We start from the raw sequence: 72,089 nt of genomic DNA on the forward strand, positions 1-72,089 counted from the left end.
AATTTATTATAGCATGTTAAAATTGCCACTTTATAGACCTGAGCAAAAGTGTGCCTTTTTTGGGTGTGTCCTTTAAATTGAATTAGAGCACATGCCCGGTCAAGGTCAAGAATACACATATCTTACACCTATACACGATGTAACAGGTCTTCAGTTACACCAACAGGGCAAAAATAGCATACTGGGTAAAGTAGCAATAAAACAAATGTGATCTTTAGCATATAAAAGTGTACTCACCTTAAAATAATCGCAGCGGGTCACAGGAGAAAAATCTCATAAGAACTCAATATTTCCTCTCATGTTGATTATTTGTGAGTGAGTTTTTTCCTCAGACATAAGCTGAATGAGCTGATGATGGCACACAGAACCGCCAACATTTCATTTTCACACTGCTTGCCTTACAATAACCAGCTGTGCCAAAACAATAACAAGTGATATATAAATCTACAATACTGTATGCTTACTGTATAATGTTAACCATCTTATCATTCTATCTACTATGTGCCATACTACAACCAATCTCTTTTATTTTAATAAACAGATCATCTGATACAAAATATTGAAAGGTATGCTGCTGGAGACTTGCCATTGGCTGTTGCATTTGAATAAATAATTAGGTCAGTCTAAGAAAGGATTAGAGGGGCTATTTTGGGGATGTTTTACTATAAATATTATTTTGTTTCATGTAATTATGTTTTATATTATTACGTTTAATGTAATAATGTGTTAAATTGTCTGATTTAAATTTTAAAGATCATTTTTTTTAACTTACCATTGTAGAGATCAGTAGTACAATTTATGTGGTTAAATACTACTGCAGATGGTGCATACCGGCACAGAGTAAGTGCTCAAATGAATTAACGTAATCAAATTCACATATTTTTATATTAAATAATAAGATTGACCATGGGGCACGCTGTGTCATCTGGGGAGCACTGCCACCTAATGCTCCCCTTGCCGATGGGCCTGTTGTAATTGAAACTTAATTGTGCTGTCAATTATCTTTTCTCTCTCACTCTCTCACTCTCTCTCTCTTCACTAAACAGGCTAAATCTGAAGGACCTAATTTTTCACATGCTTGCAGGGAATGGTTTATCAAAACAAAGTTACTGGTTTGATCTTTTTCATAGGTTGATAGAAGCACTTGGGACCTAATTATAGCACTTAAACATGGAAAAAGTCAGATTTTCATGCTATGACCCCTTTAAAAAAGACACAGCACAGGGCCCTCTAGTGGTCAGCTTGCTGATTGAGAAAGGAAACTTATTTCACACAGAAAAATTTAAAGGGGCCATTGCGTGAAAATGTTAGCATTGCCACTTTGTAGGTGTGAGCAAAAATAGGTCATTGAAATTAGGCTTTCCTTATGATGTCATAAGGATATCTAATTAGAATAATACAGCCGCCTTAAAGGGGACATATTATGAAAATCTGACTTTTTCCATGTTTAACTGCTATAATTGTGTCCCCAAGTGCTTCTACCAACCTAGAAAATGTGAAAAAGATCAACCCAGTAACTTAGTTTTGGTAAACCATTCTCTGTAACTATGTGAAAAAATAGGTAATTGTAATTTGGCCCTTATTGTGATGTCAGAATAAGGTAATACCGCCCCCTTTATCTGCACTATCCAACCACAGCACAGCTATTTAGTACAGAGAGAAAGAGAGAGAGAGAATAATTCATAGCACAATAGAGTTTCAATTGCAACAAACCACCATCATTATGATCAGTGGTTGCACTTCATCCGCTCATTTGCATTTCATATGACACACCCAAAACGGCACACTTTTGCTCAGACCCTAGATTTAGATTAAGTTTACATCTTAAACAAATCTCAAAATATGTCCCCTTTAATGTACACTATCCAACCACAGCACTGCCATTTAGTGCAGAGAGAAAGAAAGAAAGAGAAAATAATTCACAGCACAATTGAGTTTGAATTGCATCAAACCACCATCATTGTGATCAGTGTTTGCACTCCATCAGCTCATTTGCATTTTAAAAGACACACCCAAAACGACACATTTTTGCTCAAACCTAAAAAGTGGCAATGCTAACATTTTCACGCTATGACCCCTTTAAAGGGGTCATAGCATGAAAAGTAGACTTTTTTCATGTTTAAGTGTTATAGTTGGGTCCCCGATGCTTCTATCAACCTAGAAAATGTGATGAAGATCAACCCAGTAACTTAGTTTAAGTAAGCCATTTTCTGCAAGCATGTGAAAAATTAGGTCGTTAAGATTTCGCCTGTTTTGTGAGGTAGGTAGCAAGGCAAATTACAATAATACTGCCCCTTTATCTGCAATATCCAACCACTGCACTGCCATTTAATGCAGAGAAAGAGGGAGAAAATAAGGACTTGACAGCACAATTGAGTTTCAATTACAACAAACCACCATCATTGTGATCAGTGTTTGCATTTCATCAGCTCATTTGCATTTCAAAGGACACACCCAAAAACGTCACACTTTTGCTCAGGCCTACAAATGTGCGATTTAACATGCTATAATAAATTATATGTAGAGTATCTGTGAGCTAAAACTTCACACACACTCTCTGGGGACATCAAAGATTTATTTTAAATCTTAAAAATATATCATAATATTACCCCTTTAAAGGCGGAGTCCATGATGTTTGAAAGCCAATGTTGATATTTGAAATCACCTAAACAAACACGCCCCTACCCCAATAGAATCTGGACCTTCTGTTGATAGACCCGCCCCACACATACGCAACCCGGCATTTGATTTGATTTGATTGGGTATAAGTGTGTTTTGGTAGACGGCCCGTCTAATTTTCCAAAGCGTTTTTCAAACATCGTGGACTCCGCCTTTAAATGAATATGGTCATGAGGTATTTGTCTTATCATTCATTTAAGAATAATAATCAAAATACCTGCTCAACAAAGTTGCACAAGCACAAAAAAATATATGTTCTACATAATATATATTTTAAATAACATCGCTAAAAATTCAATATAATATTTTATTACGTGTTGAATTTGAAAAGCTCTTCTAATTAAATATGCATCTTACGTAGATTGCGCTTGTTTAATGGAGAATACATAACTGCGTCAGACTTTTCGTATCACCTCCGCTTAAAAAGCTCCAATCTAATCTTGTTTACATGAAATAAGCCTGCTCCAGAGCAGGTTTAATCGTATGGGCCAGTTACTATGACAGCTACTCTAGGATGAGCTTCAAAGAACCAAATAACCCAAGATCAAGCCAAATCATCAACAATCAAATCCAGCTAACTGAGTAACCAATGTACGAAGAACGGACCCAAGGTTATAAATCTTAACAACATTCTTTACACAATTATTCAGCTTTTTGAATTGTTTAGTAATACTGAAGTCTTTTATAGACTCATTGTAGAAGCCATAAAGTAAAATACAAACACAACACAATACTGTGTATTGTAAACATGATGTTTATGTGTTTATAATGTCCATGTTAAAGGGGCCATGGCACAAGACTTTTTTAAGATGTCAAATAAATCTTTGGTGTCCCCAGAGCACATATGTGAAGTTTTAGCTTAAAATACCATATAGATAATTTTTTATAACATGTTAAAATTGACACTTTGTAGGTGTGTGCAAAAATGTGCCGTTTTGGGTGTGTCATTTAAAATGCAAATGAGCTGATGAAGTGCAAACACTGATCACAATGATGGTGATTTGTTGCAATTGAAACTCAATTGTGCTGTGAATTATTTTTTCTCTCTCTTTTTCTCTGCACTAAATGTCAGTGCTGTGATTGGATAGTGCACATTAAGGGGGCGGTATTATTCTAATAAGAGCTCCTTATGACATCATAAAGAGGGCCAAATTTTAATGACCTATTTTTGTTTGTGCTTGTAGAAAATGGTTTACCAAAACTAAGTTAATGGGTTGATCTTTTTCACATTTTCTAGGTTAATAGAAGCACTGGGGACACGTTTATAGCACTAAAACATGGAAAAAGTCTAATTTTCATGCCATGGCCCCTTTAACTTGTTCAGTTGTGTTTACCCTGTGGTGAATGTGAGGAATTGCACCTGTTCTTGCATTTCCTGTAGGCAATCATATTTGACAGGAAGGGATGTCAGAGGCCATTACACTCGCATATGAGGCGACAGGCTGCCTCCAAAAACCCACACTAACGATCTTTGCACTTGACCACTTTACTACTAGCATGATGCATTTCCTGTATTTTGCCCAAGTTTTCTAGTGGGTGTGAAGATCCCAAGTGTGCATATTGAATTAACTCACACAATAATGTTGTTTCCAATTATGTGATAAAAGCAGTTGCAGATGTTTTACAAAATACATAACAATGTATGCACCAATGAAATATGCAACACTTTCACTACCAAAATAATATGTAATATCCATTTATTAACTTACAATTAAAAGTCTCTGCGACATCTCGCAGGGTTTGGATTAAAAAGCCTCACGATTTAAATCCATAGCATGATTCATGATGGGGAATGCTTAGCCTTTAATACCACTCTAAAGCAGTATTTGAGATAGTGTGGTTTTAGTTTGCTTTAAGGGCACTGCACTTTGCCAGTTTTAAGACATGGGACAGGCTTGCGCACTTACTTCCTGTTGCATACAAGCACTCTTGAGTGGCCAAGACCGCAAGTGTGGTATTTGGATGCAGCCGCTGATGTGAGTGGGTTCCTGTTTCGGCTGGACATCACAGAGTCACACATTTATTTGTCAAGTTTCTGTTTCTTACCTCTGTGAAAGCAGTAATGCTGTATTTGACCACCTTATCATCTTATCATCATGAAGTATTTCTTTATATTTTGATTAAGCAAAAAAAGTAAGCAAAAATCAGTTTCTCAGATTGCCCTGCAAGAAATAAACATCTTAAACCAGCACAAGATGGTCTGTGGGTCTTAACTGGTTTAAGATGGTCTATCTGGAGTCCAGCTGGTATTGTGTATCTTATTTATGTTATGCATTTTGTATGCACATTTTCATTTATTAATTTTGCTTGACCTGCAGATAAGGTCATATATCACCTTAAATTTATATTGAGCAGCATTAACACTTCATCTCTAAATACAATGTGTTAACCACAGCTGCCCAGAAGCTGAAAACCTCAGTGATGCTTTTAACTTCATCATTTCTACTGAGGTCTTTAAGTGATACGAGCGTCTGAAGGTAAGAGCAGGACTTTATTATCTCTATACACACATAAATGTTTCTCATTTCTAACAATTCATAGATACTGTACCTGTTAAAAGATTTTTTTTAATTATAGGCAGACCGTTCCACTTGTTGAGTATTTATAAAACAGATATAAAGATGCAAAAGCATTTTTATCATACTTGTAATGGATTCTGCCAACAAAGCCGAATTTCTGAAGAACCTGAGTCCGGGATTAGGCAGATTTGATTTGAAAGTATGTGATGAACGAATAATATGTGCCAATGGCATTCAGTTAATATCTTTATCTCATTTAGAAAACTTTTGCATTTGAGCTCCTCGTGTGTTTAGATGTTTAAAGGGATGCGGCTAACCAGACAGGAATAGTGAAGGTGAATTTCGTGTCCTTTAGTGAGAGTGCCGTTCAGTCACTGACTGGAGGTTTCTAGGTTTGTTGTAGATGAACTGTAGGTGTGTCGGTGCAGAGTCGGTGGCTGATTTGTTTGCAAGCAGCAATAACCTGAACTTGATGCAGCAGCAACTGATAGACAAGAGATGAAGAGATGTGTGAAGTGTGGTTTTTTGGGGTTCTGTAAAGTCATTCGTGTTGCTGTATTCTGAATAATTTGGAGTGGTTTGATTGAGCATTGCAATAGTTCAGTCTAGAAATGATCAGTGCCTGAACAAAGAGTTATGCCACATGTTGAGTTAGATATAAACTGATTTTCTTTGTGATGAGTTTAGTGAAGGTCAGATGTTCATCAGAGGCCAAATCTAAGTTTTTTGGTTGTTCTGGTTTGTGTTATGGTTGAAGTGCCTACAGTAGTTGAATGTTAAATTGTGCACATGAAATAATTTCTTCAAACAATAGAAATGAAAAAGCGGTCCACATAGATTAAGAATATAACGTTATATCATTAATGTGAATAGCACAGTGTAAGATAACTTTCTCTTGCATGTGATATAATGTGTAGTATTTTAAATCATATTTACATGTTTAAAAATGAATATGAAATATAAAATCAGATGATCCATCTTATCATAAAACTGTGAGATATTTCAGAGAGTTTATGAGAAACAAAGAAACTAAATGAGAAAAAGTGTTCAGTGTTGAGTTGAACACTTCATCATGTGTTGAATGTAGGTGTTGCTATGGTGATGTCAATCATGTTGGCTCCTCCTCTTCTGAGCTTTCTCCTCATGATTCACGGTGAGTCACTGATGTTATATTCAGACTTTATATTCATTATTCATACAAACCTTAAATTATCTTTTCTATAAAAAACTTTCATTATTCATGACTTCATAGTTTCTGTTCAGACTGTGCTGTTGTCTCAACATTATCTCAAACACACATTAACCTCAACTGACAGACAACCCAGCTAGAAATAAAAAGTTCTAAGAACGTTCCCTGAAAGTTCCCGAATGTTCCCAAAAACATTCTGCCAATGTTAAAAGCGGCTAGTTTTTTTTTAAGTTCTAGGAACGTTTCTGTTGTCTGAACGTTAGAGTAATGTTACATTTTACCATTTTAAACGTTATGACAATGTCATGTTTTAATGTTCAAACAATGTTTAAAACAACAGCTGTTTATTATATTGACTTGTTTAATTGTTATGTAAATGATAGAGAAACATTGCATTTTATTATTTTATAAAACATTATTTCTGTATGCAGTAAATATATTGCTGTAGAAAACTCAATTCACTTACTAGGTTTAGATGTTGATGTTTTGTTTCATTTTAAGTCACCCTTTTTGTGATTAGTGTTTGTTTTAGTTGGACTCTTGACAATTGACTTTTTGCTTGCTATTTTTTTCCTGGTTGTGTTAACTTTGTGTTAATGCACCACATTTGTTATGAACATGCCAAGTTAATAGTGTTATTCTGTGGTTGTTGGTACATAATGGTAAAGATCATCACCTAATTCATTTACTAATCAAAACTTTATTTTCTGTCAAAAATGTAAATGAGATCCAGCACTATCACAGCAGTTTGTCATTAAAGAGTTTTAGAATCTTTGGACAAAAAAAAAACGGCTGTATAATTGGGATGCACAAACATCAAGAATCAGACTATGAATCTCAATCATGGTGACAATTAAATGAAAAACTTCATGCTGGAATGCATGCTGGGTATTAACAAATTACAAACCTCATTCAGGACTCCCAGCATGCACTGCAGCATGGATAAATAAGGATTTTTTTTAACAATTTTAATTGTCACCATGGTTGAGATTCATAGTCTGATTCTTGATGTTTGGGCATCCCAACTATACAGCGGATATTTTTTGTCCAAAGTTTCTAAAACTCCTTAATGACAAACTGCTGTGAAAGAGTTGGATCTAATATACATTACTGGCAGAAAATAAACTTTTGATTAGTAAATGAATTAGGTGATGATCTTTACCATTATGTACCAACAACCACAGAAATACACTAATAACTTTTCATAACAAATGTGGTGCATTACCACAAAGTTAACACAACCAGGAAAAAAACAGCAGGCAAAAAGTCAAGTGTCAAGAGACCAACCAAAACAAACACGAACCACAACAAGGGTGACCCAAAACGAAACATCAACATCCAAACCCAGCAAGTGAATTGAGTTTTCTACAGTAATATATTTACTGAACATTCAGAAATAATGTTTTATAAAATAATAAAATGCAATGTTTCTCTATCATTTACATAACAATCAAACAAGTCAATATAATAAACAGCTGTTGTTTTAAACATTGTGTGAACATTAAAACATGACATTGTCATAACGTTTAAAATGGTAAAATGTAACATTACTCTAACGTTTAGACAACAGAAACGTTCCTAGAACTTAAAAAAAAACTAGCCGCTTTTAACGTTGGCAGAATGTTTTTGGGAACATTCGGGAACTTTCAGGGAACGTTCTTAGAACTTTTTATTTCTAGCTGGGAAAGATCTTTACACTTTAGATGTTATAGTGTTACTTTTCCTAAAGCTGCTGTTAATGTATTCATTGAGATCACTGTGTGTTTTAGGAGTTTATAGTGCTGATGATGGGTGGGGTGTGAATTACAGCTCTTCATACATCTGTGCACTAAAGGGTTCAACAGTGATAATAAACTGCACTTATAAATACCCTACTGGATATAAGATCAATAATGTGTTCTGGACTAAGATTAACAGTGAAAATCCTCCAGATCTGTCTGAGGACTCTGAATACAGTCAGAGGATTCAGTATCTGGGAGATAAACATCACGACTGCACCATGAGACTGACTGATGTGAGACAGACAGATTCACACGAATACTATTTCAGATTCATCACTGAAAAACCTGATGGGAAATGGATTGGAGCTCCGGGAGTGTCTCTTGATATTACTCTTGATATCACAGGTAAGTGAATTACTCTCTGATGATAATAATGTGTGTTGAATGACATGTAGATATCTGTATCTGTGTCTGTGTTGTTAGATCTTCAGGTGGAGTCATCAGGTGAGAGAGTGACAGAGAGACATTCAGTGACTCTTACATGTAAAAGCAGATGCAGTCTGCCTGACAGATCAACATTCATCTGGTTTAAAAACACACAGTCATTAAGTGAGAGAACAGACAGAAACAATCAACTCATCCTGCAGTCAGTTACAAGAAATGATTCAGGCAACTATAGCTGTGCTGTACAGGGACACAAACTCACATCACCTCATCAATATCTCAATGTCATCTGTAAGTAGCCTATAATTTTTATATTCTTCAAAGCTTATTGCTGTAAGTAAAGTGACACAATTACTACAGTATTTACCCAACAGTGTAAAGATAAATGAAGTGACCACTGTTGTTTGATTAAGTCATACTGTCCGACTTTTGATCATTTAAATGTAAATTTTATGATAAATTCCCTTGACCCCTGTAGGCTTTAAATGATGGAAGGTAATGTTGCAATTTATTTCATTAGATGCTCCGGATAAACCTGTAATCTCTATCAATCCATCTGGTGAAATAAAGGAGGGTGATTCAGTGAATCTGACATGCAGCAGTGATGCAAATCCACCTGTTCACAACTACAGCTGGTTTAAGAAGAATAAAACTGTTGCATCTGGCCAAACCTACATCATCTCAAAGATCAGATCAGATCACAGTGGAGAATACACATGCAAGTCAAGTAATACACTTGGACAGAAATATTCAGCAGTGACCTTAAATGTTTTATGTGAGTTAATCAAAAACAGCTTACAACATTTCAGCTCAGGTAACACAAAATATTGTACATTTACAAAAACAAAAATGTTTGTCAGATCCTCCAAAGAACGTGACAGCATCCATCAGTGGATCTGGTGAAATAATGGAGGGTGATTCAGTGAATCTGACCTGCAGCAGTGAATCAAATCCACCTGTTCAGATCTACAGCTGGTTTAAGGTGAATGAAACATCATCTGTTGGATCTGGACAGACGTACAGCATCACTAACATTAACTCCAGACACAGTGGATGGTTTTACTGTGAGGCTCAGAATAAAGTGGGATCTCAGAGATCTGATGCTGTATCACTCATTGTTAAAGGTATGAAACTGTGAGTTTAAAGAATATATGAAAAAACTAACCATTATTTTAATACCATCTTGTCACTTTTCATGTTTTAGAAGGAACAGACTCAGTCCTGTATGTAGTTTCTGGAGGCTTAGCTGTATGTGGAGGTTTCATTTTCATTCTCATCATCTTGTTTGTGTGGTGAGTTTATTCCGACTAAGATAAAGAAAAGTTTGACAAACAAACCTTAGCTGAGAGTCTCCAGAAGCCCTGTCTTATATCTCAGAGCCTTAATATCTCAGGATCTTTTTGATCACAAAAACACCAACATAACACAAACTCTTTTAATACCAACATAACAGAACACTAAACATTAATATGTCTCCTCATTATTTCATCTTGATTAAAAATGCATGAAAGCACACTTAATTTTTTACATTTGCTCTCATTATTCTGTCAATAATGAGAAATATGCAAAGCATGCTGGGAACTGAAAAACTCCTGCATAAATGTGAAAAAAATTGCTTTGAATTAACATGTTTAAGATAAGTGGATGAGGAGAAAAATTTATTGATGTATGTAATGATGAAACTATGTTTGAAACAGAAACTGCATCAATCATGTTAAATCAAAATTATTTGTTTAAGTAAAGTGAACAGCATTACAATTTTTTGAGTGTGGAATTGAACCTCTCTGTCTCTGATGTCCTTGGTGAAGGACAAGACCTGGAAACAGAAAAACTCCTCTCAACCAAGGCCTTACATGCAAATTTTCTAAAAAATGTTCTATTAAGTTTATATTATTAAATTCATTCTTTATTACAGGAAGTGCAAACACAGACCTGATGACATCAGACAAAATCAGGTAAAATCAAACAATAAACTGACCACAGATCAGTAAGAATCATTCACAGTGGAAATGCAAATGTTAATTTAGGCTTTTAAACCGACAGTATAGTGAGAGTAATAAGTTTGATTAACAGGAAAGTAAATTAGTTTTTAGTATTTTATAGCTGGTAAAGTTAAAGTATTATCTGGTTTTCTTTTAAATATAGTTTATATCTGCATTTTACATAAAAAATAATAAAACTATCTCATGAATGGCACCTCTGGTATACACAGGCTTTTTATCCAAATGTTACCATATATTTATTATTATTATTATTATTATTATTATTATTATTATTATTATTATTATTATTATTATTATTATTATTACAGACAATAGTTAAGATTTGTTTTGCTCTCAATATAGAATAATATGTATTCAACTGTAACAAAGAGAGTCTCAGATCCTGAATATAGACATGCTGAGGAGATCCAGTATTCAACCGTCCAACACATCAAAGACATGAAGACTGAAAATGATGAGATGATGCTGAAAAGGTGACAAATTATGACACATTTAAAAAATATTATATATTTTTAGCTCCTAAAATAAAAACCCTTTAAAGGTGCAGTGTATAAATTTCATCTGGTGGTGAGGTTGCGAATTGCAACCTACGGCTCAGTCCACTGCTCACCCCTCGCTTTTGAAACGCATAGAGAAACTATGGTAGCCAGCACCAGAAAAACATGTCATCAACGGAGACAACTTAGTGAAAAAAGTTTGTCCATTAAGGGCTTCTGTGCAAACATGGCGGCACAAAATGGCGACTTCCACGTAAGGGGACCCTCTGTATATGTAGATAAAAATGTCTCATTCTAAGGTAATAAAAACATAACGGTTCATTATTAAAAGGTCTTTATACACCCCTGATAATATAGTTTTGTATATTATTTTTCATTTCTGTCAAGAGATCCTTTTAAAAATCACACACTGCACCTTTAATTGTACCCTAAAAAAATATTTTTTCAGCTTCTGCATTATATGTGGTTGTGCTATCTCATATCATATTTTTTCCACAGATCTGCTGTTCATTTTAAGGAGGATGAATCAGTGATGTATAGTACAGTCAAGTGATCCATCAGTTCCTAAGCTGGGACCTTAAAATTTCCTAATGTTAATCATAGGCAAAGTGTTAAAAAGCAGTTGGACTTATGACAGTGTATTTCTGTACCAAATGCACTTCACCGGGGTTTGTACAAGTTTTGGAACGTTTTTTCATACGCAACAATCTTGCCTTATTTATTTTATGAGCAATTTCAGTGCAGGTAAACAGTGGAAATCGTTATATGAGCACTTTAAAGGGGTCATATTATGACATTTTGTAAAGATGTAAAATAAGTCTTTGGTGTCCCCAGAGTGCGTATGTCGATTTTTAGCTCAAAAAACCCCACAGATAATTTATTATAGCATTTTAAAATTGCCACTTTGTATAGGTTTAAGAAAAAAATAAAAATTGAATTAAACTCAAAAAATTGAAATTGAAAATGTTCTGTCTCTTTCTCTGCACTAAATGGTAATGCCAGTGCAGATTAAGGGGCAGTATTACTTTAATAATACTTGCTATCTACGTCACAAAACTGGCGACCCAGGAACTTAGTTTTGTTAACCATTCTCTGTAAGCATGTGAACAATTAGATCATTCAGATTCGCCTGATTTGTGACATAGGTAGCAAGGCCAATTACAATTATTGACAGCACAGTTGAGTTTTTCAAGCGGTATAGAGATAAGTCAATTGTGTGAAAAATACCACATTTTTTACACACGAAACATAAACACATGTTATATTGCACACCATAAACACAATCATAGCTTAAATCTCAGGAAAAAACTGGACCTTTAAACGAAATATAATTATTTTGCAGCACAGCCCCCCCTAGTGGACAACTTGCAATGAGGCCTGAGCAGAACATTACAATGTTAAAACAATGAAATAAATGTCCTACAGGTTATGAATCTTAACAACATTCTTTACAGAATTATTCAGCTTTTTAAACTTGTTTTAAACACTTTAAATAAAAATAAATTAGTGTAAATGAATCTGTTTGTAAAACTTTAATAAAGTCTATTGAGTCCTCTGGTGGCTGAACTGAGAATCATTTAATTCTTCTTCTGATGTCTTGCTGTCTGTATTATCTTCTTATGCCACATCCTCCAAAATGAATACAAACTTGACAACAACTAGAGACACAACAACTATTTTAGACACATTACATGCAGATATTTGTGCACATTCTTCTTCATCATCACAGGTCACAATGACTGAAGTCTTTTATAACAATAGCTACATTTACATAGACACCTTCTGCCTCAATCTTTTTTTTTACATTAACACTTAATATGGTGATCGGATTGTATGTGTTTATATGGCACAAACTTGAAATCAGATTTAATCATTTGACATGCGCATATTGCACAAATACAGTTTTGCACTGTTTCAAGATATACATACAAATCATCCTCCTAAAATCACGGTGGGTCTATTTCAGGTCCTAAGTAATAAACTCTGAGCCCATGAAGCTTTGTGCCTTGCAGATTATCAAGCAGTAGCAAAAACACCTATTCACATGTGCCTAAAAAACGTGTTTTACTTCACGCGATGATGCAGAGACCATCCGCAAAAGCGAATTCAAACATACACATTTGTGGATCAGAGTATAAATCATGGACTGACCAGACAGCTCTGTCTCGTATCACTTTACAGGGGATTGGAAGGAGATTAGGAACATTTTAAGATCATCATGTGACTTAACTCATGTCTTTACGCCGATTCTACGTCATTGCACGCATGCCTATGCCCCACACTCCAGTCCAGTAGGTGGCGGAAATGCACCTTGCCAACGTCATTATAAAAGAAAAGAAGATTGCACATGAGCAGAGCGTCCCAGGCTGTGGCTGTTTCTCAATGTCAAGGATACTTCCTTGCCAGGACTGGTCTTTCCAAGTCACTTCCTGCAGAGGCGAGAGGAGGCTCCTCTTTGAAATTTGGAGAACACCTAAATGGAACAGGCTAGCAAGTGCACGTCATTGTGTCATTACATCAGTGAAAAGGTGTGCTTTCGGCGCTGCGTGCATAGGATTGTGGGTGATTTGAGAGCGCGAAGAGAGAAGGATACACATATGCATCCTTTCCTGTATATTGGTTATTCTTCGAACAAAGGACTCAGTCCTTTGGATCCTCGACATTGGAACAGTCTTTCGACGGATGTCGATGACGTAGCATCCTCGAAATTCTGGCTTCCGAGGATCCTTCCTTGATTGAGAAACAGCCTGTGTCTCAATTCCAAGAATTCAAAGAACGGACTTGTATTCTAATGGAGAATGGTCTTGCCAGGCAACCTTGGAAGAACAAACTCAGAAGGTCGCAAGAACACAGAATGCACTTGTGAGAAATGAGATGTGTGCGATCTTCCTGTTGGTCACCTGACCTCACCGGATATCTGCACTCAATGCATCCTAGATATCAAGAACACATCCGGGAATTTTCATGCGTCCTCTGTACTTGTGTTCTTGAGAATTGGAATTGGAAACTTCAACAGTTAGTGATGACGTAGAGCGAGAACACAAGGATGCAAGATCGCGGACGAACACATTTTGAGAGACAGCCCCAGTTTCCCTTATCAATCCAATCAAGTGTTTTTTTTTCTTGTCTTTTAAGCGGATTACAAAAGGTATAAACCACCTCTCTCAAACCAATTAGATTTTAAATTGGTTTGGCTCTTTTTATTTTGATTGAGGTGTTGTATGGAGCATTTTTATTTGGATTGAATATTTAAACCGATTACAACTGTCCATGTAAAAACAACTATTGTTGTAGAAGGCACAAAGTAAAATATAAATGTAACACAATACTTTGTATTGTAAATATGATGTTTATTTCCCTGCAAGTAAGCCTACGATGGCCCTTTATGGGCCCACTTAGGGCCAGCCTAAGGGCCCTGCGCAGGTTTGCTCACTGGCAAAACGTTGGCCCCTTAGCGCTGGCCCTGCACGGGCAGCCCTCACTTAGCCCCAGGAAGTCCTCATACAGCAATTTACATCTTACTTGTAGAGTAATTTTCTTACTTTAAGTTTACTTATTTATTTTTATTTAAAGTCACCACTATTGTGATCAGTGTTTGTTTTAGGTGAATGTGACTCTTGACTTTGATCTTGTTCAGTCTTTTTAATTGCTATAACTTTGTGTTTGTTTGTACATAATATCAAACATCATCACATATATATATAAAATAGTTTGTTAAATTTGGTTTGATTATTTATTAAATACTCATCTGAAATGTAATTTTCTGTTAACACTAAAATACCACAGTGGAAGACCCAGAACTCTTGTCCATCTGAAGGATTTTGAAAAACTTGTGCGCTTAAAAAAACTCTGTGGTGTAAATTAGACACACAAACATCAAGAATCAGGGTATGAATCGCAACATTGGTGACAAGAAAAAGAGTAAAAAATTTTCATTATTTATTTATGCTGCAGTGCATTCTGGGAGTCGTGGATGAGATTTGTAATTTGATGACACCCAGCATGCATTGCAGCATAACACTTTTCATTTTATTGTGACAATTTTTGTGATTCATACTTCTTGATGTTTGTGTGTCTACATTATACAGTGGTTAATTTTAAGTGTCAGTGTTTTAAAGTTCTTCAGAAAGCGACAAACGGCTATAAGAGAGCTAGATCTTATACGTAGTATCACATTATTGTCAGAGAAAGATGCTTCTGATAAGTGTGCAAACATTAAATTAATACATACGTTTTCTAGATGATGTTTAGACTTTATGTACAGTATTAACCACCATCAAAGAATTTGCTCTATAACCTTTTCTTTGCCGTAAGAAACATGTTGTTAACTCACAAAGTTATAGCAGTCAAAAAACTGAACAAGGTAGGAGTAAAGAATCAAGTTCGACTAAAACAAACACTGATCACAATAATGGTGGCTTTAAAAGAAACAAAAGTAAGAAAATTACAAATAAGATGTAAAATGCAATTTTAGGTTTCAGACAGAGATGGTGAGAGAGAGGATAACAAAGCTTTTAATTCTGTTTCAGTGTTACTTTTTTAACACTCTGTAAGATTGGGACAATATATACATCCAGCAATGTTTATTTAACTCTGGGGATTTTGCTGTATGAGGACTTCCTGGGGGCTAAGTGAGGGCTGCCCATGCCGGGCCAGTGCTAAGGGGCCAACATTTCGCCAGTGAGCAAACCTGCGCTGGGCCTTTAGGCTATGCCCATATACAGGGCCTTCGTAGGCTTACTTGCAGGATTGTTAACTTGTTCAGTTGTGTTATACCCTGTGGTGAAGGCGAGGAATTGCACCTGCTCTTGCATTTCTCGTAGGTAGTCATATTAGACAGGAAGTGGTGTCAGAGGCCACTACACTAATATATGGGGAGAAGTTTCTGTTTCCCCTGGACGTCACACAATCACACATTTATTTGTCATGTTTCTGCTTCTTACCTCTGTGAAAGCAGTAATGCTGTGTTTGACCGCCAATGAAATTGTTTATTATCATGAAGTATTTCTTTATATTGTGATTAAGCAAAAAAGTAAGCAAAAATCGGTTTCTCAGATTGCCCTGCCAGAATTAAACATCTTAAACCAGCCCAAGATGGTCTGTGGTTCTTAAAAGGTTTAAGCTGGTCTAACTGGAGTCCAGCTGGGCATGTGTATCTTATTTTATGCATTGTGTATGTCACAGAGTGACTTTGAAAGGGCAGAACCGAAAGTGGTGGAGAGAAGCCTCAGTTACCTTCAACATACTTACCTTATGCCAAAAGCTAAGAGCCAGCATATTGTGTTGTACGCCCGTTTGTAAGCCCAAGCGAAGCCCCAGTTACCTTCAACATACTTACCTTATGCCAAAAACTAAGAGCCAGCATATTGTGTTGTAAGCCTGCCTATAAGCCCAAGCGAAGCCCCAGTTACCTTCAACATACTTACCTTATGCCAAAAGCTAAAGCCAGCATATTGTGTTGTACACCCACCTGTATGCCCAAGCAAAGACCCAGTGCCCTCCTGGATGTTCACCGTATGCCCGGAGCCAAGAGACCTAAATGCCCCCCCCCCATGCTATGAGAAACCGAGGACAGAGACCCTTTTTTTTAAGTATTTAATTTTCCCCTACATGTATTTTTAATATGTCTGGTCATTGGGGTGTTTTGGGACCTCCTCGGGTTGGAAGTGAAGGAGGAACGTGACCTGCGACAGGGGCAGTCCGCTCCCATCTGTGACATGTACATGTATGCACATCTATATTTTTTCAATTGGCTTCTGTGCCCAGACTGCAGATGAGGTCATATATCATCTTAAATTGAAGTTGAGCAGTATTAACACTTCATCTCAAAATACAATGTGTTAACCACAGCTGCCCAGAGGCTAAAACCTCAGTGATGCTTTTAACTTCATCATTTCTACTAAGGTCTTAAAGTGATAAGAGCATCTGAAGGTAAGAGCAGGACTGAACAATTCATAGATACTGTACCTGTTATTTTTTTAAATATATATAAAACTTGTCAAAACATGTTTATTATTATGTTATCATGTTATTATTTTGTTTTATGGTGCTACTTAGCTGTATTTTTTTAAGTTATGAAGGTTTAAATCAAAACAAACCAACTGCAGTTGAATTGAAATTTATTGGAATGCACAACCAAAAAACAAGATTTCTGAACAATTAAAAAAAAACTTTGGTTATCTCGTTTTGCAACGAAACTCTTCATATATATATTTTCTTGTAAATGAGCATTTTTTATTAAATTCTGCCAACAAAGAGTTTTTTTCTGTTGGACAATTGGAAAAGATAAAGAGAGGTGTGACGTGTGGAGTTTTGGGGTTCTGCAAGGTCATTCTAGTTGCTGAATTTTGAATTATTTGGAGAAGTTTGATAGACCAGCAGGCCGAGCATTGCAGTCGTTCAGTCTAGAAATGATCAGTGCCTGAACAAAGAGTTATGCCACATGTTGAGTTAGATATGAACTGATTTTTCTGATGCTGTGTGATGTAATCTGCATGACCGTGTTATCTTTGTGTTCAGTGAAGGTCAGCCGGCCGTCAAAGACTACATCTACGTTTTTTGGTTGTTCTGGTTTGTGTTATGGTTGTAGTGCCAGTAGTTGGATGTTATATTGTGCACAGGAAATTATTTCTTCAAACAAAAGAAATGAAAAAGCGGTCCACATAGATTAAGAATATAAAGTTATATCATTAATGTGAATAACACAGTGTGTGATATTATCTTGGGTGTGATATAATGTCTGGTATTTTAAAACAAATTTACAACAGTTTTGTATATTACATATAAATCAGATGATCACTCATCATTGTAAAACTGTGAGATATTTCAGTGAGTTTATGAGAAACAAAGAAACTTAATGAGAAAAAGTCTTCAGTGTTGAGCTGAAACACTTCATCATGTGTTGAATGTAGGTGTTGCTATGGTGATGTCAATCATGTTGGCTCCTCCTCCTCTGATCTTTCTCCTCATGATTCATGGTGAGTCATTGATGTTATATTCAGACTTTATATTCATTATTAATAAAAAACAAATAAAAAAAATTCTCCCATAAAATCACTTAATTCATCATTTGATTTTTTTTTTAATTGTTGCTGTTTTGATATCATAGTTCTGTCTCAGCTGTTACAGTTTTTGCCTATTGCTTACACACTTTTTGCAAAATTTGGCTCATTGTGTCAAAACTCTACACACAAGGCACACAGACATAGCACTTGGAGATTAACAACTCACATCCATGCCAAAATGAAACACTGCAATCAAAACTTAGCACTCCTTTCTAAAAATGAAATTCTTGTAACAAAACCATACACACAAGCACCATTTGAATTACTCTTTCATATCACCAGCAACACACTGATCCGCTTTATATATAACACTGCAGTCTTTGTGGTTTTATTTTTATCGTAATTTTCTTAGACTCAGTCTTTAGTAAAACTCAAAAGTAGATTTATTTAAAGATATATTTATTTGTTTAAATTTATTCAGTAATCAAACAAGAGTTTTTACCCTAAAAAAAAAACATTCTTAAAGGAATAAAGAAAAATAGAACCACAAGTCATCACATTTAGCCACAAAACAAAAGTAAAAAACAAAACAAATACTGGATAAAATGCTATTGTGGGGAAAAACACACTTGTTTTGTGTTTGTGTGCACATGTATGTGTGTGGTGGGGGCCTGGGGGGTCTTATGGATCCCTCCTTCTGTTCGGATCTGGCCACAAGACCTCGTCGACATCACAGGCGACATATACTTCACAGCACTACTCATTTTTGAATAGTACTGTACAGTAATACTGTAATATGATACAGAATCATGTGACACATACAGTAGGTACAGGAGTAGAAACTTGAAGATATACCTGTTCTCCAGTCGGAATGTTCTTAGTATTGACGGTACTGTGTAGCGACTGAGGTTAGGGTGGACTCTTTGCCCAGCCTCTCTCATAGATAGGCCATGATTTATGACATGGTCCACCAGAGTAGCCCTGATGTCATCCGATACACGTCTCCGCACTGGTCCTTGTCTTTGTCCTCTTCCATGTCCACGTCCAACTCCTCTCTCTCTCTTTGTCCTCCTCTTACTCTTACTCGCATTGCCTCCATGTTTGCACAGTTCTCAGAATGTCTTACCTGAGGCCTATTTGTAGTGCTAAGACTCAGACCGATTGGTGTTCTGTTTTCTGTACAAGTGTATTCAGGTGTGTATGTAAGTGCCTATAATTGCCAGATGACTTTTGCATTTTGAACAGAGTGTTTTCCCAATGATAATAGGTGATTTCGTTTTTGAAAAATGTGTCTAATGTAAGAAAACGTGTGTAGTGTTTCGCAATAAGTGTGCTACAGAATTGCAAACAAAGTGCAAAGTTGACAATGTGTTTAAGCTATGTGTGGCAATGTGGAACACAAAAGGGAATTACAAATGAAACTAATTTCCGACTACGCCACCCGGAATATACCGGGAAATTAAACTAAGGCACGAAGGTTCGTTGTCAAAGATGGGGCGAGAAGGACAACCCAAATATAGAAAAATATATAAATTCTTTATTTTATAGAGTAAAAAAATAATCATCCCTCAAGAGTCACAATTTAAGCTTCACAACACATACGGAAAAAAGACAATAAAATTAAAGTGAGAGTTGCTGGCAGGGATTGTGTAGTTTACACCCCACACTCAATACCGCAAAGTTAGTGAAGCACTGCAAAACAGCAAACCGCAATTTGTGAATTTCAATCCCCAGCCAACGCATCCCACTTCAAACAAAATACAATCAAAACAGTTAAACTTATACAAAAAGACAGACATTAATAACAAAACATAAAACAAAAACAAAAAGCATAATCAAAGCAATTTAATAAACCGACAAACAACCATAAGCGGCAGCTGAAGGTAGTTGGGTCACGTGCTCCCAGCGACCAGAGAGAAAGGCTGCACTTTAAAAGGAGTGGATAAAAGTCAATTCAGACCTTCATGATCACAGTCCCGTAATCAAATGACGTGGTCTAGGCCGTCAGCACCCAGTCGATGCCGTCAGCACCCCACCTCAGCCCTATAGCAGCCTAAAGGAGAGCAATATCATTGTCGCAGATTCGTGAGCGTCCAACTACCAAATTTGAGCAAATGAGACCCAGGCAAGGCAGCAGTGCAGTCATCTCAGATTAACACTCGTCCCATTCAATGTGGTTACGGACACCGTGAAGGCGTAGGCTACATGTCACCAATTCATTCCCAAAGGTTACGAACATCACATACTCGGCGATGAGACACCCGATGGAACGAGCATTATCCATTCATTCATTCATAAAACCCGCGTCCGCCAAGAGGGCGGTACCACTGGATGACGCATCTCGCTCCCCAACCTCTCAGGGCTTTTATACCCTCTGAATTAACATCCAATTGGTCTGTGGTTTTACCACACGTTGACCAATGACTAGAATATACGTCATCCTGCTACATTCCACCCCCACAATATGAATCGTCGCCCCGACGATTACTTAACTACGGGTCTCCATCGCCAGGCTGGAAACCAAGCTACCCCAAATTAGACATGACGTCTGAAAGGAGCTAAAATCCCAATATAACCCTTCCTCTACCTTTACGCAAGTGACATTAACGGTGCCCTTCTGACGAGCAACCCCGACCGCAAGAACTTCTCCTGCGCTCTAAAATCCGCCAGGTGGTTCCATCGCACATTCTGCGAGACCCCATCTGACAGAACAATGACGCTTGGGGGGGACTATTAAATCCTTACCGCTACCAGTTGAAACCACAGGCAACTGCTGCTTCAGCAATACCCTAGCTACAACTTGCCACTCCGTCACTAAAACGCATTAACAACGGTCATAATTACCTCTGCCACAGGAGCTTCTCCTGGACTTTAAAATTTCTCCGCTGGTTCCACCCCAGATACTGAGGGACCCCAGCTTAGAACATGACCACTGTATAATTAAAAACTAAGGTTAATTCCCTCCCCATTTCCGCAACGACTTACCACCTGAAGTAGTAAGCACCAATCACTGGAACTTTTCCAACCGGACACACACTGCGGCCTTGCATTAAGAAAAAAAAAAACATACACTCATACACTCAAAACATATGATACACTTAACCAAAAAGAAACGAAAAGAATATAATAATAATAATAATAATAATAATTCCAACTCGCCCCAAGACTATGACAATCCTGCCGACTACGCCAAATGTGGCAATGTGGAACACAAAAGGGAATTACAAATGAAACTAATTTCCGACTACGCCACCCGGAATATACCGGGAAATTAAACTAAGGCACGAAGGTTCGTTGTCAAAGATGGGGCGAGAAGGACAACCCAAATATAGAAAAATATATAAATTCTTTATTTTATAGAGTAAAAAAATAATCATCCCTCAAGAGTCACAATTTAAGCTTCACAACACATACGGAAAAAAGACAATAAAATTAAAGTGAGAGTTGCTGGCAGGGATTGTGTAGTTTACACCCCACACTCAATACCGCAAAGTTAGTGAAGCACTGCAAAACAGCAAACCGCAATTTGTGAATTTCAATCCCCAGCCAACGCATCCCACTTCAAACAAAATACAATCAAAACAGTTAAACTTATACAAAAAGACAGACATTAATAACAAAACATAAAACAAAAACAAAAAGCATAATCAAAGCAATTTAATAAACCGACAAACAACCATAAGCGGCAGCTGAAGGTAGTTGGGTCACGTGCTCCCAGCGACCAGAGAGAAAGGCTGCACTTTAAAAGCAGTGGATAAAAGTCAATTCAGACCTTCATGATCACAGTCCCGTAATCAAATGACGTGGTCTAGGCCGTCAGCACCCAGTCGATGCCGTCAGCACCCCACCTCAGTCCTATAGCAGCCTAAAGGAGGGCAATTTCATTGTCGCGGATTCGTGAGCGTCCAACTACCAAATTGAGCAAATGAGACCCAGGCAAGGCAGCAGTGCAGTCATCTCAGATTAACACTCGTCCCATTTAATGTGGTTACGGACACCGTGAAGGCGTAGGCTACATGTCACCAATTCATTCCCAAAGGTTACGAACATCACATACTCGGCGATGAGACACCCGATGGAACGAGCATTATCCATTCATTCATTCATAAAACCCGCGTCCGCCAAGAGGGCGGTACCACTGGATGACGCATCTCGCTCCCCAACCTCTCAGGGCTTTTATACCCTCTGAATCAATATCCAATTGGTCTGGTTTTACCACACGTTAACCAATGACTAGACGTCATCCTGCTACATATGGTTACACTGTGTTTAAGCATATGCTACAAGAAGTTTAGGTATTGAGGCTTTGGTCTAAGCATTCGGATTTAGTGTGTAAGCAATGGGCAAAAACTGTAAATGATCATTAACACCTTTAACCTCAACTACAGATCTTCACAGTTTAGATGTTTATCAGTTTTAGTTCTGCATTTGCTGAAGGTGCTGTTAATTTATTCATTGTGAATTCTTTTGTTTCAGGTGTTTATAGTGCTGATGATGAGTGGGGTGTGAATTACAGCTCTTCATACATCTGTGCACTAAAGGGTTCAACAGTAATAATAAAGTGCACTTATAAATACCCTACTGGATATAAGATTAAGAACGTGTTATGGACCAAAACTGATGTTAGACCACCAAATAAAGAGCATCCAGATCTGTTTAATGATACTAAATACAGTCAGAGGATTGAGTATCTGGGAGATAAACATCAAGACTGCACCATGAGACTGACTGATGTGAGACAGACAGATTCACACAAATACTATTTCAGATTCTTCACTGAAAAACCAGATGGGAAATGGTTTGGCTCTCCTGGGACCACTCTTAATATCACAGGTAAGTGAATTACTCTCTGATGATAATAATGTGTGTTGAATGACATGTAGATTATCTGTATGTGTGTTGTGTTGTGTTGTCAGATCTTCAGGTGGAGTCTTCAGGTGACAGTGTGACAGAGAGACATTCAGTGACTCTTACATGTAAAAGCAGATGCAATCTGACTGACAGATCAACATTCATCTGGTTTAAAAACACACAGTCATTAAGTGAGAGAACAGACAGAAACAATCAACTCATCCTGCAGTCAGTAAGAAGAGAGGAAGCAGGCAACTATAGCTGTGCTGTACAGGGAAACAATCTCACATCACCTCATCGATATCTCAATGTCATCTGTAAGTTCATATTTAATTCTTGAAAGTTTTCAGTTGCTACTTCATAAGGTCAGATGCTCAATTGAAAAGGAGAACCATAATCTTATATGCTATTTCATTAGATGCTCCAGATAAACCTGTAATCTCTATCAATCCATCTGGTGAAATAAAGGAGGGTGATTCAGTGACTCTGACCTGCAGCAGTGACGCAAATCCACCTGTTCAGATCTACACCTGGTTTAAGGAGAATGAAACATCAGCTGTTGGATCTGGACAGACGTACAGCATTACTAACTTAAACTCCACTCACAGTGGATGGTTTTACTGTGAGGCTCAGAATAAAGTTGGATCTCAGAAATCTGCTGCTGTACCAGTCAATGTTAAAGGTATGAATATATCTTTATTTTGAGATAGGGCTAGTGTAGGCTACCTGTTAACATTGGGATTTGAAAATTTCCCAACCCCAACATTAACCCTCCACCATCACCTTTATTCTGTGGCCCGCTTAGACAAGTATAATCTATCTCAGGACCCACCAAAATAGTTTTTATAGAAATATGTAGAAAACAATAGAAATGTGCTCTCTTTCAGAAGAGAGTAGTTAATTTTTTTCAATTTATGAATTAAATGTAAGTTTAATTGCAATCCCAAACTCTCTGATATCAAAACCATTGCCATTAATTGTCACAAATAGGACAAAATAGTTTTTGAGTCATTCACTTAATTTTGACAATCCACTAGATGGTCCCAACCCACCATTTTAAAATCCCTGGATAAGTTACATTTTTTTATTTTTTGGTTCTCCTGTGGTTGCAATCCTTAAAGGGGTCATATCTTGAAAATATGACTTATTCATGTTTAAGTGCTATAATTGGGTCCCCAATGCCTCTATCAACCTGGAAACTGTTTTGTAAGGTAGATAGCAAGGCCAATTACAATAATACCGCCTCTAAATCTGCACTATCCAACTACGGCACTGCCATTTACTCCAGAGAAAAAGAGAGAGAGAAAAAATAATTAACAGCACAATTGAGTTTGAATTGCATCAAACCACCATCATTGTGATCAGTGTTTGCGTTTCATCAGCTCATTTACATTTTAAAGGACACGCCCAAAAGCTCGGACCTACAAAATGAGAATTTTAACATGCTATAGTCAATTATCTGTGGGGTATTTTAAGCTAAAACTTTACATACGCAGTCTGGGGACACCAAATATCTTTTTTAAATCTTTAAAAAAATTAATAATATGACCCCTTGAACACCTTATAAGGAGTGTATTTGTAAGCTTGACCAAGGTGATTGATTTGACATAACAGTAAAGCAAAAACAGTAGTGTTTCCCAAGACGCAAAGTTACAAAAAATGTAAATATGGGATAAATACAGGAAAATATTTAAACGGGATGATAGCGGGATAGAATGCTAAAATACAAAAGAATCCCGGGAGAAATGGGAGGGTTTGCAGATATGGCTTTTGGTCATGCTTTACTCTTGGCTCATTTTTTGTTTTGCTCTGTTTTTCCTTTTGCAGGAAATATGGTGATATTTCAGACAGTCACTGGAGTGTTGATTTTCGTGGCTGCAGTTTTTATTGTGGTGATGATAATTTGGTAAGACATGTGATGTGTAGTATTTGCTTACACTGTAAGCTAATTGCATTATTTAACAATATTATCTGCTCTATAAACCCTGTATAACATGACCAGTTTGTTTTAAAGGAGAATCAGCTGGATGAAAAAGAGAAATAACTCAAAGTCTCAGGTGAGATGAGAAAAAAATTGTTGTGTAACAAAATAACTGAATGTTAATAAGAACCACATAGTTGTTTGAGTCATTATTCTTATTTTCACTTTTTCTGATAAAGACGGTTCATCATAGTCCTCCTCGCAACAGCCATAAAACATGTGATGACCTGTATGAGAATCTAAGGGTAAGTGTTTAAAATGAAGCTTTCCTCACACCTAAAATATTAAAGAAGTCATATGAACCTATTTCATGTTTTCCTTTGTCTTTAGTGTTAAAGGATGTCTGTGCACATAAGAGGTCTGAAAAGTTGCAAAAATTAAGGTTTCAAATCCAAAGAGATCTCTTTTTTTTTAAGTGAACCCTCATCCAAGCCCACCTAAAACGGCAAATAGACTGTATTGTTTGAACATTTGTATAACACCGCCCTAATGTATACGCAAAGAAAGAGGGTGTAACTTTCAATCACGCTGTAGTATTGTTGTTTCTGCCATGTCGAATAGATGCTGTGTTTTCCCCTGCGAAAGCCAAACATATTTGTTTGTCCTTCCGGTTGAGTAAACATTAAGAATTAAGGTTATGTTTTATGTACAACACTGTTTCAGAACAATAAAGCCCAAATGTTCGATTGTGTGCTGTACATTTTACAAAAGGAATACTTTCTAAACACGGGGGAGTTACAAGGCTAGATGTACACAAAGGCTTCGACATCCTGTAAGTAGCAGATGTTTTCATATTTAAAAAAATTTCCTACTGACAATTCAAACTCGAATTTCGTCCAGTGTAGAGTAGCGCTTGTTTGTCGTTTCTACGATCACAAATGCAGACATGGTTTTATGTTTTAGTATCCTTACCTTTCCAATTTGTTACGTTCTGCTCACATCGCGCTGGTAAAGTTGATCGATCAGCTTAGCCATCTGTGTTTTCTGGGTCAGATTCAGGCTCGTATTAATAAGGTAGTAAAGATGATAATATCTCCTGGCTCTCACTATTGCTTTGGGATCTCATCTTTCAAAACATGGTAAGGAGCGTCATATTTTCGTTTACGAAATTAAGGTATTCGGCCAATGACAACGCACTGAATAGCTGGCCAATCAGTTCACATTGCGCTTTCTCAGGACAATGAGCTTTGTACAAAACAACCTGTTAAGGGCCGGGCCTTAAATGTGATACAAAAATGTACGATATGTGGAAAATAATGCTTTTTTGTTTACTATAAACCATACAAACACATTGTATTACCCCAAATACACAAAGTCCCACATAGCAATTTTGTTCCGGCCCAGCTCCGGCCCACACAACCAGTTTTCCTCAGCCCACATACAAAGAAGAATGACAGCCCAACAATGGCCCAGTTCTGGATTACAAACAATAGCACATAACTGAACAGGCCCTACAAACAAGCCTACGATGGCCCTTGCATGGGCAGCCCTAACTTAGCCCCCAGGAAGTCCTCATACAGCAAAATCCCCAGAGTTAAATAAACACTGCTGGATGTATATATTGTCCCAATCTTACAGAGTGTTAAAAAGTAACACTGAAGCAGAATTAAAAGCTTTGTTATCCTCTCTCTCACCATCTCTGTCTGAAACTTAAAGGGGACATATTATGAAAATCAGACTTTTTCCATGTTTAAGTGCTATAATTGTGTCCCCAGTGCTTCTATCAACCTAGAAAATGTTAAAAAGATCAACCCAATAACTTAGTTTTGGTAAACCATTTTCTGCAAGCATGTGAAAAATAGGTCATTGTAATTTGGCCCTTATTGTGATGTCAGAATAAGGTAATACCGCCCCCTTTATCTGCACTATCCAACCACAGCACAACCATTTAGTATGGAGAGAAAGAGAGAGATAAAATATTTCACAGCACAATTGAGTTTCAACTGCAACAAACCACCATCATTGTGATCAGTGGTTGCACTTCATCCGCTCATTTGCATTTTAAATGACACACCCAAAACGGCACACTTTTGCTCAGACCTATTTTAGACTTAGTTTTCATCTTAAAAAAAATCTCATAATATGTCCCCTTTAAAATTGCATTTTACGTCTTATTTGTAGAGTCATTTTCTTAACTTAGGTCACCGTTATTGTGATTAGTGTTTGTTTTAGTTGGACTCTTGACCCTTGACTTTTTAAGTGCTAGCTTTTCCTTGGTTGTGTTACAGTTTTTTACGATTGCTATGACAGATTTTTCAATACTTTTAACAAGTTTTCAAAACTCTTAACACAGTTAGCACTACATCCACCTGTGTAAGCTATACTATTAACACATTTCTTGTTGGTTTAACACAAAAGGCATACAATTAACACAAATTTAAAATGCTTGAACTTCTTTTACAAACAAGCTCAAACAAGACCAAAACAATAGATTTTTAAAGTCAAATTTACAAATGCTTTCACACAGCATGTCAAAACAGATAACATCATGTGCTAAACCTCACTTATAGTCAAAGTAAACAGCTGTTTATATGATGAATTGAAACATAAATATATCCCCTGTATTTTATTCAATTTGGATTGAAAAACAACTTATTGTACCAATGCAAATATATAAATCACAGCTGATTCCCACCTAGGAAACACACTCAGGTTCTTTCAATTGCATGACTATATGGTATACAATAGTGTAAAGGAGGGCCTCTTTAGGTCGATCTTGTGTGGAAAAGGAACAATATGAGCAACACAAAAAATAAGATATATGTCTGCACAAGTCAACTGAAGGCCACCAGGTCAAGGGGAAGATTTTCCTCCAGTCCCACCTGGATGCAATAGATGGTGCATTCCCAGACATCACACCTGAACACTGTCAGGGGTGGATAAGACATGGCAAAAAGTTCTTCACAAGATGCCTTGCCAGAGAAAAATCAGGTGTAATGTGAATGAGAACATGTGGCCAAATAGAAACGCAATAGATTAGATGATGAGATTTTATTTTTTGCTTTATTCTTCAGTGGCTTTTTCTGTTTGTATTTGTTTATTTTTACTTTTTTACTGTAAATGGAAGTAATATTGAATATCTTGCAGTAATGTCCTGTTGTAAATACTGTAAGTTCTTTACTGCAGCAATTACGTATGTCTACTTTTTTTATAAAACGTACTCTAAGATGGATTATTCATTTTTGTCTTGAATTGCTGCAGCAAAACAATCATAATACATGCATTTACTAAACCCAACTACACAAAAATATAAAAAAGTTTTCAAAAAAACTCTATAACCTATAATCTATAGTCTATAATCTACTACTGTCTATAAGGACAGACTTACACATAAACTTATGCAGTTTTTGTTTTTCCACCTTATGTTTGTGTTTTTCTTGACATTGTGTTATGATTGACTAAATGTTTCTGTTGGAAGAGAGCATGTGTTGGTGGTCTGGTATAACTAGTTGATTCTGAAACATGTTTACAGTGTTTTTGTAAACAGTGTGAGAGTTTAGTTTACAATGTGTGATTTTGAGGATAAAATTAACTGTTTTGCCAGTTGTGTGTTTTAGGTGTGTTGGTGTGTTAAGAGTTTAGAAAATTTGTTAAAAGTATTGAAAAAAGTGTCATAGCAATCGTAAAAAACTGTAACTTTGTGTTGATACTGTAAAACACATTTTTACAGTATTAGTGCAATTCTGAGGTGGTTGGTATATAATTAATTTACTAATCACAAGTTTCTTATCTGTCAATCATGTATGTGATAGGGATGGCTGACGCGAAACAGTCGTTCTGAAGCTTTGCGAGATCCCGAAGCGCAGATGTGTCGAAACACTGATCCGAAGTGTGATTCAAAACACCAATGTCACGTGACTATGACCAAACGAAGCCTCGAAGTGTTTCACTAAGTGTTTCATCAGGTGTGGTCTGCCGAATCAGCCTTTGATTGGCACGGTCGGGAACAGACAACACACTCGCACATCTGTATGAAAGTGAAATAAACGCATATTGACCTTGTGGGTTTTTGTGAGAGGAGTTTTTCAAAGGCTGGAGAAATTATCTGTAAAAAAAGAAGTAGGCTAAGTCCTTCCACACACAGCAGATATTTATATGTGACATGGTGGCTTGATATATTTTATTAATTTCTTATTGTTTAAGTGGTATTTATCTCTATTCAATTTATTTATTAAACAGACCAGCTTATAGTTATTGACAATGATGAGCCTAAAAGCTCATGTAGTTGTCAAACAGATGATTAAACAACAACAAAAAATATGTAACTTACTTTTGACGACGGTAATAATATGTGTTTTCTGGGATTTGATCCAAAGGGTTTTTGCATGAGAATCGAGGATGCTATCCACTCTCCCACCTGATCACTTATGTCAATCAATCAACATGTGGGATACAATTTGTCAGCGCTCGTCTAAAACCTTGTCAAAACGTGAAACTCACCGAGTGGTCAGGGGTGTTCACTTATATGATCACATAAACATCGCTGCAAAATACGCATTCCAACAGGTTTTATCGTAGTTTTTGCCAACTCCATTGATTTTAGATTAGATGTGCTGTGGGGTACGGTATTACTCCGCGCCGGGAACTTTGTTTCTATTCTTGCAATTGCAATTCCAGGGTGTGAGGCGTTTGGAAAAATAGGTCCACAAGTTAACAACGAATGCTAAAACAGCTGTTGGAAAGCATCTTTTGCAGCGATTTTTGTGTGAGCATATCAGTGAACACCCCTGACCACTCGGTGAGTTTCACGTCTTTATAAACTAAGTTTAATGCATTTTAGAAAGGATTGTTCCAGTGCACCTATAAACCCAGTGTAGAGGTGGGAGGTGAAACACAAACACCCGAAAATTCTCGGGGCAGCCGCATATGTCGAAATTTCAGTCAAAACCATTCTTTTTCATCATAAACAATCTGAAAACGGGGCTTTAAGTGTAAAATACCGAACTTGTCCATTAAAGTGGTCATGACATGCATATTTTCCTTTGTTATAATTCCCTAAGGTGTTTTTCCTAAAAACTTAAGCCACTCTGTTTGTCATCCTTTGACTGAAATTGTGTTTTTTACTGTGAGGATTCAGCAAAACTGCCCACTTCTATGACTGACAGCTTACATCTTTTAACATCACCGCTGATAGAGACACAGGTTTCACGCAGACATACAGCAAATAAAACTTGATAGTTTTCATTATTGATGGGGCTACCTCCGTCCTTGATAGTGTTAACTCCGCCCATCGCCCCCCCCGACCCCGCACCAAATTAAATGGTACTCAGAGCTAAATGCCAGTGGGCGGAGCCAATTATACAATGATCTAATAGTACAGTATGTTTTGTTGCGTACAGTAGGATTTCTTGCGTCAACACCCCTTCATCATATTTCTCTGCCTGCTCTAAGTGTTTCTCTCTCATACTCTCTATCGCTCTCTCATATAGACTGCTGATGACAGATATGAAGAATCTAAATTGAGTCCTCCTGTCTATGGGAATATTTCAGTAAGTATCAGAACTCTATGAATGAACACAATCTCCTTTACTTCATTGCTCTCTCTCTCTCTCTCTCTCTCTCTCTCTCTCTCTCTCTCTCTCTCTCATATAGACTGCTGATGACAGATATAAAGAATCTAATTTGAGTCCTCCTGTCTATGGGAATATTCAAGTAAGAACTCTATGAATGGACACAATCTCCATTACCTTATTACGTAACATTATTTCTGATTGATATTTTGTTCACTTATTCAGCTGAACGCCTCAGATATGTATATAACCCTCGATCCCTGAAAGAAGGGAACAGAGATGCCACGTTGTGACTGAAGAACTGGGAACGCGCTTCTCGGGACTGATTTACTTTCAGGGGTTGCTTGAGCCCCAGTGGGGTTGGCATGCAGGTATTTTGCATCTGCTAGCGCCGTCCTGCTGCGCAAGTATTTAAAATGAGGCAGGTGCAATACCAAATCAGCTATTTTCGCAGAGAAAGCCGAGCATCAGTTCCCTGCCAGTAGGGATGTGCATCTACATTTTGTGTTGTTTCATTTTATTTATTTTAACACAAAATCAACACACAACGACACATATGCAGTGTTAACTCTATCCCCGCAAGCGTTTTTAAAAAAAAGTTGCCAGCCAGTGCCAGCATTTTTTCATGATTTTCACCAAAGTTTAATGCCTTCCAGAAAATGTTCTTCTTCAAATATATAAACATACAATATACAAAATGAAAGAACAGACCCTCTGCTTACAAAAAAAAAAAAAAACTTTTCATCCTACCTTCAGTAGTTCTTTTGTAATCAGCTTTTGAATATGGGTAGGTTTCTGCAAAAACACCACATTTTGAGCAAAAAGCAGAGATAATTCCGTTTTTGTGACGGACTTTTCATAAAGATCCCATTCAGAGCGATCTTTAAAACAAACACGGACATGCAGCAGCTTGCCATAGGCAGGGCAACACTTCCGGGTTTAAAAAGTTGCGGAAGGGCGCCACCTAGTGGACAATAGCGGTATTGCGGAAAGACTCGTCATTGGCGGGGAAGCGTTTTCTCTTGATTGACGAGATATCTCGTCAATGGCGGGGAAAGAGTTAAAGTAACACATAATGTGTTAAATAGTATAACACAAAACAATGTGTAAAAATTAACATCCTTTTTTAGAGTGTACAGATAGTTTCCACACATTGGATTTGTACATGAGTGTCTATACCATTATAAGACCCCTTTAATGATATTGGACCCACTCACTTTTTCTCAGAGCGCCATCAGTCAAATCCATTCCACTAGATAGAAATTCCATAATAGATTAAATTCTGTTCTGCATTTTAGCTACAGCCTTGACTTTCCCACTGCTGCTTCCTGAAATCCATTCCACGTGACTCATTTAGAGTCCATATAATTTAAACTCCATTTCGTGTTTTTATGCTCTATGTGACTTTCATGACACGCCTCGGTTTCCGTAGTGTTGTTACACCAGCAGGACGTAGCAACAGTTTCAAGAGGAGAACGCAATCTTAAAATATTGGTCAGTTTCTAAAGAAAAAGTATAGCGTATCTACTAAAAATTATACGTAAATAAATCTGTTTTTTAGCGATGCAATAGGTTACAAATTATGTATCGTGATGCAAATGCTTTGCATCGCTAACTTTTTATGCCAGTGCATCGAGGGAATAAGGTAATCTTCACATCCCTACCGGCCAGTGTCAGCAGTGGAACAGCAAACTGTGGCGACGGGATGTGACGTCTCCATTCCCTTCCTTCAGGGAACGAGGGTTACAAACGTAACCAAGACGTTCTCTTTTAGTTGGTCACTACGACGTCACGTCGTAATCTATGAATTGGGAATCCCTACCAAAGCGCCACTGAAGCTGACCCTTCCAGTGCCTGCATAAACCTTCTGAGTCTATATAGGCAAGGCAAGGCAAGTTTATTTGTATAGCACATTTCATACACAGAGGCTATTCAGAGGGCTTTACATAGAAATGAGAAAACAATATATAAAAGAGAAAAAAGAAAATGTAAAAATAAGAGATGCACAATAAAATCAAAATATAAACAAAGATACATGAGAATTTAAAATAACAATTAAAGAAAATAATTATATAGAAGAGACGTAAACTGGGCTTACTGTAGAAGGCTGGTCACTACTTGTTCCTTAGTAAACTAGGCAACTTGGAAGTGAACCATGTCTGGGCTAAGCTAGGAATGCTATGGAAGCCATCTCATAAGAATGTTAAATGGGTGGTATATAAAATATGGAACAACCGATAGGTTCCCCATACCGAAGACTCTGAGATCCTCTGCAAAGAGATCCTCTGCACGGGGTAAAGTTTGTTCTTTTCCCAGTTGACCTGAAGAAAACAAGTAAGATGCCGGAGCACTAAATCTCTATGTTCGCAAAAGGTCTGACGAGAGTGAGCTATTATAGACCCTTTTACAGTTGGTAAACATTGTGACGTATTTGTGTGGGTGGGGCTTAGCTGGAGGCAATGTTGACAAGCTTAAGATAGCACGTTTTAGGAGGGATTTATTAACATGGATGCAGAAGCAGTTTTGGAAGTGTCCAAAAAGTACAGTCACTGATTCTGCGGGACCGTGAGGTATTTTTGTAGATTAACTCTTGCGATTTTTAACATCATATGAATTACTTTCAGGTGGTTTGGGTAATTTTGTCTAGGCTTACTGTCTTATGTAACCTATCGCTGGGCTAACTATGATTAGCAATGTGGATTATTTTAAGAGACTATTCAAACGATGGCACACACATCTATCGCTGTATGTTTGTTTAACATTTAAGCTAAACAATAGCGCAGTTGGCGACTTTTCACCTATAAAACAGAAACTTGCTGATTTGTACTAGATAAAACCAACACATCAGTACATATGCATAGATTATTTTACCTGATATGAAATGTGCACTACAAACACAAGCATTATTTATGATCGTCTCCGTCCAGTCTGTACCCCGCCGTACCGCATTCAACCACAATTGTCGTCTTGATTTCTGTGAAGGAATGTCTGTCGGAATCCGGTAAAACTTTATTTTTGAACCAAAAGTGCTGTTCCTTCTAATCTGGCAGCCAAAAACACCACAAGATGACATTTTAAAGTCAAAAACTCAAACTTTTAGCGCGCCTGCTCTGAGTTCCTACTTATTTTTTGCCTCCAGCTAGAGCAGTGACGTTACAGTGACGTAAGCGATTAAGGGGTCTATAAGCCAATATGCTGAATGCCCAAGCATGAGAGACAGAAATCGTGACCATGCTTAGGACCCATACATTTCCCGGAACTGCACAGACAAAATTACGTCTTTAAAAAGATGCACTCACTATGACATGAGAGAATAGTTGTCTGTAAAAAGACAAAAAAATTCAACTCATGCTGCTTTTTTTAGGGAAATCCGTCTTTAATGCTGTGCTGAGTGGATGAAGCACACAAGGGAGTGCACACACTCAACTCAAGTTCAAGAGAAATAAAGAGGTGAAAATCCTCAAGCCTCCGCTGAAGAGCCTTTCCTCCAAGCAACTTTAGCAGTTGATTTGCCGACTTTTGAAGAAGAGCGGCTGATTTGGTATTGCACCTGCCTTTCGTTAAATACTCACGGATGCAAGTACCTGCATGCCAACTTCATTGGCGCTGATGGCTTCTTGAAGTGGATTGGTCCTGGGAAGCGCATTCAAGTAGGATCAACTGAAAAGGAACAGAAAAATTCTGTAGAGGTCAAAAAAAACACACCACGCCATTTTCTGTGGGAGGAGCTCTTGATGATTGATAGGAGTGTAAACATGATGTGATGAATAATACAAACAAGTAAATAAACTGTGCCAGGTGTATATTTAGTAGTTGTTTGCCACTGTTTTTGTATGTGAATTTCTTATTTTTATGAGTATTGACGCTTCTGCTAGCAAGTCCTAATTGTTATGTGTATGCAGCTGATTATTTTTCATGTATTTTGTTTTTCTTTCATTTTGTTTGATGGCTTGCATTTTTTATGGTTCACTGATTAAAGGGGTCACATGATGAAAATGTCAGCACCGCCACCCCGTAGGCGTGAGCAAAAACAGGTCATTGAAATTTGGCTTTCATTATGATGTCATAAGGATATCTTATTAGAATAATACCGCCTCCTTAATCTGAACTCTCCAACCACTGCACTGCCGTTTAGTGCAGAGAGAAAGAGAGAGAAAAGAAGGACTTGACAGCACAATTGAGTTGAATTACAACAAACCACCATCATTGTGATCAGTGTTTGCACTTTATCCGCTCATTTGCATTTTAAAAAACACACCCACCACGACACATTTTTGGACTTGACAGCACAATAGAGTTTCAATTACAACAAACCACCATCATTGTGATCAGTGTTTGCACTTCATCCGCTCATTTGCATTTTAAAAAACACACCCAAAACGACACATTTTTGCTCAAACCTACAAAGTGGCAATGCTAACATTTTCATCATATGACCCCTTTAAAGAATAATCAATTATTCATTGTTTCAATCATTCATTTATTTCCAGTATATTAAAAAGGCAAAGCCCAAACTGTAATAATGATAATAAGATTGCAAAGAAATCGATTCGTGTATCAATTTTAACTCTTTCCCTGACAGCGTTTTTCAATAAAGTTGCCAACCGGGGGCAAACATACTATATATCAAATGAAAGAACCGACCCAAAAAAAAGAAAACATTTCATCCTATATTGTTTTGTTCTCTATTTATGACGTCTCAAATATGGATAGGTATCTTTAAAAATACCAATGTTTGAGCAAAAAACATAAGATAATTGTATTTTTGTACAGGACTTTTGTTAGAGATCAGATTCAGAGCGATGATCAAAACTTAGAGGATGCTTCAGTGTTTTATAAGTTTGGGTAAGAGCGCCACCTGGTGGATGATTGTGGAAGTATCAGAAGCGTTTTCTCTTAATTGACAAGATAACTCATCAATGGCAGGAAAAGAGTTAGAGGGGTCATATTATGATATATTTTTAAGATGTAAAATAAATCTTTGATGTCCCCAGAGTGTGTATGTGTGTATGTGTGTATGTGCTCACAGATACTCCACAGATAATTTATTTTAGCATGTTAAAATCGCAAATTTGTAGGCCTGAGCAAAAGTGTGCCGTTTTTGGGTGTGTCCTTTAAAATGCAAATGAGACGATGAATTGCAAACACTGATCACAATGATGGTGGTTTGTTGTAACTGAAACTCAATTGTGCTGTCAAGTCCTTCTTTTCTCTCTCTTTCTCTCTGCACTAAATGGCAGTGCTGTGGTTGGAAAGTGCAGATAAATGGGGCAGTATTATTGTAATTTGCCTTGCTACCTACCTCACAAAACAGGGGAAATCTGAACGACCTAATTTTTCACATGCTTGCAGAAAATGGCTTACTCAAATTAAGTTAGTGGGTTGATCTTTTTCACATTTTCTAGGTTGATAGAAGCACTGGGGACCCAATTACAGAACTTAAACATGGAAAAAGTCATGCAATTTTCATGCTATGACCCCTTTAAAGTCTGTCCTACTGAGTGATGTTATAGTGGTCTGTGAAGGATTCTGTTTCATATTCTTCACACAAGCTGTGGTTTACAGTGTTGTGTTGGTCTATCTGCACTCTCAAACTGCAGCCAGTGGTCAAATAGTCCCTCTCTATATTCCCTTTGTTTTAGCTTTTTTTTTGAAAGTCGTGGACCCTGTTTTCTTCCATTACAAAGCTTGGAAAAGTCAATACATTTTCTAAAATAACTCAAATTGTGTTTGTCTGAAAGACGATAGACATGTATCTTGGATGGCGACAGTTTCCGAAGTTTGTTGTATTAACAGGTAGATTCATTGCATTACCTCAGTTGTTGAGCTGCTGAATTTGTAATTTGGTTGTTTGTTTTTGTATTTCTGAAAGTGCTAACAACTAAGCAAGTAAATAACAACAAAATATCCACATTCTTAGAATTGCAGTGCTTGTCTAATCAAAATAATGTACCCGATGAGATCTAATAATAATAAATAACACCAAATTTGCTGTTGTTGGCACACTTTGTAGACAAAAAAATTTTCATAAAAAAGAAGACAGAGTTTAAAGGGAGGCTGCAAAGGCGGTTCAACATTACAAAGATGGTTTCAAAGCTCCAGCACGTAAAACATATAGAATTTAAGCAGTTTTGTCACACTTTAATTCTTGTTATTAAGTTTATTTTTTATTTATAATCACTTCTCTTATTTTATACTTCTCTATAACACATCATAATTATAATATTTTGTTAAATCCATATAAATTGTACCCCCCCATTTTTGGTTTGGGCCACTGCCCCTCAAATTGTCTGTGCACCGCTCTGTTGCTTATTCAGGGGTGCAAACTTGTCACCTATCAGCGAAATTTGCCGGTTTGGATCCAAAATAGGTCAATTTTTGTGATTCGTTTTTAAATGACGGGTGAGGGGGGTCTTTGACAGGGTCGCAGTGAATGAAATTATGAAAATCATATCCAGCTATTGTGGTAACGATGTCAAATCATTAGTCAGTTTGGTGGGCTATGTTTCACAATCTATAGTCACTTTATTTGCTGCCGAAGTTTAAGCAGTCTTTGCAAATTGAGCGAACACACTTAACTAGTAGTATTTCCTCACATTGCTGTGCACGTGGTCACAAAACTTAACATTTGTACACATATGGGAGCAACACAGATTTAAATCAAGTGATTCTAAGCTGTTGAAACACTGTTTGAGAGGAGTGACAAGCCGCACATCCGCTTCTCATTGAGCTTGTGAGTATTTTTGCCGCTAAATTAATCTGAAATACACATGGGTCAAAATTCCCGTCTTTGCAAGTATCCTCATAAACATGACCATTTAGGTCTTAAGAGAAAGTAAACAGCTTAAAGAGAAAACACATGTGTAACAGTATAGGCGGTTTCATGGGACACACATGCGGTTACACGATTACGCATCTGATCAGAACTTTATTTCTGGTTTCTGTTTGATTAATAATCTGACTAGTTGCTAAACTGTACTCTTGAACAAATATCTTGTAGAAAATAACAAATGTTTTGGTTTCATACGTAATCTATTGTTTATTTTGCTTGTTATATAAATAAACTACTGTTGTTGTTGTATTGTTGTTATTGATTCTTAGCAGAGTTTACCGGATCACAAAAATGTATCTAATTTTGAACAAAAACATGAACAAACTGTATGATAGCCAAACAAGCCTATTATATATTATATATTATGAGATATTATAGCCTATTCATTTAAAATGAAACAGGTTTTAAATTAGGCTATTATACTGTAACAGTGTTTTGTATGCAAACAGCATGTTATACAGTTTATTTACTTAGCCTTTCACCTCAAATTGCATATGGCCTATAACTAAATTATCATCTGAAAGTGTATGTTCTGCTTTTTCAGTGGGTTGTCTCAGTTCATTTTTAGCACTAACAATCGCAGGGATATTCAAACAGTTTAGCATTTCGTGTTCTAGTTTGTGCTCACCTTTCTTTGAAAACAAGTCAGTCACAAATCGTTTCCCCTCGTTTTGTTTTTTTCCCTTCTCCTGTATTTCCTTTCTTTTTTTGTGGCCTGATTTAGCTTTCTTTGAAAACGCATTTCAACCTCACTGCAAAAGTTTGCGCTCCACCAGACAATCCGATCAAGTGTTTACTTGTTCTTTTGAGCGGGTTACAAAAGGTATAAACCACCCCTCTCAAACCAATTAGATTAGAAATTTGAGGTGTTTACATGGAGCATTTTTATTTGGATTGAACATTTAAACCAAGTTTCCATGTAAACATAGCTATTGTTGTAAAAGGCACAAAGTAACACAATACTGTGTATTGTAAATATGATGTTTATTTGTTTATAATGTCCATGTTAACTTGTTCAATTGTGTTTTACCCTTTAGTAAATGAGAGGAATTGCACCTGCTCTTGCATTTCCTGTAGGTAGTCATATTAGACAGGAAGTGATGTCAGAGGCCACTAAAATCGTATATGAGGAGGTAGATGTGAGTGGGTTGTGAAGTTCCTGTTTCTGCTGAACATCACACAACATTTATTTGTCAAGTTTTTGTCTGTTATGCCGTTTTTGACCTCCAATAAAATTGTTTTTCATCGTGAAGTATTTCATTATATTGTGATTAAACATGTTTACACAAAACAAAGTAAACAAAAATCTGTCTGTCAGATTGCCCTGTCAGAAAAAAAACATCTTAAACCAGCACAAGAGGGTCTGTAGGTCTTAACTGGTTTAAGATGGTTTAACCTGGACTCTGGTCTTTTGTATCTTGTGCATACACAATACATAGCATGCATATTCATATTTTTTAATTTTGCTTCTGTGTCCAGACTGCAGATGAGGTCATATATCATCTTAAATTAAAGTTGAGTAGAATTTACACTTCATCTCTAAATACAATGTGTTAACCACAGCTGCCCAGAAGTTGAAACCTCAGTGATGCTTTTAACTTCATCATTTCTACTGAGGTCTTAAAGTGATAAGAGCGTCTGAAGGTAAGAGCAGGACTTTATTACCTCCCCAGATAGCATGCAAACCATTGAAACAATGTTAAAAACAGTTGATTTGTCAATGTTAACTGCATTGAATCAATTTCAGGTTTGCACCCTCCATTAATATTGAAAAAATATTGAAATTTCAACAATCACTATTATTGTGTTCATTGTTTGCTTTAGTTGGGTCATTGACTCTTGACATTAACTAAGTTAATTTTTTCTTTTCTTGTTTTAGTGTTTGTATGTGTTTATGTAGAAACACAAGTGAATTGGTAAAGAAAGATGTGTTTCAAAGTTAAGTTGAAATTGATTGCTTTTTGTAAAGAAGTCAAGATTATATAGAATTAAGCTGCTTTACATGATTATGTTGATCCATTTTTTACATTTATAATTGTTTTGGCTTGTAAATACACTGTGACAAGACAAACAGAATTGCTGACACATTCAGACATCATTACTCATCCTACAAATCTCAACAATGGTGACAATCATCAAACAAATTCATATAAAACGATCAACTCCAATGCATGCTGGGAGTTATAAATTAGTTTAGTACTACAATGATACCCAGCATGCATTGCAGTATGAAGCTTTCTTTTGTTGATCGTCACCATTGATGAGATTCATATATCGATTCATGATATATGATGTTATTCATCATGTTTCCAACTAGTACTGTAAAATCAGTTTTTTGCATATCTTTAACAGTATTTCATTAATATTATTCAGGTATATCTACAAGAATTAAACTACTTATTTGTTGTCTTTGCAATAGCAGATGTATTTTAAAACACTGCTTCAACAGCCAAAGAAAACTTACCAATAAAACACAAGAGTTAAGGGCCCAACTAAAGCAAACACTGATCACAATAATGGTGATCTGTTGCAATTTCAATATTTTTTCAATATTAATGGAGGGTGCAACATGATATTGATTCAATGTTAGTAACATTGACAAATCAACGATTTTTAACATTGTTTCAATGGTTGCATGCTATCTGGGTCTATACACACATTAATGTTTTTCATTTTTAACAGTGCATAGATACTGTACCTTTTAAAAGATCGATAACACTTTAAATTACAACCAGCAATGTACCACATAAATAAACAGAATTTTAGAGTACCTATTTGTAACAACAGAGTACCACTACAGTACGTACTGGTAGGTATAAGGGAACAATATGGTAAGTTTGGGGTAAGAATGGGGTAAGAATATGGAAAATTATATTATTTATATTTAAAGTATTTTATAACTACAGGGTACCTATTGTAATATTATGTGGTATGTAAGACACGTCTATGGGTAATGTGGTCTATTGATTTTTGTTATAATTTTATTTTTATGTATTTTTTCATATTCGCTATACCTGATGAAAGTGTATTGTATACAGTCAATGTCTACGAGTCACTTTTATTTCGGTATAGACTGTTTAATAATAATTTTCCATATTCTTACCCCCTTATTACCCCAAACTTATCATATTTTCCCCTTGTACCTACCAGTACGTACTGTAGAGGTACTCTGTTGTTACAAATAGGTAAGCTGTAAATGCTGGGATTCAGCAGATTAATGTTAATAGCACAGTGTAAGATAACTTTTTCTTGGGTGTGATATAATGTCTGGTATTTTAAATCATATTTACATGTTTAAAATTGAATATTAAATATAAATCAGATTATCACTCATCATAGTAAAACTGTGAGATATTTCAGTGAATTTATGAGAAACAAAGAAACTAAATGAGAGTTGAGCTGAAACACTTCATCATGTGTTGAATGTAGGTGTTGCTGTGGTGATGTCAATCATGTTGGCTCCTCCTCCTCTGATCTTTCTCCTTATGATTCACGGTGAGTCACTGATGTTATATTCAGACTTTATATTATACATGTATAAATATTTCTCCCATAAAATCACTTAATTCTTTTTAAATTCTTTTTAACTTAAAAAGTTTTGTTGTCACAATTCTTTCTCAGCTGTTAAATGATCATTAACACCTTTAACCTTAACTAAAGATCTTCACACATTGATGTTTATCAGTTTTAGTTTTGCATTTGCTGAAGCTGCTGTTAATATATTCATTGTGATCATTGTGTGTTTCAGGTGTTTATAGTGCTGATGATGAGTGGGGTGTGAGTTACAGCTCTTCATCCATCTGTGCACTAAAGGGTTCAACAGTGATAATAAACTGCACTTATAAATACCCTACAGAACATCAGATCATGAAAGTGTTCTGGACCAGAAGACTAATTGGAGAAGGTATAGAGCTTTCAGATTTGTCTGAGGACTCTGAATACAGTCAGAGGATTCAGTATCTGGGAGATCAACATCACGACTGCACCATGAAACTGACTGATGTGAGACAGACAGATTCACACGAATACTATTTCAGATTCATCACTGATAAAGACAAATGGCTTGGAAAACCAGAAGTGTCTCTTGATATCACAGGTAAGTGAATTACTCATTGATAGTAATAATGTGTGTTGAATGACACACTGTAAAAAATAAAAAGTTGACTTAACTTACATTTTCAAGGCAACTTGCTGCACAGCTTTTTTGAGTTTACTCAACTTTTGGATGATGTAGTTCACCTAACTCAATTTACTGAGCAATGACAACTTACACCAAAAGTTGAACCAACTTAAACTGATTAACATTAACAACATAACAACATAAATAAATCCAGCAAACATTAAAACAGTCATCTTTTTTAGTAAATATTAACCAAAGAAATTAACATGTCGCAATGCATGCTGGGAACCATTCCGACCATTGTTTTTTTTTAAATTGCTTGTTCAGATTACTCAGGTTGGCAAGTTGGGTGAACGAATTGGACAAAAACTTATACATCTAAGTCCAGTCAACAAAATAATATTTGTTAGCTGAATGATTATGCTCTTTTCATTCAGTGAACACAAAATAATCAACTGACGCTCTTCATCAAAGAAATCTTTGTTCAAGTTACTTAATGTTCTTTGTTGAATGGACATTTTAAAGTTGGATTTTTTACAGTGCATGTAGATATCTGTATCTGTGTTGTGTTGTCAGATCTTCAGGTGGAGTCTTCAGGTGAGAGAGTGACAGAGAGACATTCAGTGACTCTTACATGTAAAAGCAGATGCAGTCTGACTGACAGATCAACATTAATCTGGTTTAAAAACACACAGTCATTAAGTGAGAGAACAGACAGAAACAATCAACTCATCCTGCAGTCAGTAAGAAGACAGGATGCAGGCAACTATAGCTGTGCTGTACAGGGAAACAAACTCACATCACCTCATCAATATCTCAATGTCATCTGTAAGTTCATATTTAATCAATTTATTCAATTTGAGTATTTGAGAAATCAGAATTATTATGAATCTTCCTCTAGATCCTCCAGAAGAGACTCATGTGGTGGTGAATCCATTTGGTGAAATAATGGAGGGTGATTCAGTGACTCTGACCTGCAGCAGTGAATCAAATCCACCTGTTCAGATCTACAGCTGGTTTAAGGTGAATGAAACATTATCTGTTGGATCTGGACAGACGTACAGCATCACTAACATTAACTCCAGACACAGTGGATGGTTTTACTGTGAGGCTCAGAATGAAGTCGGATCTCAGAGATCTGCTGCTGTATCACTCAATGTTAAAGGTATGAATATATTTATATTTATATATTTATTTTGAGATAGGGCTTACCACAACATTAACCCCCACCACCACCTTTATACTACGGCCCATTTAGACAGGTACACTGCAAAATCCCGGGAGTTAAATTAACACTGCTCAGTGTTTATATAGGTCCACTCTCCAGAGTGTTAAAAAAGTAACACCAGAGAGAGTTAAAAGCTGCAATCTGTGACTTTATTCTCTCTATCACCATCTCTGTTTGAAACCTAAAATTGCATTTGACATCTTACTTGTAGAGTTATTTTCTTAACTTAAGTTTAGATGTTGGCTGTTTCATTTAAAGTCACCATTATTGTGATCAGTGGTTGTTTTAGTAGGACTTGACTCTTGACTATTAGCTTGCGAGTTTTTTCTAACTGCTATATCTTAGTGTGTTTAAAACACATTGTTATAGCAAAGAAAAGGTTATTGTGTGATTGAATATTGATGATTAAAACAAAATGTCAAACATAATCATTAAATGAACAGATTTATTAATATAGTTTTTCCTCCCTCATCAAAAGCATCATTTTCTATTAATAATAAATTACTACAGTTCAAGGTCCAGAACTCTCATAGCAGTTTGGCATTCTAAAGGACTTTGATAGTGTGCACAAAAACATTAACCACTGAACAATGTAGATACAAAGACGTCAAGAATCGGAGTATGAATCTCAACAATGGTGGCAAAGAATATGGTAAAAAAGTTCTTTATTTATTCATGCCGCAGTGCATTCTGGGAGTTCTGGATGAGGTTTGTAATTTGTTAATACCCAGCATGCATTGCAGCATGAAGCTTTTCATTTTACTGTCACCATCATTGTGATTTATACTCTGATTCTTGATGTTTAAGTGTCTACGTTATATTGCAGTTAATCTGTAAGTGTCAGTGCTTAAAAATGGTTCAGAATGAAAAACTGCTACGAGATGGCTGGATCTCATACTACAGTATCATATTATTGACAGAAATAAACACTTCTAGTAAGAAGTCACTAAATTAATTATTTTTTAAGAGTTTTATTTGAAAGTATATCCTAACAACCATTATAATCATAGAAATGCACTAGTGTATCCTCTTTGGCCACAAAAAATCATGTTGTAAACACATGCAATTATAACAGCCTAAAAAAGCTGAAAAGCTAAGACTAAGACTCAAGAGTCCAATTAAAACAACCACTGATCACAACAATGGCGACTCCAAATGAAACAGCCAACATCCAATCCCACGGTAAGAAAACAACTCTACAAGTAAGATGCAAAATGCAATTTAAGTTTTCAAACAGAGATGGTGATAGAGAGGATAAAGTCACAGATTGTAGCTTTTAACTCTCTCCGGTGTTACTTTTTTAACACTCTGGGGAGTGGACCTATATAAACACTAAGCAGTGTTAATTTAACTCCCGGGATTTTGCAGTGTATATTCTATTTCAGGACCAACCAAACCATTTTAGAAATATGCAGAAAAAAATAGAAATGTAATAATAATAATTAATTAATAATAATTCGTTACATTTATATAGCGCTTTTCTCAGTGCTCAAAGCGCTTTACATATGAATGGGGGAATCTCCTCAACCACCACCAATGTGCAGCATCCACCTGGATGATGCGACGGCAGCCATATTGCGCCAGAACGCCCACCACACACCAGCTTATTAGTGGAGAGGAGACAGAGTGATATAGCAAATTATGGCGCTTTTCCATTGCATAGTACCCCATGGTTTAGTTTAGTTTGGGTCGGGTCACCTCACCTCACTTTGGCGTGGTTAGCTTTTCCATCGAGTTTAGTATCACTTTGAAGTGGGAGGTATTATAGGCGTGTCGTTATATTTGCCGTGCCTACTGCTGTGACATCATACAAGTGAGAGCGTTGTACATTCCCATACATTTATTTATTTCTCAGTCCGCCACAAAATTTTAATTGGCCACCACAAATAGATGTTTGCACATCGCCTTTAAAACAACCTCTGTCTCACATGACAGTTTCTGTTCAAACACCCGTGGCGTCAGTCGACGGCGCTCCGCTGAGCCTCATTGAAGTTGCATTTAAGCATATATAATGCGGATGTGCACATCGCGAATGTGCCGCCACAAACTGCAAGTCTGGAAAAAACTGTTATGGTGTCCCGGATTCTCAACCTGTGGATGTTTTTCATCGCTAAAAGGGTGTTTGGAAACTTATAGCAGAACACAGACAGAGGTGTCAAATCCATGTGCCAGGAGTAAAAGTCCTCTCCAGTATTTTGTTCCAATCACCTGGATTTAATTAGCAGTTTTTCAGCAGGAGCTGACCTCCTGACTCGTTGGTGTTTTAAGCCCTCAACGAAGCCTTCAAGGCAGCGCTGCCTGGAAGGCACTCCCTGTGCCCCGAGCGTTTCAGCCAATCACATCACTGGTGCTAGATATTGACCCTTCCGCCAGCTTCTGGCAGTATGAGCTCACCGTTGGTCAGGTGAGTAGCGCAGATATGGTAAGATAGGAATGTGACTGTATTTGAGTTCAGCTCGAAATGTTCCGAGCGCTTAAGGGATGTGTTACTGCGTTTTCACATGTCCGTAGCACAATTTTTTCGTGCCAGTTTCATGTACTGTATTGGTTGCGCAATTGTTTTTCCTATTTTTTTTACCATTGTTGCTTGGGGCTTAGATTTGTGGCTTTCGTCTAATTTTTAGAATGTTTTCATGCGAGGGTAAGGTTGCGTTTGGCATAAATGCGGATGTCATTTTAAGCATTGGTTTATATGTTTATTTAACAGAATAACCCAGGAGTTGGGGTTAAGGTGAGGATGTCATTTTATGTAACAGAAAGTTGTTCTAACCCCAATCACAAGCAACAATGACAAGCAAATAGGAAAAAGAATTTAGCAACCAATACGTGAAACTGCCACAAAAAAACTTGTGCCATAGACATGTGACAATGCAAAAACACGTCACTTAAACGCTCGAAACATTTCGAGCTGGATTTAAACACAGTCACATTCCTATCTTAGCATATCTGCGCTACTCACCTGACCAACGGTGAGCTCATACTGCCAGAAGCTGGCGGAAGGCTCAATATCTAGCACCAGTGCTGTGATCGGCTGAAACGCTCGGGGCACAGGGAGTGCCTTCCAGGCAGCGCTGCCTTGAAGGCTTCGTTGAGGGCTTAAAACACCAACGAGTCAGGAGGTCAGCTCCTGCTGAAAAACTGCTAATTAAATCCAGGTGATTGGAACAAAATACTGGAGAGGACTTTTGCTCCTGGCGCATGGATTTGACACCTCTGACAACATGTTTGCTCGAGACAGCACAAGCTAGCAGTAAGCTAAAGCTAATCTTTACATTATAGCAGGGGTAGGCAAGTTCGGTCCTAGAGAGCCGCAGTCCTGCATATTTTAGCCTAAGCACTGACATTCTAACCTGATGTCTAAATCCTAATTACATTTATTAGGTTGTTCTGTTGTTTTTTTTTTGGGTTGGAACGGGACGATGCCGGACTGCGGCTCTGTCGGACCGAACTTGCCTACACCCGCATTATAGCGATGACGCTTCTCTCAGACCAATCAGTGATCTACAGTGTTTTCGCGTCATGTTTGGTATCAGCTCGGGTCGCTTGGAACCCCAACCGGGTGGTACAAAAAAATATCAGGCACTACATACTGCACCCAATGGAAAAGCTCCCAAAAGTAAGCTGACCCGACCCGACCCAAACCATGGGGTACTATGCAGTGGAAAAGCACCATTAGTATGAGGGGATGATTAGTAGGCCAATGGGCAAGTTTGGCCAGAATGCCAGGGCACACCCCTACTCTTTTTTAGAATGACATCCTGGGATTTTTAACAACCACAGAGAGTCAGGACCTCAGTTTAACGTCTCATCTGAAGGATGGTGCTTTTTTTGACAGTATAGTGTCCCCATCACTATACTGGGGTGTTAGGACCCACACAGACCACAGGGTGAGCACCCCCTGCCGGTCTCACTAACACCACTACCAGCAGCAACCTGGTTTTCCCAGGTGGTCTCCCATCTAAGTACTGCCCAGGCTCAACCCTGCTTAGCTTCAATGGCCAAGCTGTATTGGGCTACAGGGTGATATGTGTTCTCTTACAGAAGAGAGTAGTTTATCTTTTCAATGTATGACTTAAATATTGGTTTAATTGCAATCCCTAACTACCTGACATCAAAACCATTGCCATTAATTGTCATCAAAACTGTGAATCATTCACTTATTGGCAATCCACTATATAATCCCAACCCACCATTTTAAAACCCCTGAATAAGTTACCTTTTTCATTTGTTGTGTGGCTCTCGTGAATCTGCAAAGGACTTGTTATACACATAGGATCAGACGTTGCAATCCTTAACACCTTTCAAGGAGTGTATTTGTAGGCTTGACCAGTGTGATTGATTTTACATAACAGTAAACCACAAACAGTAGTGTTTCCCAACACACAAAGTCACAAGAATTCATTGCACACTGCTGCGCTCACGTCCAAATGTGTGAACATATCCACAGACTGCAAGTGTCGGTGAACATATTGCGTTTTGTGTAACTTTGAGCGTGGCTCGTCATCCCCCTTCCTCAGGATGCTGTTCTCTTCTTCTTTTATTATTTGTTGGCGGATGTCGTTTGAGTGAGATTACAGCTAATACTGTCACCTGCTTTCCCAACGACGAATGTAGCTGTCATGAGTCCTGTCTGTGTCTGCCCTGTTTTAGTTTGCTTTGTTCCTTGTTCCTGTGTTTCTCCACCCACTTATTTGTTGCCATGGACATTCATTTTTACTCCACCCACTGCCTATCTGTTGTCATTGTGATTCTTTGTCTCTTCTCTGTCATTGGTTCTTGTCTTGTTTAAATGCCCTGCCTGTTCATTGCCTGTTTGTCAGTTGTTGTTTAATGTTTCATGTTAATGTTTCCTTGTTTTCCTGCCCTGTGTTCTTTATACCTTGTGAATTATCGAGATATGCGAGTTACTTTTCAGTTAAATGAATTAGATAAAAATAAGGTACTTGTGATGAAGCATCCTTATGATGACATCATCACCAGAGTGCAATCTACCATGTCCTTTTATTTACATTGCGTTGTCTCTTGTTTTTCAATGTTAAACCACTTTGTCATCATTTAACATCACTTGGATTTTAATATCATGTCTAATCTATGCTACATTCATCAGTTCATTCTCATGTATACACTTTTATGAGATCACAGTGTGATTGAACTGTTCATGTTGAAAGTGTTTTTATGCCCACACAATGGCCCTCATTTATCATTCTTGCGTAGAAACGGGCGTATATGTTGGCGTAAGATTATGCTTACACTCCTCTCACCGCCTGATTTATGAAACTGTGCGTACCGTTGATATTCAGGTGTACGCAATATCTGCCCTTCATAAATGCCGCGGCGAAAACGATCGTCATTAGAATAACAAGCCCATATAAATTCAAGTCTCCGCCTCCCCCACGCCCTCATTTTATGCCATTGACACACGAAAGACGGCAAAGAAGAGAATCCGGGGAAGTGAAAAGAAACAAAATTGTTTTATTTGGGAGTTTAAAGAGTGGGATTAAAGACACATTAATAATTGGATGACAATTTGTAATATTCTTCTTATTATTTTTATTATTAATTGATATTTAGAAGAAAAATTATTATTTATTGTTATTATTTACTGTTGCCTACATCTAAATTCTATGTCTGCTTAATGGTTCAGTTATTTCTTCCAAATAATATTTTAAAATGATGTAGTAACTTTTGTAGTGTGTTGTTCTTTATTTACATACAGTTGTTTGTTAGCTGTATCTTAGATCCAGTTTGATACGGAGCTCCGGATATAATTCAAATTAACAATTTGTTTCCACGACATCCACATGTTTTACTAGGCTAATTCATAATTTGAAGTAATAATAATTGTAATAGTAATTACGAAATATTACAATAATTAATTCCAAGGAACAAACTGCTGAATATTGGGAACAAATTCTAAATTTATGGCCATACTTTAGACTAAATAAGAAAAAGAAGTGTCCACAATGTAGCACAAAAAATAACCTGTGGCCATAATTTTGTCCGCATGTCATCATGATCGGATTTACGGCTCCATTCAACACAAGCATTTTACCTTACCTCATCTGTATTTATTTATCATTGAATGGTACGTAACTTGCTTACCTTTTATTGCATTACCATGTTTTCGTAGCACATCCTTGTGTTTTCTTGCAATGTGCCGCTTCAGATTCCAGGAAGAATATTTGCTAACTCTTTACAGTCTCTCCGCAGTCCCTTTCAATTTTTTCTTCATCTTAACTTTGATTTTTACTTTACATTTATGTATAAGGCTTAAATTCCATAACTTATTGCTAGACGTTTGATTCTCGAACTAGCAAATTATCAAAGGGCGTTCTGGGTTCAACGAGCGGTGCTGAGGGAGCGGAATTTTCGGAAAATGCGCTTTGGTGGTAATATTACCGCACCGTTCGCATGCTCGCTCTGAAACATCAGGTAAAGCGCACAGGCTCTCAACTGAAGGAATACATATGCATACAAATCAAATGCTTTGGTAAAGTCTCACAAATTAAACATTGAACATTGTTGCATAAAAATAAACACTGAACGGTATAATAATTACTATGTTTTTTTTTACAGTGGGTCATAATATATCATATATTTTAGTTTGTCAGTGCGTTTTGTGGTGTTAGGAAGTGTTTGCGCATTTCTGCACTAACTTAAAATGTGCGTACACCACCTCCTGAGCTGGCGTAGGATTTGAGCGTGCCGTACGCCAACGTCCATATTGATAAATCTCAAAGTCACCGTGGTTTTGGGTGTACGCAAGGTGTACGCTGGAAATTTGGTGTACGCACTTTTGATAAATAAGGGCCAATGTCTTTACTAACTAATGAGACAGTACTGAATTAAACGGAACATTGTCACGTAGAATTACACACTCTATGCGTGCAGGCCTGAACGGGAACAGTTTGAGTCGGCAGGCCAGAGCTTCACATTTTTGCGATGGAAATATACAATTTTCTGTCATATAAAACATATGCAAGGCCTGAAAGAGATCAAGCCTCAGCCAAGTAAGAAAAAGTAATTTAAAAGTTTTTGGGGAGTTACTTAATATTGTAATGCATTACTTTTAAAAGTAACTTTCCCCAACACTGCATACACTCTAAAAAAAATCCATAAATAAACCCCGAATAATGTTCTGGCAGAAAAATACCAGTGCTTTTTTTGTTATGTTTAGAGACATTTCCTTTTATTAAAGTACTGAAAATTCTGTAGATTAACATAACGTTGTCCATAAACTTACAGAGCATTGTCCGTAGCCTTAAGGGACACTTCAATCTGCCTATGAAACGCAACAATGGGGACAATCAACAACAAAGCTTCATGCCGCAATGCATGCTGGCTACCAGGATTGTAGAAAACTCTTTCTTACCATTTACTGTCACCATTGTTGAGATTTGTATCCAAAGTGTTTATGTCTCGCTGAACCAAAAACCCACAACGGACACATTACAGCAATCTTGTTCAATACAGTGTGTTTTTAGTTCAGCATAGAGTGGCACTTTTATATCTTATAGTTCTTTGTTTTTATTTTATCACTTCATGTTTAAGTGATAAACAGCATAACATAAAACAATCAAGCTCCTTCAAACAACAAACAAGTTATGTACAACTCTACTAAAGTACAATTGCTTAAAGCGCAGGGTCAGTGAAGGTCAAGGGACAAAAGCCTAACTAAAGGGAACATTAATTACCATAGTGGTGACTTCAAAAGAATCTAAAACAAACACAAACTGGAGATTTAATGTGATAAATGTTGTGGTAAATATCCATTTGACTTACATGTCAGAAAAAAGATTTGTCTTCTAAATCACATGTGTGGATGCTGGAATAGTTGAACACTTGTATCTTGTTCGGCAGCATTTGTTTAGAAGTTAAAAATCATCCATGTTTGGAAAATAGCCCTTCAAGCAAGATGTAATTTTAGGTTTCAAACAGAGATGATGACAGAGAGGCAAAAGTGAAAGATTGCAGCAGGAGTTATTGCACCCATAATGCAACATGTTATTAAAAAAACAATTTTTTACGGAAAATTCCTTCATATTTACACAGTACTTTGTCCATTTTTTTTACGGATTTTTTTTAGAGTGTACACTTGGTTCATATTTGTTTTGCTCTGTTTTTCCTTTTGCAGGAAATATGGTGATATTTCAGACGGTCATTGGAGTGTTGATTTTCGTGGTTGCAGTTTTTATTGTGGTGATGATAATTTGGTAAGAGATGTGATGTGTAATATTTGCTTACACTGTCTGTAAATGACTGTATTTTACACATGTCTAATCATTCAATTCAATTCAATTTTGTTTATATAGCAATTTTCGCAATTGTTTAATTGTTTTAAAACAGCTTTACATTAATAAATGGAAGGAAAAAAACAGAAAAATTGGTGGATAACAAAAGTAGGATAGTATTGCATCTAAAATTAAACTACTAGAGAGAGTAGTAATAATGTAAAGTATAGAAGAGAGTTCTAAGTTAAAGGGACATATTATGAAAATCAGAGTTGTTCCATGTTTAAGTGCTATAATTGTGTCCCCAGTGCTTCTATCACCATAGAAAATGCGAAAAAGATCAACCCAGTAACTTGGTTAACCATTCTCTGCATGCAAGTGAAAAAATAGGTCATTGTAATTTGGCTCCTATTGTGATGTCAGAATAGGATATTACCACCCCCTTTATCTGCACTATCCAACCACAGCACAGCCATTTAGTACAGAGAGAAAGAGAAAATAATTCACAGCACAACTGAGTTTGAATTACAACAAACCGCCATCATTGTGATCAGTGTTTGCACTTAATCCGCTCATTTGCATTTTAAATGACACACCCAAAACAGCACACTTTTGCTCAGACCTAGATTAAGATTTAGTTTACATCTTAAAGGGGTCATATCGTGAAAATGTTAGCACTGCCACTTTGTAGGTGTGAGCAAAAGTAGAAATTTCATTGAAATTTGGCTTTCTTTATGATGTCATAAGGATATCTTATTAGAATAATACCGCCCCCTTAATGTACACTATCCAACCACAGCACTGCTATTTAGTGCAGAGAGAAAGAAAGAGAGAAAAAATAATTCACAGCACAATTGAGTTTGAATTGCATCAAACCACCATCTTTGTGATTAGTGTTTGCACTTCATCAGCTCATTTGCATTTTAAAAGACACACCCAAAACGACACATTTTTGCTCAAACCTACAAAGTGGCAATGCTAACATTTTCACGATATGATTCCTTTAAAAATTCTCATAATATGTCCCCTTTAAGCAGTTGTGAGCTGACTCCCTAGGGGTTGAAAAAAACTCCTAGGAGAAAAAAAGACAGCAGATTCTATAGAGGATAAACTAAATTTTAAATGAATTAAAATATTTTATATATACAGAAAGCAGTCGGTGGTCACTGGGCAGACATTGGCTGGGAATCACATTGAAGGAAGGCCAGTAGATCAGTGATGTAATGAGCTTCACGACTTTCTTTATCGTGCCAGTTTCACGTATTGGTTACTCAACTGTTTCTCCTATTTTCTTAACATTGTCCTTTGGGATTGGGGTTAGAACAGCTTTCTGTTACAGAATATTATATCCTCACCCTAACCCAACCACAACCGAAAACAGTTTAAAATTCTGACAAATAAACATAACCAATGCTTAACATGAAAATTTATGCCAATCCCAACTTTATCCTCGCGTGAAAACAGCCGAAAAAAATGAGAGGAAAACCACAAATCTAACCCCAATCCTTAGCGACAGTGGTTTAAAAAAATGAAAACGATTGCGTAACCAATACATGAAACTGGCACAAAAAGAAAGTCATGCCACGGACACGTGAAGGCGCAAAAACATGTCACCTAAACGCTTGACAAATTGTGAGCTGAATATAAAAAAATTACATTCCTATCTTACCATATCTGCGCTACTCACCTGACCAATGGTAAGCTCGAACTGCCAGAAGCTGACAGAAGGCTCGATATCTAGCACAAGTGCTGTGATTGGCTGAAACGCTCGGGGCATGTGGAGTGCCTTCCAGGCAGCGCTGCCTTGAAGGCTTAAAACACCAACGAGCCAGGAGCTCACCTCCTGCTGAAAAACTGTGCTAATTAGCAAATCCAGGTGATTGGAACAAAATACTGGAGAGGACTTTTACTCATGGCACATGGATTGTCCGCCTCTGGTGAGAAGCCCCTGGCTGCAGCCTGCAGATCGGGGCGTGTATGAACCTAGGGCAGAGCTGCACGCGCAGCCCCGCCCATAACGTGTATCATTGGTTAGTAGCACAGTAATGACGTTGACGCCACGGTAAACAGGAAATGCGGTTGAAAACAGTGCGATCTTTAAAACGTGCGCCATATCGCGCTGACGTTATGAAATAATACTTTAATAAAACTTATAAGGAATTACAGAGTATTGTGTAATATCTGTGTAGTATTTTAAGATTTTCACATTATGTTGTTATTTACACTTCACTGTGTACATTACAAAATTACTGTAAACATTAATGGCACCTTATATATTTCTTATTTTAATCACTCCTCTAATAGTTCTTGTTTATTTTTGTGCATTATATCAGTGATTCTTGGGAATTTGGATAAAACAGTTTTAAATTTTGAAAAAAAAAGGTAGTTAAATTACAAAATCTGAAGGTATATCATTATAGACCAAGGTCTTGGCTATTCAGCAATTTACTGGTGCAACCTCCCCTGTTCGTATTTTTTTATAAAATAGGCGTTTTTCCAGTTATTACTCATACAACATTTACTTTAAGCCTAAATAGAAAAAGTAATGATTTTTTTATTTAATAAACATATTTTTGTATTAATATAGAATATTAATTTAATAACTCAACAGCACTGAAGAAACATATTGTAGGCCTAAGCATATTCATTTAAAACTACGTCTGACGGTGGTGACACTAATCTGACGGTGGTGACATTGGCCTCATTATTCCAAAATGTATACCACTCAAGTCAATGGCTTCTTGCTTAAACTTTATGTAAATATTTGGTCCAAAAAATAACAATCCTGAGCACTGTGATGAAAAAATATCAAATAACTTCCTAAAATACATAAAACCTGACAGAAAAGACAGAAAACCTGACAGTGGTGACATCTGACGGTGGTGACAAAAACCTAATAGATTAAAAAAATAGATGAGTTGTTCACATAGCCATCTTGTTTCCCCTCTGTTGCTAGTTACTTCAGACCTCTTCTTAAAAATGATACATTTATTTCATAATCTAATATTTTTTTACAAAGATGACGGTGTTGACATTATGGTTGTCACAGTAGCAGTGCCCAAAAATATGAAGAAGTTTAAGAGAAAATAACAAACATCCAGGAGCTTGAGTGATCTTGAAGCATGCAGAAGAGCTGACGGTTAGAAAATGGGGTCCTCAGGAATGCAGCTGACCCTGTAGTTGTCTGATTTTATTGCTTTTTATAAATATCTGACGGTGGTGACGAATATGTGGGACACATTTTGAGCAATCACAAAATAATAGTAAATATTGTTCAAAGTTCAAATAGTTTTTAATACATATTACAATGTACCCTTTCATACGGTAAATATATTATTCAATTCAATTATTACTTTTGGCTTTTCTAATCAAGTTGAAATGATTATCTCTTAACCGAGGACAGCTGATTTTGTAGGCAATGGGCCAGCATATAATCATTAAATTAATAAAAAATCAAAATAAACCTATAAAAAACCTTACATATGTGCAAGACCCCCTGATTATAACATTGATTCTTTTTTTTCATGAAAATGTTATTAATTTCCATCAGAATTAGCACTTTTCTCAGTGGGACATGTTTCTGCCAAAGATTCAAGAATTAGTGATATAGGCTATTATTAAACGTTTATGCCTAGAAAGTAGTTTGTAGTTAAACTACATACAGTACATTGTCAATCTCTGTATCCCATAGTATGCATGCCAACTCAAAAAAACCAAACCCATGCCAGTGATAACTTTTATTTCAAAACAAAAATAATTGTTAAAAAGACATAATACACACACAGATAATCATGTACGGTACATTAACCGTACACACAATCTACACAGAAGTTCCCCTCCATCATTGAAAAAACAATCAACCGAGCAATAGCCCTGAACCTCCTTGTCGGAATAAAACCCATTCAGGAGTCCCCTTCTGCCATCACCTAGATACCCAGGTGGGCAGTCCTTGTATATTTCAAAGTCAACGAGTAGGGCACCCGGAGCTCTTGCCTATATTGTCTGGGAAATGCACTCCAACTCACAAAACCTAATTTAGATAAAATACAGAACAAACAATATTGAATCATTTTGAAGAAATTGGCAATTGGAAATCGCCATTAACATAAAAAAAATACTCTTTACTATGTATATGTTACACATATTATAGGAAAATGTTAGACAACATATGCTTGAGAGTGTTATTGGCTTTGTCTGTAAAGTACCTAAGAGACTTACTTTGTTTATGAACAACATAAACCAGTTAAAAAAAGTTTGTCAACACAAACTTAAATTTGACTTGAGAAAGCCTATCCTAAAAGTTTGAAATAGAAGATTTTCAGTTTGCAGATCAAAGTAGTTTTCAAGCTGAAAGTTTTGAAGGCAATACAGTCTATCAGACACAGACAGACGGATGGATAGACATGACAGATAGGTAGAGATAGACAGACAGAGACGGATAGATAGACAGACAGACAGACAAATAGATAGGAAGAACAGACAGATGGATAGATTGCACAAATGAAGAAACAGAATTAGATGGACGGACAGACCGACTTTCTCAATTATCTTTTACAGTACTCACAATTTAGATTTAAAAAAACTTACTGTCCAGCCATACAGTGTTGGGTTTGCTGACAACCTCCATGAAGACCTTGCACATCAGTGAAAGTCTCCAGAAAGCCACAACGCCGTCTCTGTAACGACTTCCATCAGGATCCACCAGAGGATGTCAATCGGCATCTGTTTAAAGTAGCAAATAGTCAGTCCAAAATGTAACTTATTAAAAAGGGTAACCGATAGATGGACAGGAGTTTATACTGCACTTACCTTGGTCAAATAATCAACATGCAGGGGGATTTCATCACCTCTAAATTGGAGAGTAAGAACAAGAGTAGCATCATTTTCAAACCCCTGTTATTTAGGTTCAAGATTTGAAATGGGAACCAGTACCTGCTCTCTACTCTCCTCTTTTACTGGAGTTGCACTTTCAGCATCTCTGACCTTCAAAAGTTTAAAATATAAAGTCTCATAAAGACAGTTTGTTCTTAATGACATCCCTTAGGACCATAATTGAAATCCACTTGTTTAGATTAATACATGTAATGAATTTATAATTATAGTTAAAAACATTTTTTTTAAATGCTAAAATTAAGCATTTGGTAATTGAAGCTTCAATGAACAGTATGTATTAAAAAAAAGAAAACAAACAAACCTCAAAGGATGAATTCTCCAAAAGCACCAGACACTAATGCAAGGCATGACAGGCTAAGTTAAAAAATAATACTGAGTTAGTTTACTTTTAATAATATGGGGGTTTCTATTGCATGTAAAATCAAAGGTCCCTGTTGTCAGAAAGCTCAGTGAATACTGAAATGGTTTCCTGTTCAATAAAAAAGTATACTTATCAATAACATATCAAATAGTTTACATTTAAAAATGTATTCTTAGAAAAAAGTCCTAGAATATTACTTTGTATGTTGTTACTATTAACTCTTAAATGCTATATTTCTTCTGGTTTAGTTTTGCCTTGTTTTAACCATAATCACACCAACCCTTGCGAAAATTAACCATGGTTTTATTGTGGTAAAAGTGTAGTAACCATGTTTTTTTTTTGGTGAATTGATTACTATGAGCAAAACCATAGTTTTACTACACTAACCATGGTTTAACTATGTTTTTTGAAAACCATGGTTATCAAAACCATGGTTATTTTGTGGTTACCATGGTTTTACTACAGTAACCATGTTTTTTTGGTTTTAACTGTAGTAAAACCATGGTTAATTTTCGTAAGGGAAACCGCACGCACGCGCGCGCGGTACTAGTTATTTGTGTGATATCATGTGACACGATCTTATTTGTACACCACTTCATTTTAACATCACAATAAATGCCACTTCAAAATTAAAAATCGTAAATAGAACAAAAAACTGGTTGTACTCACCATGCAGCGATAAACATCGGAAATGAAAACTTGCTAAATCGACGTCATGACTTCACGCCACTAACCAATGAGAAGCAGTGTGGGAGGGCCTGCACGTGCAGTCCCGTCCAATGAGAAGCAGTGTGGGAGGGCCTGCACGTGCAGTCCCGTACCAGGTGCATCCTCGCCCAAATCTGCAGGCTGCAGCCAGGTGTACTTGCCTCTGGTTCCGGACAAGCTAACTACCCAGAGGGCTGTTTCATAAAACTAGATTACAGAATAAGCCAGGCTTATTTTGTTAAGTCTGGCTTATTGCCGGGGGATTTTGTTTCATAAAACAAACTTGAACTAGTTCAACCCCGGTTACTATGGAAACTTATGCTTGGAAACTAGCCTGGTCCGGAGTAGGCTAACTGTCAGGCTAAGCCTCATTGTTGCTTAACTAGACTTCCACTAACACTGAAATGTATATGCAATGATATTACACCTGACTCTTTGACATTTTATTTGACTTTATAAACCACTATTAATCTAACAATTAAAGAATATCAACTTATATATTAAATTTGATAAATTTTGTTACAATAATAATTAATAAAATATAGACATGTGTTTCATAATATGGTATATAGGCCTATCAAATGTTGAATATAAATGATAATCTTAACTACTTCAATATAATTATTATAGTTTATTAACAAATTTAAGATCTATCTAAATTCATATAATTGCAATATATTGATGAAATATATATATATATATATATATATATATATATATATATATTTTTTTTTTTTTTTTTTTTTTTTTTTATTCAGATTGTCTGTCACACAAAGAGAAAATTTAATTTAAATATACAACACACAAAAGTCAAGTACAGTCATTTAATTTTTTATGCTTGGTGTGCATAAAAATGCACATTATTTTAAAGATCTACAGTATTTGTATCTTTCTCTAGTTGTTACATTTTTCTTGAAATTAAAAAAATTAAAAAATTATGGTGTCTGCATGGCTGAAGGAATACAATATAATTATGTGATGGTATGCTCTTGGCATTTTGTTGTAATGAGTTAAAATTCTTTTTTTTTATCACAGAGAAGATTGTTAGTGTTCTGCATACAATAATTTTTCAGCTCACAAGGCTTGTACTGACTTACAGTATAATGTGCTTATACCTCAGGCTTTTCTTCAACTGATCCTCACCCTGTAACCATTCATAAAACTCTGTTTATCTACCAACACCTAACACAACACTGTTAAAAAATTATGTAGAACTTACAGTATTACTGTCAGTTGTTTGCCAGTAACTTACTGTAGATTTATATGTATGTTATTTACTGGCAACAGTTTGTTCAAAGTTAAATGAACATTAAACATTAACAAGTCTTTTTATTTACAGAATAAAACCATCAAATAACAGCCTCATGCAAAGCATTCTGGGAACCAAAATATGAAGGAAACAACAGAAAAAGGTTCATGAGGATTTCTGGTTCACAAAATGCTTTGCATGAGGCTGTTATTTTATAGTTTTATGCTGTAAAATCATAGATTTGTTAATGTTTAATGTTGATTTTACTTTGAACAAACTGTTGCCAGTAAATAATAAACCTTTAAATCTACATAAGTTACTGACAAACAGCTGCATAACTACAGCTAATTTTTTTTAACAGTGTGATAATAAACCAGTGGTTTAAAATCTCTCATACTCCCAGGGTTTAACATGATGACTTGTGACTCTATAACGCACACATAATTTGCTTTCAAAAATGTTTTGAGTAACATGTCAAGTAATAATGATTGGTCAAGAATATGTGTAACATATATGATTTTACACAATCATTTCTTGTACTACTGTAAATTCAGAAATGCATATGCTGTTCACCCACCATCCTCTCAGTGACCCCATTTTTTTTCTTTCAAGAACAGTTCATCTGCAGGAGTAAAGCTGTGCTGCTGATAGATGTCAGTGCTCTCCTCACTGCCAGTCAACATCTTTGGCAGCTAACATTATGAGATTAGACACTTCTTCTAGCATATGATTATGCTTAAATCAACTACACTTCTTATGAACAATATATTTATATTTTATTTTCACCTGTTACTTTATTGTCCACTCAAGTTGCTGCTTTTGAAATGTACCCCCAAATAAAAAAAATTAAGTTACATTTAAAGTTACTGTAAATGTATTAAAATCATTAATCTGCTAAGTATGTATTATATAGGTTACTTAGTAAACTACAAATTGTCTTTTAAAAGTTAAGATTTGTGCTATTTTTAAAAAGTACAGTATATAAAAATTAGCAAAGCATAGCCACATAAGCATTGACGAGGATCGAACCCGGATCCCCGCAAGCGCTGCTGAGAGCACTAACCACTAGGCCATCATATCTTACAGTGTTTCCTGCTTTCATGTGATCACTTTAAAACAAGACAATATATTTAAATTTAGTTTCTGCATGCAAGGATTTAATCCATAAGGACTTTTCAACTATTTTATGGGTTTGTTTATTGCAGCAGTATTATAATTTTCAGTCAGTAGTACATTTTCATACATTTTTATCAAAAATTACCGCTTTCTCTTTAACTTTGATCGATTTGATCCACGCTCGACCTCTAGGGCTGCTCAAGAATAACGTGCACGCGCAATTATCTTGACTAGGGAAATCTGGATCACATAAGTTGGATTGCGTTAGCTTCATTTGCCTTTTTTGAAACCGCTTTAGCCTCGCCTCATTTGTTAGGTTAATTCAAGTCGAGTTTGTAACTTTAATCCTCGCTTTTCCAAGCGAGTTTTATGAAATAGCCCTCAGATAACATGCAACCATTGAAACAATGTTGAAAACAGTTGATTTGTCAATGTTAAAGGAACAGTATGTAGGATTGTGGCCAAAACTGGTATTGCAATCACAAAACTTGTGGCTAAAACCAGTACTGCAATCACACAACTGAGGGCTATTTCATAAAACTCGCTTGGAAAAGCGAGGATTAAAGTTACAAACTCGACTTGAATTAACCTAACAAATGAGGCGAGGCTAAAGCGGTTTCAAAAAAGGCAAATGAAGCTTACGCAATCCAACTAATGTGATCCAGATTTCCCTAGTCAAGATAATTGCGCGTGCACGCTATTCTTGAGCAGCCCTAGAGGTCGAGCGTGGATCAAATCGATCAAAGTTAAAGAGAAAGCAGTAATTTTTGATAAAAATGTATGAAAATGTACTACTGACTGAAAATTATAATACTGCTGCAATAAACAAACCCATAAAATAGTTGGAAAGTCCTTATGGATTAAATCCTTGCATGCAGAAACTAAATTTAAATATTTTGTCTTATTTTAAAGTGATCACATGAAAGCATGAAATGCTGTCAGAAATGATGGCCTAGTGGTTAGTGTTCTCAGCAGCGCATGCGGGGATCCGGGTTCAAGCCCCATCAATGCTTATGGCTATGCCTTGCTAATTTTTATATGCTGTACTTTTTAAAAATAACACAAATCTTAACTTTTAAAAGACAATTTGTAGTTTACTAAGTAACCTATATAATACATATTTATTTTTTATTTGGGGGTACATTTCAAAAGCAGCAACTTAAGTGGACAATAAAGTAACAGGTGAAAATAAAATATAATTATATTGTTCATAAGAAGTATAGTTGATTTAAGCATAATCATATGCTAGAAGAAGTGTCTAATCTCATAATGTTAGCTGCCAAAGATGTTGACTGGCAATGAGGAGAGCACTGTCATCTATCAGCAGCACAGCTTTACTCCTGCAGATGAACTGTTCTTCAAAGAAAAAAATGGGGTCACTGAGAGCATGGTGGGTGAACAGCATATGCATTTCTGAATTTACAGTAGTACAAGAAATGATTGTGTAAAATCATATATGTTACACATATTCTTGACCAATCATTATTACTTGACATGTTACTCAAAACATTTTTGATGGCAAATTATGTGTGCGTTATAGAGCCACAAGTCATCATGTTAAACCCTGGGAGTATGAGAGATTTTAAACCACTGGTTTATTATCACACTGTTAAAAAAATTAGCTGTAGTTATGCAGCTGTTTGCCAGTAACTTATGTAGATTTAAAGGTTTATTATTTACGGGCAACAGTTTGTTCAAAGTTAAATCAACATTAAACATTAACAAGTCTTTTACAGCATAAAACTATAAAATAACAGCCTCATGCAAAGCATTTTGTGAACCAGAAATCCTCATGAACCTTTTTCTGTTGTTTACTTCATATTGTGGTTCCCAGAATGCTTTGCATGAGGCTGTTATTTGATGGTTTTATTCTGTAAATAAAAAGACTTGTTAATGTTTAATGTTCATTTAACTTTGAACAAACTGTTGCCAGTAAATAACATACATATAAATCTACAGTAAGTTACAGCTGACAGTAATACTGTAAGTTCTACATAATTTTTTAACAGTGTAGTGTTAGGTGTTGATAGATTAACAGAGTTTTATGAATGGTTACAGGGTGAGGATCAGTTGAAGAAAAGCCTGAGGTATAAGCACATTATACTGTAATGGTGCATTTACACCAACCGCGCTAGAGGCGTGAAGCGCGAGTGATTTCAATGTTAAGTCAATGTGGAGACGCGTTGACGCGCGTCAGGAGGTCCCGCGGCGCGGAAGAGGCGTTCGGCGCGGAGCGGAAGACGCGTTTCCGCCTCTTTCGCGCGTGAAGCTCGCGCGAAAGGCGCGAAGTGAGCGTTGTGCGCGGTACGCGCGAATGTGCTTTTGTGCATTTTGCGGTTCACGCGAATTTGCGGCTGACGCCCGAGTTGAAAAATTTGAACTTTGGCGGAATTTCGCGCCGCGTTAACCAATCAGGAGCCTGCCTGCTGCTGTGGTGGCAGCACCGCCCAGAGTCACTCATTCAAGCAGTCACTCGGAGCTGTATGACACAAGTTCTTATTTCTATAGGATACAGGAATAAAAAGGACCTCGCTTTGAAGAGTGTCAGACAGGACTTTGGGCAACCTGGTAAGTTGTAATACACACTTTACTTTTGAGTTAGGTTACGTTTATCGACCCGCGCCGTTTTTTTCCCCCCTATAGTAAGGTTAGGTAACTCAACATCATGCACAATCAACATCAGTCATCTTGCAAACAGACACTCGCACAGCAGTTGCCCCTCCCACAAGAAGAGGAGTTTGCCTCGGACGCGCGTCAAATGCTTGCTTTTTCCGCGCGTCTACTCCGCTCTACACGCGCGAATGCATTCAAAGTGTTCAAGCTGCAAACTAGGCGCGGTAGACGCGATTTTGACGCCCAAAACGCGTTTGGTGTAAACCCTGCATAAGTCTACAGTACAAGCCTTGTGAGCTGAAAAATTATTGTATGCAGGACACTAACAATCTTCTCTGTGATAAAAAAGAATTTTAACTCATTACAACAAAATGCCAAGAGCATACCATCACATAATTATATTGTATTCCTTCAGCCATGCAGACACCATATATTTTTTTTAATTTCAAGAAAAATGTAACAACTAGAGAAAGATACAAATACTGTAGATCTTTAAAATAATGTGCATTTTTATGCACACCAAGCATAAAAAAAAATTAAATGACTGTACTTGACTTTTGTGTGTTGTATATTTAAATAAAATTTCCTCTTTGTGTGACAGACAATCTGAATAATATATATATATATATATATATATATATATATATATATATATATATATATATATATATATATATATATATATATATTTCATCAATACGTTGCAATTATATGAATTTAGATACATCTTAAATTTGTTAATAAACTATTATCCTTATATTGAGGTAGTTAAGATTATCATTTATATTCAACATTTGATAGGCCTATATACCATATCATGAAACACATGTCTATATTTTATTAATTATTATTGTAACAAAATGTATCAAATTTAATATATAAGTTGATTTTTGATTTTTTTGATTTTTTGTTTTATGAAACAAAATCCACCGGCAATAAGCCAGACTTAACAAAATAAGCCTGGCTTATTCTGTAATCTAGTTTTATGAAATAGCCCTCTGGTGGCCAATACACAACATGACAACATAAACATCAGTTGAGGGCTGCAACTCCACTTTTTAAATGACAATATCCTGGCCGGACCACTGTTGTGAGTGATAAATGTATTTAAAATGAAAATGATTTCTTAATGTCTAGTGACTTGTCAGGGCCATTTTATGATTAATTGATATACATTTCTTACATACTGTTCCTTTAATTGTATTGAATCAACATCAGGTTTGCACTCTCCATTAATATTGAAAAAATATTGATATTTCAACAAATCACAATTATTATGATCAGTGTTTGCTTTAGTTGGGTTCTTGACTCTTCACGCAGTTAAATCTTTCTTTTTTTAGTGTTTGTATGTGTTTATGTAGAAAGGCATGTGCATTGGAAAGGAAAGATGTGTTTCAAAGTTAATTTGGAAACGTTTGCTTTTTGTGAAGACATCAAGATGATATAAAATTAAGCTGCTTTAAATTATTTTGTTGATCCATTTGTGACCATTTTAATTGTTCTGGTTTCCAAATCCACTGTGACAAGATAGGTAGAAAAAATGTTGACACATTCAGACATCATTACTCATCCTACAAATCTCAACAATGGTGACAATCATCAAACAAATTCAGATAAAACAATCAACTGCAATGCATGCTGGGAGCCATAAATTAGTTTAGTAGTATGATGATACCCAGCATGCATTGCAGCATAAATCTTTCTTTTGTTGATCGTCACCACTGATGAGATTCATAGACCGATTCATGATGTCAGAGATAGATTTATTAGTTTAACTTTCTTAGTGTGTTTTTATAATTTTCAAAAGTAACAGACCTGACACTGTTTCCAACTAGTACTGTAATATTCATTTCTTGCACATCTTTAACAGTATTTCATTAATATTATTTAGGTACATCTACAAGATACTCTTTGTTGTCTTTACAATAGCAAATGTATTTTAAACACTGCTTAAACAACCAAAGAGAACTTACAATTAAAACACAAGAAACTAAAGCAAACATTGATCACAATAATGGTGATTTGATGAAATTTCAATATTTTTCAATATTAATGGAGGGTGCAAACATGATATTGATTCAATGGTATTAACATTGACAAATCAACGATTTTTAACAATGTTTCAATGGTTGCATGCTATGTGGGTATTGCAGCATAAGTATATTTACAAGATAAGTTATGTGAATGCTTTGTTAAAGAGATATGTCTTTAGTTTAGACTTAAATTGATCAACTGTACCTGATTCTCGAACATTTTTGGTAAATCATTTCAGAGCTTAGGGACTAAGTAGGAAAAGGATCTACCACCTTTAGACACTTTTGATATTCTATGGATAATTAAGTGACCAGAGTTTTGCGATTGCAGTGTACGTGATGGATTGTATTCTGATAATAATTCTCAAAGATACGAAGGTGCTAGGCCATTTAAGGCTTTCTTGGTGATTAGCAATATTTTAAAATGTATGCGATATTTAACTTGTAGCCAGTGTAAGGATGCCAAAATTAGGCGTAGGTGATCATACAAGTAAGCACTCTTGCAACTGTGTTTTAACAATATAATGAATAACATGAACAGTTTGTTTTAAAGGAGAATCCGCTGGATGAAAAAGAGAAATAACTCAAACTCTCAGGTAAGATGAGAAAAAAAATGTTGTGATAACAAAATAACTGAATGTTAAAGAGTAACTAAACCGCTGGTCAGAGCCTGAGTCCACCCACTGGCAATATTTGAAAAATGTGAGAAAAGTGGGCCGATCCCAACGGAGAAAGAGGGGACGAACTAAGCTCGTACCAAATTTGTGGTGAGATCGTAACAAGGGCGTGGTGAGCTTGATCCTGCTTACGCGACAAGGTATTTTTTGGACCCAACATCCAATAGGAAAATTCAACTGCAGTAGCTACCGTTCAACCTAAAGACGTTTTTACACCATATATTGTAGTATTGAAACACTTTATATCCAAATGTCAAAAAAGTTACTAAAATCAATGAACAGCACTAATAAAGCCCCATTCTTACAGATCATTAACTAAAAAAGTTGGTTTAGGGTTTAGTTACTATTTAATAAGAACCACGTAGTTGTTTCAGTTGTTGAGTACACAGCAAAATCCCCGGTGTTAAATGGGCACTGTGGGTGTATATATGGTCCACTCCCAGATGGGTGTGTGTAGAGACTGGTGTTAAAAGTTAACACTGAAGCAGTGTTAAAGTTAATGAGATAATGAAGTGATGATTAAGACATTAATGGTGAACGCCTGCTGGTCATTCTGTGTCAAATTAACTACATTTTCCTGGATTTTTTTTTGGAGAAGGTAATACTGAAATTATGAAGAAAAACAAAATGCAATAGATGAATACAGCGAAGTCCCCAGTATTAAATGAACATTGTTGGGTGTATGACTCCAAAAGCTTCAATCTTGCACGTTTGCCTCTCTATCATCATCTCTGTTAAAAAAACTAAAATTATAACTTGCAGCGTTATTTTCTAAACCGGGATGACAAGTTTAACTTCTAAACAGCTGTCAGAACAAAATACAAGCATCCACACACGTGATTTAGTAGACAAATCTTCTTTCTGACGTGATGTAATTACAGAATGTATCACATTAAATCTTAAAGGGGTCATAGCGTGAAAATCAGACTTTTCCATTTTTAAGTGCTATAATTGGGTCCCCAGTGCTTCTATCAACTTAGAAAATGTGATAAAGATCAACCCAGTAACTTTGTTTGGGTAAGCCATTTTCTGCAAGAATGTGAAAAATTAGGTCGTTCAGAATTTGCCTGTTTTGTGAGGTAGGTAGTAAGGCGAATTACAATAATACCGCCCCCTTTATCTGCAATATCCAACCACAGCACTGCCATAGTGCAGAGAGAAAGAGAGAAAGGAAAAAGTACTTGACAGCACAATTGAGTTTCAATTACAACAAACCACCATCATTGTGATCAGTGTTTGCACTTCATCCGCTCATCCGCATCCCAAACGACACACCCAAAAACGGCTCACCTTTGCTCAGGCCTACAAATTATCAATTTTTACATGCTATAATAAATTAGCTGTGGAGTATTTTGAGCTAAAACTTCACATACACACTCTGGGGACAGCAAAGATTTATTTTACATCTTAAAAATATGTCATAATATGACCCCTTTAAGTTTGTGTTTGTGATGGGTTCATTTGAAGTCACCATTATTGTGATTAACGTTTCCTTTAGTTAGGCATTCTTCCTTTAACCTTCACTAAACTAATTTTCCTCTTTTAGCAATTGTAACATTGTTTTATTAAGACTGTTTGTTCATTGCTTGATGTAGAGGGAAAACTTTTCACAGCATCTGAGATTGGTTATTTATTTTATTCTTTACCAATCATTAAAACATATGATCATAAATAAATGATAAAGACAACAATGCAAATTCAAACATGCTCTATGAAAGACACTGTTCTGTAAGACTGCTGTAATGCTTTAGTTTTTTTTTTTTTTGCTTAAGGAAACATCATAACTTCTGATACAAATCTCAACAAGGGTGACAGTAAATGGTAAGAAATTTGCACAATTTTGTCATGTCACAATGCATGATGGGAGTTATGAATGAGTTTTATACAATCCTGGTACCCAGCATGCATTGCGGCATGAAGCTTTGTTGTTTATTGTCACCATGATTGTGTTTCATAGGCTGATTGTTGATGTCTCAGTGTGTCTGACTGACACCACAGATTAGATTTCGGTGAAAAATATTAACTCTTAAGGCTATATGGATTTCATGGGGTGGACCGAATATAAAATGATACACTTATATACAGTGATTATTTTTTTGTATGAGAACATTGAATCACAACACTTATTTTTTCATCATAATTAACATTGTAACAGTTCTAGACTTCATTTCTCTCATCTTTCTCTGCTCTAACAGAAGTGTTTAATTAACACACTGCCACAATGAGCAAAAAAAAAACTAACAATAAACGTTAAGACCCAAGTACCCAGCTAAAGGAAACACTAATCGGAGCAATGGTGACTAACTCTATTAACCAGATTTACAGCAGTTGTATCGAAGTTATCCATGTAACTCTGCAAGCAAGTTGTAATTTTGGTTTTCAAACAGAGATAATAGTGTTTATTTAACTGTGGGGATTTCATCTATTACATTTAAATATTTTGTCTTTCTGCATTATTTTGGTGTTGCTTTATCCAGAAAAAGAGTCATCAAAATAAAAAAATTAAAGACAGGGAAAATTCTCAAATTTAGTTAATTTGACCCAGAATGACCAGCAGGTGTTCACCATTAATGTCTTAATCATCACTTCATTATCTCATTAACTTTAACACTGCTTCAGTGTTACATTTTAACACCGGTCTTTATACACACCCATCCGGGAGTGGACCACACATACACCCACAGTGTGCATTTAACACCGGGGATTTTGCTGTGTGTATACAGTCGATGTCTACGAGCCACATCTGCAAATAAATATAACAGCACATCACTTTTATTTTAGTAGCCTATATTACTTGCTTTTAATAACAAAAGTCCAACTGATTTAATGTGGTTATCTTTTTTTTTTTAAAGTAAGTACAATAAAAATAGCAACTTATTCCCTATTTACCTGGAAACTCTTACATTTGCGGACATATTTGAAGTGGTGCTTTGCAATTTATTTACTTTTATTTCAAATGACACAATAATGACCACAAAGCAGCACGCTATTTTTAATAGGTGTTATCATTGGTAGAATAAAACTTTGCAACATGTGTAAACACAAGTATTTTAGCCAAATATAATTTATGCAATGGCAAACCAGAATGAAACAACAGCAGATATCAGCTCCCGCTAAAGCAAAAGACGACTACATGAGTAGGCTACTGCGCAGGTGTAGAGCGCGCGGCCGTCTGCAGGAGGTTTGCTGGAACGCGATCTTGAGGTGAAATTTCTTTAAGAGGTTTTAAAAACTTTCTACCCTGTGGAGTACGGCTGCGAGTGATGTGAGCAGGATCCGCATGCTGGATAAGGTGATTGGTTTTGTTAATACATGACTCGCGCATTTCAAACAATGTTTTTCAAGACAGTTTAACAGTAGCAGCTAGCTAGCACATAAATTAGCCTAAAGTTTATAACTGGCTCAGAAAACTCAGTTTTTTGTCAAGTCACAGTGAAGAAACATTTACTGAAGGCTTTCATTTATGTTTTTTATATGTAATGCAGAACAGCATTTGTGGGACGACATCAACTCATCATCCGAGTGGACAAGAACACCAACAGAGGAAGCCAGCCGCAAAAACAACGAATAATTGTCATGACTTTTTATTTGAAATAAAAGTTATGTGATAATAAACATTAAGTGTTGGCTTAATTTTAGTGTTTTAAAGATGTTTTGAAATAAGTTGTTTTAAAATAAAAATAACAATATTCTGTATGTTTATGGTATTTACCCAACATTTATAACAAGAGGTGAACAAAGCACCACTTTAGTTTACAGCCCGCAAATATGAGAGTTACCTGGTAAATACACAGAACAAGGCTGTAATAAGCACCACTTTAGTTTACAGCCCGCAAATATAAGAGTTACCTGGTAACTCCTGTATACATATACAGATCAAAGAGGTACAAGTTGCTATTATTTTTATTGTGCCGTTATATTTTATTTGCCGACGTGGCTTGTAGACATCAACTGTAGGCTATACAATACACTTCATCAGGTAAGTAGCATATATGAAAAAAAACATATTACACATAGACCATATTACCCATAGACGTAAGTCATACATACCACGTAATATTACAATAGGTACCCTGTAGTTATGAAATACCCTGTAGTTTTCCATATATTCTTACCCCCTTATTACCCCAAACTTAAAATATTGTTCCCTTATACCTACAAGTATGTCACTGCAAAATCCCGGGAGTTAAATTAACACTGCTCAGTGTTTATATAGGTCCACTCTCCAGAGTGTTAAAAAAGTAACACCGGAGAGAGTTAAAAGCTGCAATCTGTGACTTTATTCTCTCTATCACCATCTCTGTTTAAAAACTGAAATTGCATTTTAGATCTTACTTGTAGAGTTATTTTCTTATTTTAGGATTAGATGTTGGCTGTTTCATTTAAAGTCACCATTATTGTGATCAGTGGTTGTTTTAATTGGACTCTTGAGTTAGTCTTAGCTTTTCAGCTTTTTTGGCTGTTATAATTACATGGGTTTAAAACATGTTTGTTGTGGCCAAAGATGAGACAATATTGCATTTCTATGTTTATAATGGTTGTTAGGATACACTTTCAAATAACACTCTCTTTAAAAATGATTTCTTCAGTGATTTCTTAATAGAAGTATTTATTTCTGTCAATAATATGATGCTGTAGTATGATATACAGCTCTCTAATAACAGTTTTTAATTCTGATTAATTTTAAACACTGACACTTAGAATTAACAGGTGTGTTATGTAGACACTTCAACATCAAGAATCAGAGTATGAATCACAATGATGGTGACAATAGAATGAAAAGCTTCATGCTGCAATGCATGCTGGGTATCAACAAATTACAAATCTCATCCAGGACTCCCAGAATGCACTGGGGCATGAATAAATAATGAACTTTTTACTATTTTCTTTGTCACCCTTGTTGAGATTCATACTCTGATTCATGATGTCTTTGTATCTACATTGTTCAGCGGTTAATGTTTATCTGCACACTATCAAAATCCTTCAGAATGACAAACTGCTATGAGAGTTCTGGAGCTTAAATTGTAGTATTTCATTATTAACAGAGAAATATGCTTTTGATGAGGGATGAAATCTATATTAATAAATATGTTCATTTAAACGTTTATGTTTGACATTACATACTAACCATCAATATTCAATTATACAATTGCTTTTTCTTTGCTATAACAATGTGTTTTAAACACACTACAATATAGCAGATAGAAAAAACTAACAAGCTAACAGTCAAGAGTCAAGTCCTACTAAAACAACCACTGATCACAATAATGGTGACTTTAAATGAAACAGCCAATATCTTAACCTAAGTTAAGAAAATAACTCAAGTAGGATGTAAAAGAAAGATGTTAAATGCAATTTTAGGTTTCAAACAGAGATGGTGATAGAGAGGATAAACTCACAGATTGCAGCTTTTAACTCTCTCCGGTGTTACTTTTTTAACACTCTGGAGAGTGGACCTATATAAACACTGAGCAGTGTTAATTTAACTCCCGGGATTTTGCTGTGATGTACTGTAGAGGTACTCTGTTGTTACAAATAGGTATGCTGTAAATTCGGTTTAATTACGCGGTACTTTGCGGGTCGTAAAATAAAATGTTATAATTTTTTTCTCACTGTGAGACTTCAGCGTACGTAAGACAACTTAAATCTTTTAACATCAACGCTGATATAGTCACAGGTTTCACTCGCATGTACAGCTATTAAAACGTTAACAGTTTTAATTATTGATGGGGTTACCTCCACCCTTGATGCCCATCACCCCATACTCCTTACCCCTCCAATAATATGCCACCACTCGCTACTCAGAGCTGAATGCCAGTGGGCGGAGCCAATTATACAATTTTCTAATAGTACAGTAAGTGTTGTTGTGTACAGAAGGATTCCTTTTGTCAGAAACCCATCATCATATTTCCACTCCCTGCTCTCTCTCTCTCTCTCTCTCTCTCTCTCTCATATAGACTGCTGACGACAGATATGAAGAATCTAACTTAAGTTCTCCTGTCTATGGCAATATTGCAGTACATTATTACTGATTTACTTGTCTAATATTTTGTTCGCTTATTCGGCTAAACAGAAAGATGCTGTAGAGGTCAAAGAAATACACCAAAACATTTACTGTAACAGACAGTAAACATTGCCTGTGGGAGGAGCTCTTGATGATTGACAGGAGTGCAAACATATTGTGATGAATAATACAAACTCGTGAAGAAACTGTGCCAGCATATTATTTTAAGAATGTTTTTGGTTTATGTAGGTGTAGTACTTGTTTGCCACTCTGCTGTTTTGTATGTGAATATTTCTAATTTTTATACTTACACCTCTGCTAGCAAGTCCTAATTGTTATGTGTATGCAGTTGATTTTTTTTCTTGTATTTTGATTTTCTTTCATTTTGTTAGTTGGTTTGCATTTTTTTATGGTTCACTGATTGAAGAATATATAGTTATTAATTTTGTTTCATTTTTTTATGTATTTTCCAGTATTTTAGAAAGGCAAATACAAACTGAAATGATGATAATAAGATTGTAAAGGTAATGATTAGTGTATCATTATTAACTCTTTCCCGCTGGTGTTTTTTAAAAAAAGTTGCCAGTCAGCGGCAAACATACAATATATCCAAGGCCGCCTTAATGCACGGGCTTACCTGGGCTGAAGCCCAGGGGCCTCCGAAGTTCAAGGGCCTCCCATGTTCGCGTTCATGATGAGCTGAAAATGTCATTTTGTTTTGTAACTTGTCAGGTTTTCTGTCAGTCACTCTAATTGCACGTTACATGTCTGCTGATTGGTCCGTTTTACTTACCGTAAAATAAAATATCACCCTACAGTCACATTAGCTACAAAAGTGAACGACACCGAGCGACACGCACTCGCTTGATGGGCGTTCCTTGGCTAGTTTCTAAAAGCGGTATCAAAATTCACTTTAGAGGTATTGTTAAGTTTCAATAACGGTGTTTTTGGATTTAAAAGTATTTATTTCTCGATAAAAGTAACAAAATATATGAGATAAAATGCCAAACTTATCAGATATATACATAAATACGCTTTTTCCGCCATCTTGAATTATTTTCTCAGACTCGACCACAGACCTACGTCACGGTGCTCCTTCACTCCGATTGGCAGTCGCTTTGTCGCATCGCTCAGTATTTGCATAAAATAGCCTGCTTGTCTATTTTGGCCCCGCCTTGCTCGCGCAGCGCCGAACTTGTCGCTTGTCGCAGGCAAACGGCCACTTCCATTGAAAATGAATGGTAGCCTGTCGCTTTGTCTCTGTCGCTTGTAGCTAATGTGACTGGGGGGTCAGACGTAACAGATTTTTCTATTCCGCGTAATGTAATTAAGTGTGCGTTGTCAACTTGACATTCCTGCATGTTAGACTGAGTGTGACAGAGAAACGGGAAATAATCCACCAACAAATGAAAGAGTCATTTCTGAAATTTCATAATAAGCACCAGTGAGGTGCAGGTCTCTCTCTCTTTCGCGCGCGTGCTCGCTCTCTCTTTCGCGCGCGTGCTCGCTCTCTCTGTGCTCGTGACGTGCAGCTGAGTCTCTGGCATGCAGAAGTCTCTCCAAGCGTGCGCAAGAAACGTTGCCGCTAAATAAAGAAAAGAGTTCCCGCACATAATGCTGTTAGTT

General features: G+C 36.4%; 3 protein-coding genes and 2 long non-coding RNA genes across 6 annotated transcripts; 4 read left to right on the forward strand and 1 right to left on the reverse strand.

Moving 5' to 3' along the window:
• Nucleotides 1-6,308: 6,308 nt before the first annotated feature.
• Nucleotides 6,309-9,690, forward strand: LOC129445219 (B-cell receptor CD22-like). Its single transcript, XM_073860018.1, has 5 exons — nt 6,309-6,351; nt 8,157-8,513; nt 8,592-8,843; nt 9,073-9,327; nt 9,413-9,690. Exons 1-5 carry the CDS (start codon nt 6,309-6,311, stop codon nt 9,688-9,690), a joined length of 1,185 nt encoding a protein of 394 aa, XP_073716119.1.
• Nucleotides 9,691-9,754: 64 nt separating this feature from the next.
• Nucleotides 9,755-12,528, forward strand: LOC141363572 (uncharacterized). Its single transcript, XR_012369083.1, has 4 exons — nt 9,755-9,844; nt 10,468-10,507; nt 10,898-11,028; nt 11,551-12,528. It is a non-coding gene; the product is annotated as an uncharacterized lncRNA (long non-coding RNA).
• Nucleotides 12,529-22,774: 10,246 nt separating this feature from the next.
• LOC129445221 (B-cell receptor CD22-like) lies at nt 22,775-23,612 on the forward strand. Its single transcript, XM_073860019.1, has 3 exons — nt 22,775-22,889; nt 22,973-23,224; nt 23,326-23,612. Exons 1-3 carry the CDS (start codon nt 22,775-22,777, stop codon nt 23,610-23,612), a joined length of 654 nt encoding a protein of 217 aa, XP_073716120.1.
• Nucleotides 23,613-41,489: 17,877 nt separating this feature from the next.
• On the forward strand, nt 41,490-50,795 carry LOC141354246 (B-cell receptor CD22-like). Its single transcript, XM_073860020.1, has 4 exons — nt 41,490-41,508; nt 41,927-42,178; nt 42,252-42,515; nt 50,713-50,795. Exons 1-4 carry the CDS (start codon nt 41,490-41,492, stop codon nt 50,793-50,795), a joined length of 618 nt encoding a protein of 205 aa, XP_073716121.1.
• A 3,738-nt stretch (nt 50,796-54,533) lies between these two features.
• On the reverse strand, nt 54,534-57,115 carry LOC129435012 (uncharacterized). 2 transcript variants are annotated; one of them, XR_012369078.1, is made up of 6 exons: nt 56,733-57,115; nt 56,004-56,171; nt 55,742-55,792; nt 55,619-55,658; nt 55,397-55,531; nt 54,534-54,839 (listed from the first exon to the last, which is right to left on the reverse strand). It is a non-coding gene; the product is annotated as an uncharacterized lncRNA (long non-coding RNA). The 2 variants fall into 2 exon arrangements; XR_012369077.1 differs by having other exon boundaries at nt 56,004-56,056; nt 56,733-56,948.
• Between the last annotated feature and the right edge of the window lie 14,974 nt (nt 57,116-72,089).

Source organism: Misgurnus anguillicaudatus, chromosome 3, assembly GCF_027580225.2.
Source record: "Misgurnus anguillicaudatus chromosome 3, ASM2758022v2, whole genome shotgun sequence".
Lineage (NCBI taxonomy): Eukaryota > Metazoa > Chordata > Actinopteri > Cypriniformes > Cobitidae > Misgurnus > Misgurnus anguillicaudatus.

Bases quoted from the DNA above. Each gene is read 5' to 3' on its own strand.
- LOC129445219 (XM_073860018.1), top strand. From the start codon at position 6,309: ATGTTGGCTCCTCCTCTTCTGAGCTTTCTCCTCATGATTCACG. The intron at 8,514-8,591 runs GTAAGTGAATTA...CTGTGTTGTTAG, and splicing joins TATTACTCTTGATATCACAG to ATCTTCAGGTGGAGTCATCA. The intron at 8,844-9,072 runs GTAAGTAGCCTA...TTATTTCATTAG, and splicing joins TCAATATCTCAATGTCATCT to ATGCTCCGGATAAACCTGTA.
- LOC129445221 (XM_073860019.1), top strand. From the start codon at position 22,775: ATGAGACTGACTGATGTGAGACAGACAGATTCACACAAATACTATTTC. The intron at 22,890-22,972 runs GTAAGTGAATTA...TTGTGTTGTCAG, and splicing joins GACCACTCTTAATATCACAG to ATCTTCAGGTGGAGTCTTCA. The intron at 23,225-23,325 runs GTAAGTTCATAT...CTATTTCATTAG, and splicing joins TCGATATCTCAATGTCATCT to ATGCTCCAGATAAACCTGTA.
- LOC141354246 (XM_073860020.1), top strand. The intron at 42,179-42,251 runs GTAAGTTCATAT...ATCTTCCTCTAG, and splicing joins TCAATATCTCAATGTCATCT to ATCCTCCAGAAGAGACTCAT. The intron at 42,516-50,712 runs GTATGAATATAT...TTCCTTTTGCAG, and splicing joins TGTATCACTCAATGTTAAAG to GAAATATGGTGATATTTCAG.